General features: G+C 44.2%; 1 protein-coding gene across 1 annotated transcript; it reads right to left on the reverse strand.

Annotated features, from left to right (window-relative positions):
* Positions 1–22663: 22663 nt before the first annotated feature.
* LOC126278545 (prokineticin-2-like) lies at positions 22664–58071 on the reverse strand. The gene is made up of 3 exons (XM_049978724.1): positions 58001–58071; positions 30643–30765; positions 22664–24430 (listed from the first exon to the last, which is right to left on the reverse strand). The coding sequence occupies exons 2-3, from the start codon at positions 30755–30757 to the stop codon at positions 24234–24236; spliced, it is 312 nt and encodes a 103-aa protein (XP_049834681.1). The 5' UTR covers positions 30758–30765; positions 58001–58071; the 3' UTR covers positions 22664–24233.
* Between the last annotated feature and the right edge of the window lie 14018 nt (positions 58072–72089).

Below are 72089 nucleotides of genomic sequence, written 5' to 3' on the forward strand. Positions count from 1 at the left end.
CAGATTTGCTAACAAAACTAACGTGGTTCCATTTAAAAAAACGTAGGTTTGTGAAAAAAACATACTTCCGTGCATTTTTATGGTTTGTATTAACCAATTACACTAGCCCCTCTCCTCACGTTCGGTCTGTGGGATCGGTTCGTCAGTATTTGATATGGTTTACGAAATACATCCAGCGGTAACGTTAGGTGACTCACCCTGTATATTTGGCAGAACCCAACCAGATAGCCGCGTGATTTAGTACGCTATTACGGGATTCTGGGAACTGATTGAATCGGGCTAGCAAGTAAATGACGAGGGCCGGTGTCCCGACAAGCCTGGATGTGGTTTTTAGGCATCTTACCACATCTGATTAGGTGAATACCGGGTTGGTACCCAAACCAGTCATACGACTCGCAAATATTTCGAAAAACGTTGTCACACTTCCACATGGGTAACATTTCCCAGGAGGGAAGGGGTAGCGACACAAAGGGCATCCGGCATTGCCAGTCAGATCAACATGCCGACCCCGTGACGATACTGTATAAGGGCAAGAAAAAGAAGAAGATGTAACTGGTATCGAGAGACCGTATCTCACGTTATTTGATGCTGGGTGCTCATGATTCCTATTCTGTATGTTGATTATCGGACTTCTGAGAATTAATTAAAACCTTACTGGCTATACTGTCTGTGTTTATACAGTGCCTCTGCCTTCACATTACAGTGCCCTTCAGACATGCTGATGCGCTAATATGAAGGTACAAACACCGTACACACATTTGTAACCGTCAATAACATATCCATTCCTCGGAAGGCTAAAACGAGTATAAAATATTTGCCACTCCCTGTGTGGGAATCGCGAAATGTGCTAACACAAGGATTGTAGATTCTGTGACATATGGAGGTGTTGGTCAGTCGCGGAGTAGTGCACGTATAGCCACAGCAGAATGGTCAAATGTTCAGTGGACAAGCACAGCGTACGGCGGCCTTTATTACCATAGTGTCTTACAACGACTCCGCACACAAGATCACTTCAATAACTTTAGATTGTTGGACAGTCTGCAACGAGCTCAGTACATCCATGCGTATATCGCTTCTCAACTTAACCATTACGCCCACTTATGACCGATGACAGACACGATGGCTTCCAGCATACATTCAATGTTCTGTCACGTGGTGAAAGCTGGTGCAGTTTTCAAGATATGTTTTGTTATTCTTACTTTAAGCTTCCACAAAGGTGTTGGACTCAAATCACGTCAAGCACAGAGCACTGGCGCTGTACCTTCGCTCAATGGGGCGACTCTGGCTTTCACCAACAGACAATCGACATGGCATACTGATAGCAGAAGTGGCCCCACACACACTGTGCCCACAGGTACTTGTTGGACATTTATCTCCATCGCTATCGCACATTAGGAAGCTGTATGTCGAGATGGATAACAGAAGAAATACTTCAGTTGATTGATGAAAGGAGGAAGTACAAACATGTTCCGGGAAAATCAGGAATACAGAAATACAAGTCGCTGAGGAATGAAATAAATAGGAAGTGCAAGGAAGCTAAGACGAAATGGCTGCAGGAAAAATGTGAAGACATCGAAAAATATATGATTGTCGGAAGGACAGACTCAGCATACAGGAAAGTCAAAACAATCTTTGGTGACATTAAAAGCAACGGTGGTAACATTAAGAGTGCAACGGGAATTCCACTGTTAAATGCAGAGGAGAGAGCAGATAGGTGGAAAGAATACATTGAAAGCCTCCATGAGGGTGAATATTTGTCTGATGTGATAGAAGAAGAAACAGGAGTCGATTTAAATGAGATTGGGGATCCAGTATTAGAATCGGAATTTAAAAGAGCTTTGGAGGACTTACGGACAAATAAGGCAGATGGGATAGATAACATTCCATCAGAATTTCTAAAATCATTAGGGGAAGTGGCAACAAAACAACTATTCACGTTGGCGTGTAGAATATATGAGTCTGGCGACATAACATCTGACTTTCGGAAAAGCATCATCCACACAATTCCGAAGAAAGCGAAAGCTGACAAGTGCGAGAATTATCGCACAATCAGCTTAACAGCTCATGCATCGAAGCTGCTTACAAGAATAATACACAGAAGAATGGAAAAGAAAATTGAGAATGCGCTAGGTGACGATCAGTTTGGCTTTAGGAAAAGTAAAGGCACGAAAGGGGCAATTCTGTCGTTACGGCTAATAATGGAGGCAAGGCTGAAGAAAAATCAAGACACGTTCATAGGATTTGTCGACCTGGAAAAAGCGTTCGACAATATAAAATGGTGCAAGCTGTTCAAGATTATGAAAAAAGTAGGAGTAAGCTATAGGGAGAGACAGGTCGTATACAATATGTACAACAACCAAGAGGGAATAATAAAAGTGGACGATCAAGAACGAAGTGCTCGTATTAAGAAGGGTGTAAGACAAGGCTGTAGCCTTTCACCCCTACTATTCAATCTGTACATCGAGGAAGCAATGATGGAAATAAAAGAAAGGTTCTGGAGTGGAATTAAAATACAAGGTGAAAGGATATCAATGATACGATTCGCTGATGACATTGCTATCCTGAGTGAAAGTTAAGAAGAATTAAATGATCTGCTGAACGGAATGAACAGTCTAATGAGTACACAGTATGGTTTCAGAGTAAATCGGAGAAAGACGAAGGTAATGGGAAGTAGCAGAAAGGAGAACAGCGAGAAACTTAACATCAGGATTGATGGTCACGAAGTCAATGAAGTGAAGGAATTGTGCTACCTAGGCAGTAAAATAACCAATGACGGACGGAGCAAGGAGGACATCAAAAGCAGACTCGCTATGGAAAAAAGGCATTTCTGGCCAAGAGAAGTCTACTAATATCAAATACCGGCCTTAATTTGAGGAAGAAATTTCTGAGGATGTACGTCTGGAGTACAGCATTGTATGGTAGTGAAACATAGACTGTGAGAAAACCGGAACAGAAGAGAATCGAAGCATTTGAGATGTGGTGCTATAGACGAATGCTGATAATTAGGTGGACTGATAAGGTAAGGAATGAGGAGGTTCTACGCAGAATCGGAGAGGAAAGGAATATGTGGAAAACACTGATAAGGAGAAGGGACAGGATGATAGGACATCTGCTAAGACATGAGAGAATGACTTCCATGGTACTAGAGGGGGTTGTAGAGGGCAAAAACTGTAGAGGAAGACAGAGATTGGAATACGTCAAGTAAATAATTGAGGATGTAGGTTGCAAGTGCTACTCTGAGATGAAGAGGTTAGCTCAGGAGAGGAATTCGTGGCGGGCCACATCAAACCAGTCAGTAGACTGATGATCCAAAAAAAAAAAAAAAATGTCGAGAGTTATACCGGAGACACTGAATGCGACAGCAAAGTTTAATTATCGTTTTCTCCAGCGCTGGAATCCGGCTAACGATATTGTACGACCATATCCCAGGTCGACTGGACGCGGGATTGGCGAGTCATCAACGCGCCCTTCCTGTCCACTTTAGTGCGGTCAACGTGGTATGTGGTTACTAACGAGAAGTTTGCGACCCGACGAAAGTTACGAGCTCACGGACGATCCCATGTGCCCCCCATGCGCAACGGTAGATACGGACGAACACAGACTGAACTGTGGTCCCGCACGCGAGTGCACGAAACTGATCCGCCAGAAACCGGCATTCCACTTACGCCACCCCTTTGTTTCGGTTGTGCCCCTGGACCTCTTTCATCCCGACTCCGTCTGTTTCCCGATGACCACGACGAATGCGGCCAATTGGCTAAAAAGAATGACGATACGCTACATATACCGCGATGGCGAAAGGGAAGTCCTCGATTTGTGGCAATACATGACGGACGGTTTCATTCTCTTAAGGAACATAACGGAATACCGGAACTTTTTTGCTAACTACACTCCTGGAAATGGAAAAAAGAACACATTGACACCGGTGTGTCAGACCCACCATACTTGCTCCGGACACTGCGAGAGGGCTGTACAAGCAATGATCACACGCACGGCACAGCGGACACACCATGAACCGCATAGTTGGCCGTGGAACGGCGCTAGCTGCGCAGCATTTGTGCACCGCCGCCGTCAGTGTCAGCCAGTTTGCCGTGGCATACGGAGCTCCATCGCAGTCTTTAACACTGGTAGCATGCCGCGACAGCGTGGACGTGAACCGTATGTGCAGCTGACGGACTTTGAGCGAGGGCGTATAGTGGGCATGCGGGAGGCCGGGTGGACATACTGCCGAATTGCTCAACACGTGGGGCGTGAGGTCTCTACAGAACATCGATGTTGTCGCCAGTGGTCGGCGGAAGGTGCACGTGCCCGTCGACCTGCGACCGGACCGCAGCGACGAACGGATGCACGCCAAGACCGTAGGATCCTACGCAGTGCCGTAGGGGACCGCACCGCCACTTCCCAGCAAATTAGGGACACTTTTGCTCCTGGGGTATCGGCGAGGACCATTCGCAACCGTCTCCATGAAGCTGGGCTACGGTCCCGCACACCGTTAGGCCGTCTTCCGCTCATGCCCCAACATCGTGCAGCCCGCCTCCAGTGGTGTCGCGACAGGCGTGAATGGAGGGACGAATGGAGACGTGTCGTCTTCAGCGATGAGAGTCGCTTCTGCCTTGATACCAATGATGGTCGTATGCGTGTTTGGCGCCGTACAGATGAGCGCCACAATCAGGACTGCAAATGATCGAGGCACACAGGGCCAACACCCGGCATCATGGTGTGGGGAGCGATCTCCTACACTGGCCGTACACCTCTGGTGATCGTCGAGGGGACACTGAATAGTGCACGGTACATCCAAACCGTCATCGAACCCATCGTTCTACCATTCCTAGACCGGCAAGGGAACTTGCTGTTCCAACACGACAATGCACGTCCGCATGTATCCCGTGCCACCCAACGTACTCTAGAAGGTGTAAGTCAACTACCCTGGCTAGCAAGATCTCCGGATCTGTCCCCCATTGAGCATGTTTGGGACTGGATGAAGCGTCGTCTCACGCGGTCTGCACGTCCAGCACGAACGCTGGTCCAACTGAGGCGCCAGGTGGAAATGGCATGGCAAGCTGTTCCACAGGACTACATCCAGCATCTCTACGATCGTCTCCATGGGAGAATAGCAGCCTGCATTGCTACGAAAGGTGGATATACACTGTACTAGTGCCGACATTGTGCATGCTCTGTTTCCTGTGTCTATGTGCCTGTGGTTCTGTCAGTGTGATCATATGATCTGTCTGACCCCAGGAATGTGTCAATAAAGTTTCCCCTTCCTGGGATAATGAATTCACGGTGTTCTTATTTCAATTTCCAGGAGTGTATTTAGGGTCGTCGTTCATGGACCCACCGCCCAGCTGGGATGTGCCGTATGTGAGAAGTTGAGTTGCAGACGTAATGTTTCCACGATCTCTTTACGGTAACAGAAACAGTCTCTGATTGTGTGCAGCGGTCCCGACACCCCGACGGTTGACGTCCGGTGATGTCCGTTGAAATGACGACCGCCTCTTACTTCAAATGGCTCTGAGGACTATGGAACTTAACGTCTGAGGTCATTAGTCCCCTATAACTTAGAACTACTTAAACCTAACTAACCTAAGGACATCACATACATCCATGCCCGAAGCAGGATACGAACCTTCGACCATAGTGGTCGCGCGGTTTCAGACTGAAGCGCCTAGAACCACTCGCCTACAGCCGCCGGCGCCTCTTACTGGCCGGCCGCTTCGATAAGGTGATCCCAACAGTCAAGATGGCTCTTATTCGTTCACATTGTCGTTATAAGTTTTGGCGTGTGACTCCCTTGTATTCGTTGATTTAAAAAAAAAATTGTAACAGTGCACTTCGGCGGTAGGAGGGGTAGACATTCCGGCCACGCCTCGGAATTAGACCCCAGATCGCCTTGCCCCCCCCCCCCCCCCACCCCACCCAGCCTGCACTGACTGTGCTCCTCAATTTATGAAATCAAAAATTAAGAAAACCTGGTAGACTGCGACACTCGTGGAGTATCGCCGCAGCATGTGATAAGTTCTAGAAGTGTTTATGTCGTTTCTTCAAAACGAAAAGAAAGAGAATGCAATATAAGTAAGAAAATCAATGAAAAAAATAAAAATGGTAAGGCGACCGCTCGCGACAAAAAAGGTAGACTGAAAAAAGATGGTGCGGCGATAGCGAAAAAATAAGGAGTTAAGGCAACCGTTCGCTATAAATGGGAAATCCGGTATCGAGTCCCGTTCTGGCACACATTTTCATGTGCCGCAAACAGCGGGCGTCAATTCACATTCACAAAATCCGAATACATTTCGTAATAAACTAAAGTTTTTCCTCTTGTCTCGATGTTGACAGTCTCTTCGTAGCAGGAAACCTCCAGCATGGCTATTCTGTTTGCTGGTGCTAATACACCACTGTGCGGCAGGTTGCCTTCTTACGTGATCTTACCTGGTTGGCGCGTTAAGTTCGTAGCGATTTTCCACAAGTCTAATCAACACGACAAATACACAAAACAAGAGACTTCGGTCATCAGTAATCTATTCTCCTTCACTGATTACAACAGCCTGCCAACGCGGAGGTAGCTTTTCGATTCCGTGACTGCGGAAATCAGTGATTTTGACACGAAGAGCACTTCGAGCAACGTTCGGATCGCATTTTCACCCGGGAAGGTCGTTCGACAGAGAGCGGGAGGGGTGAAAATCTGAAGCCGATCGGATGAATAATATGGGTGCGGAATGACTTCCCAACGCAGCTCCTGTATAGTGTTTTTTCTTTTTTTTTTACTTTCTTTTTTTTTAGTGTAGCAGAATGCGGGTGGCCGTTATTGTGGAGTAGCATCACTTCACGCAGTCTTCCTCGACGTTATTCTTTGATTGTGTCTGCAAGACGTCTCAGTAGTTGACAATAAATGTCAGCAATGATGGCTACTCCTCGGGGAAGCAATTCGTAGTACACCACACCGTTGCTGTTCCATCAGACTCGTAACATTATCTTTTGTGGATTCGCTCTGGTCATTGTGCCGGTTCAAAAATGTTCAAATGTGTGTGAAATCTTATGGGACTTAACAGCTACGGTCATCAGTGCCTAAGCTTACACACTACTTAATCTAAAATATCCTAAGGACAAACACACACACACCCATGCCCGAGGGAGGACTCGAACCTCCGCCGGGACCAGCCGCACAGTCCATGACTGCAGCGCCTCAGACCGCTCGGCTAATCCCGCGCGGCCATGGTACGGGTAGTTGCTACTCTGTGCTCACCCGTTCCATTCTTCTTGTTACATTAGCATAAAGACACCATTTCGTGTCACCAGTAGCGACGCATGTTAGGAATGATCGGTGTTGCTCATGAGCCAACTGATGATGAGCAAGCAGAGTTGTTGATATTGCCACGCGCTGATTTTAATGATTTTGACTTCGATCGTGTGGTACCCATACATCCGATAATTAAACCCTTCAAATTGCACGCAAATGGTGCATAACGGTGGAATGGTCACATTTCATCATACTTACCACTTTCCGAGTAACTTAACGTGGATCATTGTGAATTAATACGTTTGAGTGATCTTCAACAGACCCAGTAGGTTTTCCTGAACGTGGAGGGTCACTAATGTCAAAACGATACTCCTCAAAACGAGAAAACCATTTTCTCTGCGGTGCTCTAAAGGCATTATCACCATGTTGTTGTTGTTGTGGTCTTCAGTACAGAGTCTGGTTTGGTGCAGCTCTCCAAGCTACTCCATCCTGTGCAAGCTTCTTCATCTCCCAGTAACTACCGCAACCTCCATCTTTCTGAATCTGTTTAGTGTATTCTTCATCTCTTCGTCTCCCTCTACCCCCCACGCTGCCCTCCAATACTAAATTGGTGATGCCTTGATGCCTCAGAATATGCCCTACCAAGCGATCCCTTCTTGAAGGAAAGTTGTGCCACAAATTTCTCCTCTCCCCAATTCTATTCAATACCTCCTCATCAGTTGTGTGATATACCCACCTAATCTTCAGCATTCTTCTGTAGCACCACATTTCGAAAACTTCTATTCTCTTCTTGTATAAACTATTTACCGTCCACGTTTAACTTCCATACATGGCTACACTCCATACAAATACTTTCTGAAATGACTTCCTGATACTTAAATCTATACTCGATGTTAACAAACTTCTCTTCTTCAGAAACGCTTTCCTTACCATTGCCAGTCTAAATTTTATATCCTCTCTACTTCGACCATTATCAGTTATTTTGCTCCCCAAATAGCAAAACTCATTTACTACATTAAGCGTCTCATTTCCTAATCTAATTCCCGCAGCATCAGCCGATTTAATTCGACTATATTCCATTATCCTCGTTTTGCTTTTGTTGATGTTCATCTTATATCCTCCTTTCAAGACACTGTCCATTCCGTTCAGCTGCTCTTCCGGGTCCTTTGCTGTTTGACAGAATAACAATGTCATCGGCGAACCTCATAGTTTTTATTTCTTCTCCATGGATTTTAATTCCTACTTCGAATTTTTCTTTTGTTTCCTTTGCTGCTTCCTCAATATACAGACAGATTGAATAACATTTGGGATATGCTACAACCCTGCCTCACTCCCTTCCGAACCACTGCTTCCCTTTCATGCCCCTCGACTCTTATAACTACCATCTGGTTTCTGTACAAAATCGTTTCCCTCCCTGTATTTTACCCCTGCCACCTTCAGAATTTGAAAGAGAGTATTCCAGACAATATTGTCAAAAGTTTTCTCTAAGTCTACAAATGCTAGAAACAAGGGTTTGCCCTTTCCTTAATGCAGCTTCTAAGATAAGTCGTAAGGTCAGTATTGCCTCACGCGTTCCAACATTTCTACGGAATCCAAACTGATCTTCCCCGAGGTCGGCTTCTACTAGTTTTTCCATTCGTCGGTAAAGAATTCGTGTTAGTATTTTGCAGTCGTGGCTTATTAAACTGACAGTTTGGTAATTTTCACATGTGTCAACACCTGCTTTCTTTGGGATTAGATACACGGCGCAAATGTTTCTGGCTTCATCAACTGCTGTTACCCCTGTACTGAAGTCAAACAGAAGAATATGTCGGAAATATTGCGATCCTTAGCACTCCATTTACTAGTGCCCGCAACTACACTATCTTCAAATGACAATACGTAAACTCAAACAGCGACAGAAGTACAAATAAAAAATGACAGTCGATAAATAAGCGCAAAACAACCGGAATACCGTCATGCAAAACAAAAATGGTACAAAATTATGCACCAACCTAATATGATGAATATATCGTAATACATTTATTACCGAGTCTGTTACTATATATTATAACAGTCTTTTTCTCATGTTATTGAAATACCGGTAAGTAAGAAGTTATCACTAAATTGACTATGTTCTCCAACAACCGGACGAACTGTTTTGCAGGTGCTGAGTACACTGTGGCCAACAGAGCGAAGGACACAGTTTTAGATCCTCCAGTGTTTCTATAGCCCGTTTTCGGCCAATTCAGTGTTCGATATTACCGCAGGGACTATGTGTACAGAATTCTGTTGTCTCATGGCGTTTATTTCATCTACCATGTTGTCGCAATTGACCGTATTCTCATTGGAGGTGGTTTGTAGATTATGGGAATTGGGACAACGATGTCTACGAGGAAATTGGCTTGTCCGGCTTTGTTGATCACTATTATGTCAAGTCTATGACAAGGGATTGTTTCATTAGTTATTGTGCTGCGGTTCTGGTAAGTAATGAAATTTCTATTTACCACAGGAGTGAGAGGATCGTATCTGTAGAATGGAGGAAAGTCTTTCACCAACTGTAACTGTTCTCTCTACTTCTAGTAGATTATTTTGCCGGTAGTTCCTCAGTCCAAAGACCTGATCTTACGCCAGTGTCAGAAATCCCCCAGTTTCTGCATCCACTTATTCTGTTGCCTGCAAGTCGATATTATTCCGGCTGTGGTCATCTGCATGTTTAACGTATAATTTATAGTAATGATATTATTGTGCTGTTTGAGATTTTTTCGACGTAGTAACTGCTTCATTGGTTCACCGGCGGCGTCACGTCGGATAATGTTGTGAAAGCAGCACAGTACTTCAACGAAACAGCTGCTCGTCATCTTCAGGTGTTTACTGACGTGTTGCTGCAGTGGCTCGCCAATACATTAGCTGGCAGGCTAGGAAAGGGTAAGTGTCAAGGAGTGTGCCTATAACGTCATCGTAGACGGCGACAGCCAGTACCCCCTGCCGGAGAAACGGGCCTCGGTCTTCGCATTCGCGACTCTGGGAAATCCCGGCTCAGCGGGCGCGCTGCCAAACTATTGGCGCCAGGTTTAAGTTTGGGGATTCCTATTCCCCATCTGATTAGTTCGTCTGCAGCCGACAGTGCCTTAGTACGCCAGTGTTGCTTCAAATACCTTACTGAGCTGAAATCCATGTATCTATTAATCAGGTCGTTGCTTATACGTATTGTATGTCGACTGCTGACGTATTAGTGAGTTTCGACGTGGTTTCTTTGTTCACACGAGCACCTCTGGTGGATTCATTGCAACTGATGGTTCAAATGTCTCTATGCATTACGGGACTTAACATCTGAAATCATCAGTCCCCTACACTTAGAACTACTTAAACCTAACTAACCTAAGGACATCGCACACATCCATGCCTGAGGCAGGATTCGAACCTGCGGCCGTAGCAGCAGCGCGGTTCCGGACTGAAGCCCCTAGAACCGCTCCGCCACAGCGGCTGGCCATTACATCTGATAGGAGCTAAGTTGGAGCAGGACATCCTATTAAGACATTTTCTTACCTCGACTTTATTTAATGAACAATATTTTGAGCAAGCTGACGGTGTTCCTACGGAGAGCTCTTTATCTTCCATAGTAAGTTATCTTTTTCTGGAAGACTGTGTGGGAAAAGTAATTCAGTCAGTGGTATTGAAATCTAAATGTTTCTGGAAATATATGGACGACATCTTTGTAGTACGGCCACATGGAGCAGCAACGCTCCCTGCATTTTTGGAACAACTCTTGACTCCCTCCTTCCGAGCCTTTGCCTCACCAAGGAAATGGAGAAGAATGAAGACCTCTCGCGTTCTTAGATGTCTTGGTCCGCAGAAAAGAAGTTGGTTCCTTGGGTCATAGTGTGTTACGTGAACCAACTAACTCTGACCTATAGCTACGATCTACGAGCTGCTATCACTTATCTCAACGCAGTGGCATATTACGGACTCTCGCCCATAGGGCTAGAGTTATCTCGGATGCAGGGAGCTTATCAGCAGAGCTTAGCCATCTTCGCTCTGTGTTTGTACAAAACGGGTGCTCTGATAAACAGATTCGTAATGCATTTCAACCTGCTCGCACTAAACCTCAAGAACAGCCAGAAGAAACGGAGAACTCCACGAGGAACTTTTTTCTACCCTATGTTGGCGGCGTATCCTTTAAGATCGGCAGGCTGTTCAAGATACGTCAAATAAGATGTGTCTTCCGCCATCCAGCGAGAGTGCAAACGATGCTGGGTTCTGTGAAAGACAACTTAGGCCTAAGGAGACCAGGGATGAATCAAATCCTGTTCCAGTGTGGGAAATCATACACTGGCCAGACTTGTCGCACTGTTAGAGATAGATGGGCTCAATATTGACGTCACGTCATACTGCGTCAGCCGGAAAAAGTCTGCAGTTGCTGAACACTGTCTTGACATTAATTAGGCCGGCATCGATGGCCGAGCTGTTCTAGGCGCTTCAGTCCGGAACCACGTGCCTGGTACGGCCGCAGGTTCGAATCCTGCCTCGGGCATGGATGTGTGTGACGTCCTTAGGTTATTTAGGTTTACGTAGTTCTAAGTCCAGGAGACTGATGACCTCAGATGTTAAGTCCCATAGTGCTTAGAGAAATCTGAACTTTTTTTTTGATAATTACGGAGAGACAAAGATCTTCACATCCGCTTCCACATATTGGAACTGCATGATTAAAGAAGCAATCTACGTACCTAAAAGTAACGACCTGATTGATAGGCATACGGGATTTCAACTCAGAAAGGCATGGGAACCCGTACTGGAGAGTACTAAGGCATCGTCGGCCGTAGACGAATGAATGTGAGTCAGCGCAGACGGAGAATCAGAGTCCGCACACTTAAACTGGTCGACAACATTCTGCAGCCTCACTTTTACCAGTCGCGCATGCGAAGACCGTTTCTCCGACAGGGGGTGCTGGGTGTCGCCGTGTTCTATGAGTCATCTACGATGACGTTAGAGTGCTACCCCTTGGCACCTGCCATTTTCTAGCGAACCGGCTGATGTATTGGCGAAGTACTGTTGCAGCACGTCGTAAGCACATGAAGACAACGAGCAGCTGTCTCGTTGAAATACTGTGTAGCTTTGATAAGACGCCCGTGAGGCGTGAGCGATTTATTATTACTATTATTATTATTATTTACTGCTCATGTACTATAAAAATTGTAATGGTTACTGCATTTTCTTCTTCTTCTTCTTCTTCTTCTACTACTACTACTACTACTACTACTACTGGTACCACGACCACCACTTTTGTGCTACTATTACTATGCATTTCTCATGTATCACTCGTATTGTAATGTTAACCTACGACGCATGTCTTGTTAAATAAACGATAGAGCCAGAAGGCAAGGTGAAATGAATGCATAGACAAAAATCTCTCTACATAACAGGCAATATCCTGACTGACTCACTCAGTCACTCACTAACTCACCATCGCCCACCCTAAACCACAAAGGATAGAAAATTGAAATTTGCAGAGGGTGTTAATCTTATACTGTAGGCGCCGTTAAAGAAGGGATTTTTTGAAATTATTATCCTTAGGAGGGTGAAATAGGGGATAAAATGTTTTCTGAAAACATGTAGCTAATATATCAATTTTACTTGGTTTCTCGGTCAGAAATAATGTGTGGTTTAACTTCTTTGTAAATTCAACCACTAACGCAGGTTAAATAGTGGGTGTAAGATGTTTTGAAAATAAATGATTATTGAAAAACTACTAAAGCATTTTAAAGCTATATCTATGAAAATTGGTATTGGACTTTTGGGCTGGAAATAAAATATATATGGGTTTCAATGTTTTTAGAAATTCAGCCCCGTAAAAGAGTGATTTAAGGGATGATTATCAAAGCATTTTCAAACTAAATCTATGAAAATCTATTTTTTGGCTCCTCTGTTAGAAATAAAAACACATACATCAAAAAAACTTTTGCATCACCTTGGTTCCGAGAGTTCCGGAACCTGTGCAAAAAATTGGAATAGAGATCAACGTAAACATCATTTCCATCCTTTTTACTGCTCATGAAAACCACACATTGCATGTTGTACCACCATACACTCAGACCTTCAGAGGTGGTGGCCCAGATTGTTGTACACACCGGCACCTCTGATACCCAGTAGCACGTCCTCTTGCATTGTTGTATGCCTGTATTCGTTGTGGCATACTATTCACAAGTTCATCAAGGCATTGTTGGTCCAGATTGTCCCTCTCCTGAACGGTGATTCGGTGTAGATCCCTCAGAGTGGTTGGTGGGTCACGTCGTCCATAAACAGCCCATTTTAATCCATTCCAGTCATGTAGGATAGGGTTCACATCTTGAGAACATGCTGGCCACTCTAGTGGAGCGATGTCGTGATCCTGAAGGAAGTCATTCACAAGATGTGCACTATGGGGGCACGATTTGTCCTCCATGAAGACGACTGCGTCGCCAACATGCTGTCGATATGGTTGCACTATATCTCTCGGTGGATGGCATTCACATATCGTACAGCCGTTACGGCGCCCTCCCTGACCACCAGCGGCGTATGTCGGCCCCACATACTGCCACCCCAAAACAGCAGGGAACCTCCACCTTGCTGCACTCGCTTGACAGAGTGTCTAAGGCGTTCAGCCTGACCGTGTTGTCTCCAAACACGTTCCTCCGAGCCATAATTCCTAGGTAGCGGTCATCCACTGCAATAGTAGCCCTTGAGTGGCCAGAGCGAGGCAACTCGTCGACAGTTCTTGTCTCTCTGAATCTCCTCCACGCGCGAACAACATCGTTTTGGTTCACTCCGAGACGCCTAGACACTTCCCTTGTTAAGAGCCCTTCCAGGCACAAAGTAACAATGCTGACGCGATCGAATCACGGTATTGGCCGTATAGGCATGGTTGAACTACAGACAAAACGAGCCGTGCACCTCCTTCCTGGTAGCATGGAACTGATCGACTGTCGGACCCCTCCGCCTAATAGGCGCTGCTCATGCATGGCTGTTTACGTCTTTGGGAGGGTTGAGTGACATCTCTGAACAAGCAAAGGGACTGTGTCTGTGATACAATACACACAGTCAACGTTTATCTCCGGGAGTTCTGGGAACCAGGGTGATGCAAAACCTTTTTTGATGTGTGTAAATATGTTTCACTGTATTTGGAAATACAACCACCCACGGCTTGAAACAGGGGATGAAAATTTTTTAGGAAAGTATTTCGTTGTGTTATAGTTTTAGCTAATTCTATGGAAATTGGTATGTCACTCTTCGTTTATATGTAAAGAAATATATATCAGCGAATTAAATTTTTTTTGGAAATATCACAAGAATTGAAAAGGGGTGATTAACAAAAACCTTGAACTCCAATTTCGAGAATCGCTTCTACGGCCTTAATTAGCGTGTAAAGCTTGGAACGTGTTACAATTTGTGAACAACGTAAAAAGAAAACCAAAAACATCCGTGGAGACCATAAAGTCTATGCGAGCAAAGCAACAGGCGCCAAGCTCGTAATAAATATACATTACTCCATTTTTCTCTGTCATTGTCTGACTGATTAGATTGGGCTATCGGACATCAGACTCGCCGTTGAGCTCGGTTCCTTTCAGCCAAATGGCAGAATGCGTGTGTGGGACAGTGCCGTTCTCAGTTTGGAGCGGATTCCCGCTCTTCACATTTACGTTAGATCAAAGAGAAACCTCGTGTAAAATTTGATCGGAACTGAGGGTTTGGCGCTGTTTTTAATTTTTTGCTGTAATGGTATACCTAGTGCATCTAGGTTATTCGATAGTGTGTGCAACAAAGAGAAGCCGACGATCTGCTCCAAGTGTGTAGCAGTGAAAGAAAGCTTCCCATAAAAGCCTTATGGCAATATACTGTTTTCCTTAAGTGCTCTCGTTACCAAAACCTCCTTTTGATATATTGAACCATTTGTAAGATATGATGGATTTTTATCAACAGGTCTCTATCACGGTATTGTTTTCATGTGCGAGGTGTGACGACTGGGTGTTGTGTGATGTCCTTAGGTTAGGTAGGTTTAACTAGTTCTAAGTTGTAGGGGACTGATGACCATAGATGTTAAGTCCCATAGTGCTCAGAGCCATTTGAACCATTTGAACCATGTGCAAGGAGGAACGAGTACACTATTTACAATCTATTTCTCGAGATTGGAGATAGATACGGATTTCCTCCAATTTAATGAAGAAGAAGTTCAGTGCTTCAGCAACATTTTAGATAGAACGTTACTCATAGAGACTCCCATTCTTCATTTCAAATACTACGATTTCGTGCAGTGCGTTAATTTCTAAATTTCTCAATAGCCATATCTCTAAGGAAAATACAGGTGGTTCACCGTTTTGCAGTGCAGTACCTTGGCGTTTGACCATGTGGGGAGTCCGAACGAAACTTTCTCCCTGTTCACACACTTGGCTAATCGTCTGCAACGGGCAGAGCAGCGCCCCCAAAGCCTGAAAAGCCAGTATACTGGCTCAGACACAGGCATCCCATCCAAGGAGTCTCATCATTCTTCATGGCAAACCAACCCGCAGTTTGCAATTTCTGGGAAATCACAATCCAAAGTACGGTGCTCACTATAGTAAAATGCATTGCAGCTCAGAATCTGAATCTGATTTTGACACAAAATTCTGGTTTTATTATGACCTTTCCGATTCTAAAGAGACGTTTTTGGGAAAGCAAGAACCTGAAAAAAATTCTCATGGACATTTTGTGCTCACATGTGAATTTTGCGACGTCCAGTTTATCCCTAAACGGTGCAGTTCTTAGCTTGATAAAGACCGGTACCTTCGAAGAAATTCAGACTGTTTATCATGAACTTAATAGCAAATTGCATCTGTCTTTCGTATCTCCATGGCCATTAAATACTACGTGCAAGAACACTTTTTCTGCCTTTCCTTCTAATCCGATCTCTGTGACAACTGCACAGTTTCATACACGAGGCTTTGACTGATGTACTCCATCAGTCCTACAAAGAAGTTGACTATAACTCCAGAGTGAATGACACAACAGTCTGAGAAATAGTCAGCGAAGTAATATGTTGTTGTTGTGATCTTCAGTCCTGAGGCTGGTTTGATGCAGCTCTCCATGCTACTCTATCCTGTGCAAGCCTCTTCATCACCCAGTACCTACTGGAACCTACATCCTTCTAAATCTGCTTAGTGTATTCATCTCTTGGTCTCCCTCTACGATTTTTACCCTCCACACTGCCCTCCAATACTAAACTGGTGATCCCTTGATGCCTCAGAACGTGCCCTACCAACCGATCCCTTCTTCTAGTCAAGTTGTGCCACAAACTTCTCTTCTCCAGAATTCTACTCGATCCCTCCTCATTAGTTATGTGATCTACCCATCTAATCTTCAGCATTCTTCTGTAGCACCACATTTCGAAACCTTCTATTCTCTTCTTGTCCAAACCATTTCTCGTCCATGTTTCACTTCCATACATGGCTACACTCCATACAAATACTTTCAGAAAAGACTTCTGACACTTAAGTCTATACTCGTTGTTAACAAATTTCTCTTCTTCAGAAACGCTTTCCTTCCCATTGTCAGTCTACATTTTATATCCTCTCTACTGCGACCATCATCAGTTATTTTGCTCCCCAAATAGCAAAACTCCTTTACTACTTTAAGTACCTCATTTCCTAATCTAATTGTCCGCAGCTCGTGGTCGTGCGGTAGCGTTCTCGCTTCCCACGCCCGGGTTCCCGGGTTCGATTCCCAGCGGGGTCAGGGATTTTCTCTGCTTCGTGATGACTGGGTGTCCTCCTGATGTCCTTAGGTTAGTTAGGTTTAAGTAGTTCTAAGTTCTAGGTGACCGATGACCATAGATGTTAAGTCCCACAGTGCCTAGAGCCTAATCTAATTCCCTTAGTATCACCCGATTTAATTCGACTACATTACATTATCCTTGTTTTCCTTTTGTTGATGTTCATCTTATATCCTCCTTCCAAGATACTATCCATTCCGTTCAACTGCTCTTCCAAGTCCTTTGCTGTGTCTGACAGAATTACAATGTCATTTGCGAACCTAAACGTTTTTATTTCTTCTCCATGGCCTTTAATACCTACTCCGAATTTTTAATTTGTTTCCTTCACTGCTTGATTAATATACAGATTGAATAACATCGGGGAGAGACTACAACCCTGTCTCACTCCCTTCCCAACAACTGCTTCCCTTTGATGTCCCTCGACTCTTATAACTGCCATCTGGTTTCTGTACAAATTGTAAATAGCTTTTCGCTCCCTGTATTTTAACCCTGCCACCTTCAGAATTTGAAAGAGAGTATTCCAGTCAACATTGTCAAAAGCTTTCCCTAAGTCTACAAATGCTAGGAGCGTAGGTTTGCTTTTCCTTAATCTAGCTTCTAAGATAAGTCGTAGGGTCAGTATTGCCTCACGTGTTCCGATAGTTCTATGGAATCCAAACTGTTCTTCCCCAAGGTCGGCTTCTACTAGTTTTTCCATTAGTCTGTAAAAAATTCGCGTTAGTATTTTGCAGATCTGTCAACATCTGCTTTCTTTGGGTTTGTAATTATTATATTCTTCTTGAAGTCTGAGGGTATTTCGCCTGTCTCATACATCGTGCTCACCAGATGGTAGAGTTTTGTCAGGAATGGCTCTCCCAAGGCTGTCAGTAGTTCTAATGGAATGTTGTCTACTCCTGGAGCTTTGTTTCGACTCAGGTATTTCAGTGCTCTGTCAAACTCTTCACGCAGTATCATATCTCCCATTTCATCTTCATCTACATCCTCTTCCATTTCCATAATATTGTCCTCAATTACATCGCCCTTGTATAGACCCTCTATATACTCCGTCAACCTTTCTGCTTTCCCTTCTTTGCTTAGAACTGGGTTACCATCTGAGCTCTTGATATTCATACAAGTGGTTCTCTTTTCTCCAAAGGTCTCTTTAATTTTCCTGTAGGCAGTATCTGTCTTGCCCCTAGTAAGATAAGCCTCTACATCCTTACATTTGTCCTCGAGCCATCCCTGCGTAGCCATTTTGCACTTCCTGTCTATCTCATTTGTGAGTCGTTCGTATTCCTTTTTACCTGCTTCATTTACTGCATTTTTATAATTTCTCCTATCATCAGTTAAATTCAGTATTTCTTCTGTTACCCAAGGATTTCTACTAGCCCTCGTCTTTTTACCTACTTGATCCTCTGCTGCCTTCACTACTTCATCCCTCAAAGCTACCCATTCTTCTTCAACTGTATTTCTTTCCCCCATTCCTGTTAAAAGTTCCCTTATGCTCTCCCTGAAACTCTGTACAACCTCTGGTTTAGTCAGTTTATCCAGGTCCTATCTCCTTAAATTCCCACCTTTTTGCAGTTTCTTCAGTTTTAATCTACAGTTCGTAACCAATAGATTGTGGTCAGAGTCCACATATGCCCCTGGAAATGTCTTACAATTTAAAATCTGGTTCCTAAATCTCTGTCTTACCATTATATAATCTATCTGAAACCTGTCAGTATCTTCAGGCTTCTTCCATGTATACAGTCTTATTTTATGATTCTTGAAACAAATGTTAGCTATGACTAAGTTGTGATCTGTGCAAAATTCTACCAGACGGCTTCCACTTTCGTTTCTTACCCCCAATCCATATTCACCTACTACCTTTCCTTCTCTCCCTTTTCCTACTGACGAATTCCAGTCACCCATGACTATTAAATATTCGTCTCCCTTCAATATCTGAATAATTTCTTTTATTTCATCATACATTTCTTCAATTTCTTCGTCATCTGCTGAGCTAGTTGGCATATATACTTGTACTAGTGTAGTAGGCGTGGGCTTCGTATCTATCTTGGCCACAATAATGCGTTCACTATGCTGTCTGTAGTAGCTTACCCGCACTCCTACTTTTTATTCATTATTAGACCTACACCTGCATTACCCCTATTTGCGTTTGTATTTATAACCCTCTATTCACCTGACCAGAAGTCTTGTTCCTCCTGCCACCGAACTTCACTAATTCCCTCTATATCTAACTTTAACCTACCCATTTCCCTTTTTAAATTTTCTAACCTACCTGCCCGATTGAGGGACCTGACATTGCACGCTATGATCCTGAGAACGTCAGTTTTCTTTCTCCTGATAACAATATCCTCTTGAGTAGTCCCCGCCCAGAGATCCGAATGGGGGACTATTTTATCTCCGGAATGTTTTACCCAAGAGGACGCCATCATCATTTAACCATACAGTAAAGCTGCATGCCCTCGGGAAAAATTACGGCCGTAGTTTCCCCTTGCTTTCAGCCGTTCGCAGTACCAGCACAGCAAGGCCGTTTTGGTTGGTGTTACAAGGCCAGATCAGTCAATCATCCAAACTGTTGCCCTTGCAACTACTGAAAAGGCTGCTGCCCCTCTTCAGGAACCACACGTTTGTCTGACCTCTCAACAGATACCCCTACGTTGTGGTTGGAACTACGGTATGGCTATCTGTATCGCTGAGGCCCGCAAGCCTCCCCACCAACGGCAAGGTCCATGGTCCATGGTTCGTGCAATTATAGTCTCGAAGAAATGAAAATTACATAATTAACTTTTTGTTTGTTTTCAGGTTAGTCATATATCTGTAGCCCTTGTACACGTTGGAATTCCGACGCCGCTGTACCATAGCACACCGCTATACGAACGGAAACAAAATGGCGCAACCCGTTAAGGAAGTCGACATGTGCTGCAGTCTATCGGCGTGCTACGGTACCGTGTCGCGAGAACTTCAGTGTGAACCAGGACTGCAAACACGTATCTGCAAACAAACAAATGATTAATAAAGTAACTTTATTTTTTGAAGCAATAATTCAATCTTTACCAATCTTATGTGAAGGGCTTATTTCAATAGTGGTACAAGTCCATTTTTGATCATACAGAGTCTTAATGTTAAATGAGCGCTGAAAAATCTGCAGTTGAGATACCAGAAATATTCAAGCATATGGCTTCTTGCTAGAGATGAACCTTTCTGTTTTTTTTGGCTCATTAATTTCAGAAGCATTTTAGACAGAAAAGTGGATGTAATGGACTTGTACCACTATTGAAGTAAACCCTTCATATAACCTTCTCACCTCCTTGGGCTGACTTGTGAGACACGAAGAAAAATTGATGTCTTATAAAAACGAATTTGGTTTTCCCTCCTTTCTGTGATGAAACAGGTGGCAAATAGAGACTATTAAGTATAAACTGAACACGCGCTACAATGAGGCCATGGGATTGCACCACATGTGCCAAGACATTTATCCCACAGGGAGACGAGATGATCGATTCCTGTGGCATAGAACACGGTCGGCTACTGACGGATCCACAACTGCACAATTTTGCACTTCGTCGTCTGAATGAGAGCGACGTCTACGCGTGTCTTTCTTCAGGTCGCCAAAGACGTGAAAATCACACGGTGCAGAACTGGGCTGTACGGATGATGTTGCAGTGTTTCCAAACCGAATAGCTGAAGCATAGCCTTTGTCCGATGGGCAGCGTGGGAGCGTGGGAGCGGGCGTCGTCGTGCTGCAGGATGATTCTGTCCGAGAGCACTCCTGGGCGGCTGACTCGCTGACGCGTCGCAGTTTTTGCAAAGTGTGTTCGTAGCGCTGCCCGTAGACTGTGGTTCCACGCTCCAGGAACTCGACCAGAGGACCCCTGCAGTCCTGTTGCACGATGACTTCCCACCCCAACACTGCCAGTTTGACGAAGGCTACACTTCAGCGACGTGGTTCTGAGGACAGGAGCAGGAGATTTAGTGTTTAACGTCCCGTCGACAACGAGGTCATTAGAGACGGAGCGCAGGCTCGGGTTAGGAAAGGATGGGGAAGGAAATCGGCCGTGCCCTTTCAAAGGATCCATCCCGGCATTTGCCTGAAGCGCTTTAGGGAAATCACGGAAAACCTAAATCAGGACTTGGTTCGGGTACACTGCAGCATCTTCCTTCCAGCTCGGACCTTTCACTGTGTGAAATGGTTCAAATGGCTCTGAGCCCTATTGGATTAAACGTTGAGGTCATCAGTCCCCTAGAACTTTGAACTACCTAAACCTAACTAACCTAAGGACATCACGCACATCCATGTCCGAGGCAGGATTCGAACCTGTGACCGTAGCGGTCGCGCGGTTCCAGACTGTAGCGCCTAGAACCTCTCGGCCATCCCGCCCGGCTTACTGTGTGAGTTTCATATCTTTGGCGACCTGAGAGAGGCCAAAGTGGATGTCAGTTCCAGTCGAAAGAGGAAGTCCAAGAGTGGGTGCGGCTGTGTATCCGTCACCGGCCGACCGGGTTCTACGGAACGAGAACTGACTGTCTCATCTCCCAGTGGAATAAATGTCTTAACGCGTGTACTGATTACTTTCAAATGGAACCATTCCATGGTCCCGTTGTGACGGATGTTCAGTTTCCATTTGATTGCCCTCATACAACTGTTGCTAAACCCGATAAAAGAAATGTGACACGGCAAGCGATCTATTTGAAACACGCTGTTTTATTCAAAAATGCCCTGACTCCACTTGGTGGACAGATTACAGTCAACTGGTTCGATCCTAATGAGTAATCCTCATCAGTTAAAATCCAGTATCTTACTAGGAAAGTAAAATGTCAAAAAATCAAACGTAATTTGTGACCACTTAAAACCAACTGACAAGTGATCACAGTGCGCTCCTAATGACGACGAATTACCCGTGTTGAAAATGTCTCGCATCTTATTGTGTATGGTAAAAACTCTCTGTGACACTTACTGCAGGATGAGGAGCCATAATCAGCAAAGGCTAACCATACTGGAAAACCAAAATTAAAATAGTGAATACCATATTGTAAAGAGAGAAATGTTGTTGAACCTCGTCGTAACCAAATTTTGTTCCTCGTAAGTTGAACCGTATTTTAAGTAATCATCCACTCAGCACCATGAGCGGTTTGCCATAGCATTAGTATGAAATGCTTATTTAGTTCGTGGCTCCCAAATATGTATGAAAACAGAGACTGAAATACAATGAAAAGTGTTATCTTCCCATTTACTAAATTTTCAGAGGACAGGCCGACACAAATTAGTGTTTCATTCACATTACGAGCGCTAGTAAAACAAATACTTCTGTATTACGTTGTAGTGCTGTATTCCCACATAGGTAATTAACAGAATGCGAAACTCTGAGTTAATGAACCGTGAAGTTCTCAACAAGTTCCTTTTCCTTTGTGGATTTTCTGGTTGTTTTTAAACACTGTTCTGTGCTTGTTTTGCTTTCATTTTTAATTTATTTTGTGGGCAACATGGACAGTGCAGACTGCGAAGACCGACATTTCTGAATACGCTCTGACAATATCTGTGAATTCACTTGTAAAGCAACTGAATACAGTGTAGAATAGATCAGGCACAGGTTCGTAACCATTAAACTAATTCATCAAAATGTATCACTGACGCCAACAGTCATTTTAAATGAAGGAATGAGAAATAAATTACTTTATGTCACCATATATTACTTTTTTATTATTGTTTATTCTTATGTCCAACAAACACTTTAAGAAACTAATGTAATAGTGCAGATGTTTCTTCGCTTCAGTGTACAAGATAGTCAAATTAATGTACAGTAACATCAAATTAAGTCATGAGTATAATTTTGTAGAATGGTCAGAGTCTGACATGATCCCTTCGCAGAAAAAAAAACAATATTTGTATTTAATTTCCCATCCACATAATTTATTGGCAAGGAATGGGGACCAAATAAAGATGAATGATGAGATGGAAACACATGAAGAAATTTTTATGAAATTTATCAGGGTTTATATTTAATGATTTCCACAGAATAGCAAGAAAAAGTACAAGGAATGTAAGAAAAGAGGTGTCGCTCTGTGTACTTTACATCACTGAAAGAGGTGTGTAACTTGCAGGAGTCAGTCATTTTCTGCACAGATTTATATCGGTCACGCGATGTCACTGCGAAAGTCAATGAGAAAGACTTGCGTGTTGGACGCGCCTCCAAATCATGAGAGACACTGAAATTTCAACTCCTCAAATCCACACTTGGCTGCATTACCGTGTTAAAATGGAATTTAATGATAAGTAATGTTGTTGTCTTCTACGCAGATCCCAAAAGCATCCTGCATACTTCTCCGATTTCTGTATTCGTTTATGGGAGAACATATGGGGACTAAATTAGGGTTTAGCCTAAAGCTGACTAGGTATCGGAATACAAATTCTGACTGTACAGGGATCAAGAATGAGGCAGGAAATCGGCCAATGCTTTCTCTTTTATTGCCGAAAAGAACTATCTCGGCATTTGATTTGGGGGATTCAGAGAAACCACAGAACATCTAAATTGGGATGGACGGAGACTCAGTTTCAACTCGTCTCGCCCAGAATGTGAAACACAAGTCCCACAACTGTAGTGTCACCTCACTCGATATAATCTACATAAGGTATTCCAACTGTATACTGTTTACATGTAAAATGGCAGATTCTTCTGAAAGCACAGTTGAGACGTAGGAAGCATTTCCCTTTCATTTCTAGTAATGTTAAAATGTAGTTTCTTCTAGTTCCATTACTCTTTGGGTCTTCAAATAATACAAGATGCCCTTAAAACATCTTAAGTGTTGTTGAAGCGTATCTTTATGAGTAATTTCAGTGCGAATAGTGCTCCTAACACAATATCTGAGTTTAATTGGTACTAACTACAGACGAAACACTGAGCCACTGAATACGACATGGGAAATGGTAAGATACAGACTCGGAAGGGAGAAAGGTAGAAATGGCGCAGAGAGATGATGCTGGATTAACAACAACAACCTATCCACAGTCAGACAATTACAATTTGATTAAAATGACTTCATGGTTGACGAGAAATGGGAGGGGTGGAGGGACCTGTGATGTCTGTTGAAGATGATATCTTTGTCGAATTGGCGCTTTTCCATGTGACTGCCGTGACGTATTTTACGTTGCCTCTGGTTTACAACCTCTGAATACTCCAAACAACGAATCTTCCAGTTTGCGTCTTCGTACTGATGCTGATGAAGTTGTCGCAGTGAGTCGGTGAGCGTCTGAGAGGCCCTCTAGTAGGTACAGGTTCCATCAGCGCACTGTAGGCCGTTCAGGCAGGGACAGACGTACCTGTAGACGCCCGTGTACAGGGAACCCTTATCGCCCGGATCGGCGGACAGCCAGAAGTCCTGCGGTTGGTTGTTTGGACGGCAGGAGTCACCACTCACACCCTTCAAAGTACAGATGGGCAAACCGAACCTGCCGCCGCCTGTAACAAGGAGGAGTCGCCGTCAGACAGCAGTTAGGGTTCACCGCTGTGCCACCAGGTAGCTGAGGAAAAAATATTTTATGTTAATTAACAGTCTGTATAGAGAAAATATGACTGGCTTGCCGGCGAGCGCCATTGTGAGCCCACTGCACAGCTGCTCATACTGAAATGGACCGCAACAGTGCACGCACAAATACAAAAAATGAAAATGAAAACAAAAACAAAAGCACCATGAAGAAATTATGCGAATGAGACGGAAATCAGTAGATGTGCTGTACATGTACAGATAAACAGATGATTACAATTTCAGAAAAACTGGGTGATTTATTAAAGAGAAGGAGCTTCACAAATTGCTCAAGTCAACAACGCATTGATTCACCTCTGGCCCTTGCTGTTGTCGTGGTTTTCAGTCCTTGAGACTGGTTTGATGCAGCTCTCCATGCTATCTATCCCGTCCAAGCTTCTTCATCTCCCAGTATCAACTGCAACCTACATCCTTCCGAATCTGTTTAGTGTATGCATCTCTTGGTCTCCCTCTACGATTTTTACCCTCCACGCTGCCCTCCAGTATACTAAATTGGTGATTTCGTGATGCCTCAGAACATGCCCTACCAACCGATCCCTACTTCTAGTCAAGATGTGCCACAAATTTCTCTTCTCTCTAATTCTAATCAACACATTCTCATTAGTTATATGATCTACCCATCTAATCTTCCAACCATTGCTTCCCTTTCATGTCCCTCGACTCTCATAACTCTCATAACTTTCTGTACAAATTGCAAATAGCCTTTCGCTCCTTGTATTTTACTCCTGCCACCTTCAGTGTTTGAAAGAGAGTATTCCAGTCAACGTAGTCAAAAGCTTTCTCTAGGTCTACAAATGCTTTGAAACGTAGGTTTGCCCTTCCTTAATCTATTTTCTAAGATAAGTCGTAGGGTCAGTATGGCCTCAAGTGTTCCAACATTTCTACGGAATCTGGCCCTTATGCAAGTAGTTATACCGCTTGGGATCTCTTGACGGAGTTGTTGGATGTTCTCCTGACGGATATCGTGTCAATTTCTGTCCAGCTGGAGCGTTAAATCTCCAGACTCCGTAGCTGGTTCCAGTGCACCGCCCCTAATGCTCCAGACGTTCTCGATTGACGAGAGATCCGGTTACGTTGCAGACCACGTAGACTTTGGCAAGCACGAAGACAAGCTATAGAAACTATGGCCCTGTGCGGGCGGTCATTATGTTGCTGAAATGTAAGCCCAGGATGACTTGCCATGAAGAAGAACGAAATAGGGCGTAGCACACCGTCAACGTATAGCTTTGCTTGACAACCAAAGGTGTTCAGCCATGAAATAAAATGGCACCACAGAATACGGAAGGCGAGAGTCAGGTTGGTATTCCACCCCTGTCTAGGGTGTCACTAGACACGTCTCTAGCCTGGTATCTCATTGACTGGAGCACAATTGTCAGTCACGAGTCCAGCTTCGAACTGAGAATCGATGACCAGCGAGGATCTGTCGGGAGGCGCCTCGGACTTCAGTGGGATACTAACCTGACTTCTCCCGCCAAATGGCCCGACAGCCATGAACGATGATCAGGGATGTCATTTCATTTCGTAGCAGGACCCCTTTGGTTACCAACTGCTACACCCTTACAGCACAGCTATACTTCGGCGATGTTCGACGCCCAGTTTAGTTGGACGAGCCAAACTGGGGTTACATTTTACACTCCGTCTACAGGCCACAAGTGGCCCATTGGGACCAACCGACCACCGTGTCATTCTCAGAGGAGGATGCGGATAGGAGGGGCGTGGGGTCAGCACACCGCCCTCTTTGTCGTTATGAAGGGTTTCTTTGACCGAAGCCGCTACTAATCGGTCGAGTAGCTCCTCAGTTGGCGTCACGAGGCTGAGTGCACCCGAAAAATGGCAAGAGCGCATGGCGGCCTGGATGGTCACCCATCCAAGTGCCGACCACGCCCCCAGCGCTTAACTTCGGTGATCTCACGGGAACCGGCGTATCCACTGCGGCAAGGCCGTTGCCGTTACATTTTACACGGCGACAGTTTGTACTGCTTATTTTCGTGCTTGTCAGATCTCACCTTGGCCAGTAAGGTTGCCGGAGTTCTCCACAATTGAGGATGTTTGGAGCATTATGGGCAGGTGCCTCCAAATAGCTCTGGATTTAACGATCTTACTAACCACTTGGACAGAATTTGGCACGATATCCCTCAGAGAGACAGGCAACAACTCTATCAATAACTGCTTTCATAAGGGCCAGCGTGGAACTGACTTGCTCACTTTGTGAAGCTCTTTCCCTTGAATAAACCATACGATTTTTCTGAAACTGTAATCATTTGTTTGCCTGTACATGTACGTGACATAGATCGATTTGGACAATTCCTTCATGGTGCTTCATTTTTGTCCTTAGAGTCAGCATAGCATAGGTGCAGTGAAATGACGATAGCGGTTTGTGTTTTTTGTCTTAGAGTGTATTTAGCTGTTTCTAGCTGTGGAACTCGCCCCCCCCCCCCCCCCCCCTCCTCGTGATTTAGCTTCACACACATCCGCCCCCTTACAATTTTTGTGGCCTACAATCCATTACCTTCTTCTCCTTCGTTTTCTTCTTCTTCTTCTTGACTTGTCCACTACATCCTCCCCATCTACTCCCATTTTATTCTGCCCTTCCTCGTTTTATTTTTGCTTAGTTCAAAGCTGCGTCTCCAAAGAAATTTCGTCGCGGTTGACATACCCTATAGCACGATCGGCGAAAGAAGAACCCCTTTAGCTGTCAGTGCTGTTGCCTGCTTTCAACTGCACGGTGCAAAGAACTATATTACAGTGTCACACTTCATTGAAAAATACACTCCCGGAAATGGAAAAAAGAACACATTGACACCGGTGTGTCAGACCCACCATACTTGCTCCGGACACTGCGAGAGGGCTGTACAAGCAATGATCATACGCACGGCACAGCGGACACACCAGGAACCGCGGTGTTGGCCGTCGAATGGCGCTAGCTGCGCAGCATTTGTGCACCGCCGCCGTCAGTGTCAGCCAGTTTGCCGTGGCATACGGAGCTCCATCGCATTCTTTAACACTGGTAGCATGCCGCGACAGCGTGGACGTGAACCGTATGTGCAGCTGACGGACTTTGAGCGAGGGCGTATAGTGGGCATGCGGGAGGCCGCGTGGACGTACCGCCGAATTGCTCAACACGTAGGGCGTGAGGGCTCCACAGTACATCGATGTTGTAGCCAGTGGTCGGCGGAAGGTGCACGTGCCCGTCGACCTGGGACCGGATCGCAGCGACGCTGGGATGCACGCCAAGGACGGTAGGATCCTACGCAGTGCCGTAGGGGACCGCACCGCCACTTCCCAGCAAATTAGGGACACTGTTGCTCCTGGGGTATCGGCGAGGACCATTCGCAACCGTCTCCATGAAGCTGGGCTATGGTCCCGCACACCGTTAGGCCGTCTTCCGCTCACGCCCCAACATCGTGCAGCCCGCCTCCAGTGGTGTCGCGACAGGCGTGAATGGAGGGACGAATGGAGACGTGTCGTCTTCAGCGATGAGAGTCGCTTCTGCCTTGGTGCCAATGATGGTCGTATGCGTATTTGGCGCCGTGCAGGTGAGCGCCACAATCAGGACTGCATACGACCGAGGCACACAGGGCCAACACCCGGCATCATGGTTTGGGAAGCGATCTCCTACACTGGCAGTACACCTCTGGTGATCGTCGAGGGGACACTGAATAGTGCACGGTACATCCAAACCGTCATCGAACCCATCGTTCTACCATTCCTAGACCGGCAAGGGAACTTGCTGTTCCAACAGGACAATGCACGTCCGCATGTATCCCGTGCCACCCAACGTGCTCTAGAAGGTGTAAGTCAACTACCCTGGCCAGCAAGATCTCCGGATCTGTCCCCCATTGAGCATGTTTGGGACTGCATGAAGCGTCGTCTCACGCGGTCTGCACGTCCAGCACGAACGCTGGTCCAACTGAGGCGCCAGGTGGAAATGGCATGCCAAGCCGTTCCACAGGACTACATCTGGCATCTCTACGATCGTCTCCATGGGAGAATAGCAGCCTGCATTGCTGCGAAAGGTGGATATACTCTGTACTAGTGCCGACATTGTGCATGCTCTGTTGCCTGTGTCTATGTGCCTGTGGTTCTGTCAGTGTGATCATGTGATGTATCTGACCCCAGGAATGTGTCAATAAAGTTTCCCCTTCCTGGGACAATGAATTCTCGGTGTTCTTATTTCAATTTCCAGGAGGTACTAAGACCTCACTCTACTTTTATAAAAGGTATGACAAAAATACTACAGTAGAGCGTCAAAGATTTTCTGCATACGGGTCTACTTCAGCATGGCTACTCTGCAGATTACACTTAAGTGCCTGGCAGAGGGTTCTTGGAACCACTTTCACACTAATTCTCTATGGTTCCACTTGTAAGTAGGCTGTTAAGGTTTTTATGTTGGTAACTTTCGTAGCGCTCTGTATGGAAATCACGGACTGTGCTGGGTACAGTGTGTGGCTAAAGTCAGATTGCGTTGCGGTAAAAATATTGTGTGTCAGTTTAAGCACAGTCATTTATAATTTTTCTAAGGGGCCTTTTCACACTCTCGAACAGCGTGCGTAAGAAAACAACACCTTTATCTTTCCGCGGAAGCTATTATTTCCCGTATTTTATTATGATGATCGTTTCTTCCTATATAGGCCGGCGTCAACACCACGTTAGCCGAGAGCGCTAATGCGCTGCTTCGTGGACTCGGGTAGACGTACCGGACCCGGATCGAATCCGCCCAGCGGATTGACGACGGTGGTCGGCGTGCCGGCCAGCCTGGATGTGGTTTTTAGGCGGTTTTCCACATCCCCCTAGGTCAATACCGGGCTGGTCCCCACGTCCCGCCTCAGTTACATGGCTCGCAGACATCTGAACACTTTCGCATTATTCCATGGGTTACACTAGTCGCAGACAGTTGGGGTACACTAATTCCGTCCTGGGGGGTACGGGGTGGTGGCTGGAAGAGCATCCGGCCACCCCTTAATCTAACATTCGATTAACCATGCTGACCCTGTGTACCTGCGGGACAAAGACACAAGCGAAAGAAGAAGAAAGCCGACATCAACAAACTGTTTTCGCATTCGACGTTAGTGATGAAATTTAGTGAGAAGATCCCTCTGCAGTGAAAACGCCTATGTTTAATGACTCCCACCCCAAATCCTGTATCGTGTCAGTGACACTCTCTCCTATTTTGTGATAATACAAAACGTGCTGCCCTTCTTTGAACTTTCTCGACACACTGTTAACCCTATCTAGTAAAGATCCCACACCGCGCAGCAGTACTCCAGAAGAGGTTGGATAACTGTAGTGTAGGCTGTCTCTCTAGTACATCTGTTGCATCTTCTAAATGTTCTGCCAGTAAAACACAGTCTTTGAGTTGCCTTCCGCACAACATTTTGTATATGTTCTTTCCAAATTAAGTTGTATTGTAATTCCTAGGTATTTAGCTGAATTTACGGCCTTTAGATTTGATTGATTTATCGTGTAACCGATATTTAACGGATTACTCTTAGTACTCGTGTGGATGACCTCACACTTTTCATTATTTAGGGTCAAATGCTACTTTTCGCGCCATACTGATATCTTATCTAAATCGTTTTGCAATTGGTTTTGATCTTCTGATGGTTTTAGTAGACGATAAACGACTGCATCATCTGCAAACAACGTAAGACGACTGCTCAGATTGTCTCCTAAATCGTTTATAAAGACAAGAAACAGCAGGAGGCCTAATACACTACCTTGGGGAACGCCAGAAATCACTTCTGTTTTACTCGTTGACTTCCCGTCAATTACTTCGAACGATGCCTTCCCTGACAGAAAATGGCGAATCGAGTCGCATAAATGAGACGATATTCCATAAGCATGCAGATATTTGAGAAAGATTTTTATAGCGTAATATATGTCAAACGGGACATTGCCAGAGAGAAGTATATAAAGTGGCGTTACGTGACTGGTTAAGGTAGCTGCGCGAAGCTGCCACGTCAGGCCCATTGCAGCTGTCATGGATTTTCATTCGTCGACTCCCCCATAGTTACACTACTGTTCAAGTCCTAATATGGATTACCGACGTTTTTATGCTGAACGGGGTAAAGGCGCTGCTGGCCCCTCCGGTAGCTGCAAATGGTGAGCGGCAGTCTGGAGCACTTACCGATCATGCAACAATGACCCTCAGGACACACCTCTCCCTTCCCGCAGGACGGAGACCCCGCTTGCACGCTCAGCACCATGGTGATAGCAAAGATGGCTGCTACTGCGGTCTTCATGGTGACACCTGCAACAATAAACGGGTTAGAACACTATTGCAGAAACAACGACACAAACACGCCAAATTTAAACAGACGCAAAATCCCCAAGATTGGCGATGCTTTACAGAAGCTCGAAACTTAGCGCGGAGGTCAATGCGAGACGCCTATAACAGTTTCCACAACGAAACTTTGTCCAAAGAGACTCTGGTCGTATGTGAACTATGTTAGCGGCAAGAAACAATCAGTGCCTTCTCTGCGCGATAACAATGGAGATACTATCGAAGACAGTACTGCCAAAGTAAATTTACTAAACACAGCCTTCCGAAATGCCTTCACAAATAAGACGAAGTAAATATCCCAGAATTCGAATCGAGAACAGCTGCCAACACGATTAACGTAGAAGTAAAGTCTTCTGGTCCAGACTGTATACCAATCAGGTTCCTTTCGAAGTATGCTGATGCATTAGCTTCATACTTAACAATCATATACGACCGTTCGCTCGACGAAAGATCCGTACCCAAAGACTGGAAAGTTGCACAGGTCACACCTATATTCAAGAAAGGTAGTAGTAGGAGAAATCGAATAAATTACGTCGTTATGCAGCAGGATTTTAGAACATATATTGTGTTCGAACATTATGAATTACCTCGAAGGAAACGGTCTATTGACACACAGTCAATATGGGTTTAGAAAACATCGTTCCAGCGAAACACATCTAGCTCTTTATTCACATGAAGTGCTGAGTGTTATTGACAAGGGTTGGTTCGATGAACCCTCTGCCAGGCACTTAAATATGATTTGCAGAGCATCCGTGTAGATGAAGATGTAGAACAATATCAGTGGACTAGTTCTTCAGAGCAATGCACTTGTAGAGACATTAGTGATGTTGCAGCAGCAAAGACAATGATGTAAAGTCGGAATTTAAACCTGCTACCTTCCAGCTATACACATATGCTCTTTGGTAAGGTATTTAAAGGGCGCGACGATTATAAATTCTTAAAAATTATTATAATTTTAAATGAAGGTTTATTTACTGTAATATAAACAAATTTTACAGTACTTCATGTCAACAATCTCAACAATGATTTAAGCTCTGGCCCTCTATGAGCTGTTGCACAGTGAGAGTTTTACTTACCGTATAAACTGCCAACCACGGAAAAAAATTAGAATAGAGTTGAAAAACTGTAATAGAAGTTCAGTTAGAACTCCACAATTCTGGTAGTGGTACCTAACACGAGCTTTGGAAATGTGTTTGTCACAGTTTCAATACTTGATTGGTGTCTTGTTGTTACAATATGATGGACAGAATTTGCGTCTGGCGTGTTAGTAGTTTTGGTTGCCGCCGCTGGAGCTTGCTGTTGATGGACTTCCTGTTTGTATTCCTCTAACAATGGCCACTGTTGACTGTTCATTTTGTGGCAGCATTTTTCTATCTTCAGAGTAAGGAGTAACTACGAGGCTTCCAAAATCAGCGAGAAATATTTATCTTCTGTAAAGAACATTTTCTTTTCTACCATGGATATATTTCGCCCCTCAGCACAAAAGCATTGTAGACAGAAAGATCAATAAATAGTACTGTAGAAGATGATCATTGGCCACTGGCTGCTTTTCCTCTTGCATGTGTAGGTACCAGTAGCTGATCCAGTGTGTGAACTGCTCCCTTACATGCATTGTAGCCCAATATCATTTTTGGTTTCTTTTCTTCTCTCTTGCTTGTTTCTTCACTGTTGTGCATTATAATAGTCAGGACAAACTGATTATTCTTCCTTCGAACGTAGAGCCGGCAGCAGTGCCCGAGCGGTTCTAGGCGCTTCAATCTCGAACCGCGCGACCGCTACGGTCGCAGGTTCGAATCCTGCCTCGGGCATGGATGTGTGTGATGTCCTTAGGTTAGTTAGGTTTAAGTAGTTCTAAGTTCTAGGGGACTGATAACATCAGATATTAAGTCCCATAGTGCTCAGAGCCATTTGAACCTTCGAATGTAAGATACGTCCGCGGTAAAAAAGAACTTTGAAGGGTGAACATCATCTTTGCGTGATATATTATTAGGGCAGTACAGATTTATTTTTTTCTCACCGTCCCAATCATTGTAAAATGTCTTTTGAGAAGTCCTTGGCTTAACGCATACGACGTGAAGAAATTGTCACATGTGACATTTTTGTCCTTTTAATTCATGTATGAGACCCATAACAGCCCTGATATCTTGATTTTTTTTTCAGGCGCTTTTCCAGATAATTTTCTTGCATAGATTTGTGTCTTCAAAACATAAGAAGTAGCACTGTGACACAATGTCCCTATGTTTACCTCACAGTTTGAGAGTTTTCTCGGTATATATTGTTCGAATGGACAATGTTCCCGGAAACCCACCACTTGTTCATCCGAGGTTATATTTATGTCAGGATTATATACTTAGTTCTGAAAGCATTTCTACCCACCTATCCCACAGACCTCATATGTGTTAACTTGTTATTGACTCTTCATGCTCTTCTGTCAAACTTGTCATGAAATGTAATAGACTTGAGATGCAACAGAATGATTCCAGTGACTTTACGGCAGAAAAGATGGCTCACCTGTTTCTCGATCGCACAGACTCTTTATTGATTCACCATGAGATTTATATGCACCAGCCAGTGATAACAGGCCAATATAGGCTTCAAGTATAATTTCATGTAATGCTCCCCAGCTATCCCCATAAATTTTTCGACCCTATATATTAGGAATTTCCAACACAATATTCCGTATACTATAGTTCATCATAACTTCAAAAGATGGTTTTGTATCACTGACCCTGGTGATAGCGCATCTTGTCAGACTACAAGTCAGTTTTATAATGTTTGCAATAGACGCTGTTCCAGTTTGCGGAAAAGGTTCCTAGGTATACGTAATTTTTTTGACGTTAGACTGAATCGGCTGAACAGCTTGCACAGTGTCTTTGAGGTATCAATACCTGAAATGTCTTCTGAAAGACAGATGAAGGATGAATGTTGTCATCAGGGGTGTGATGCACTTACTAACGCTGTCAGATGCTCTTACTAATACTTCGAATTGTTTACAGGGAAGAACTCGTTTTGTCATAATAGCCACACAGAAATTACACGAACTGTGTCTGCTCACAATAGTTGATAAAATGTAACTGTTCGCGATAACATGCTATAATAATTTGAATTCAATCAGCGACTTGCATTGCTGCGTAAGTCAAGCACATTTCAGCAATAAGGAATCAGATATTTGTCACAAACACCGTTATTCTTGTAGCTCAGCCGCGCGTGATTAGCCGAGCGGTCTAGGACACTGCAGTCATGGACTGTGTAACTGATCCCGGCGGAGGTTCGAGTCCTCCCTCGGGCATGGGTGTGTGTATGTTTGTCCTCAGGATAATTTAGGTTACGTAGTGTGTAAGCTGAGGGACTGATGACCTTAGCAGTTAAGTCCCATAAGATTTCACACACGTTTTTCTTATAGCTCAGGCATGCAGAAATAAAACTTGACTATGCTATTTGAATATTCTGTGAATTTATAAACCCCCCGGGTAATAGTGACCAGAGCAACACAAGTGTAACAAATTAAGTAGGGGGGAGGAAAGTAAATTTTTTAATTTAAATATTAAAATATTCCAGCAGGATACTGATACGCAGGACGAAAACAGAGTACAAGACAAACACTATTATAACGTTTGAGGTGTACAGGATGGGCGTATAGGCAGGCGGTGGGCGTTATGGAATGATTAAGGTTATTTTTAGAGAAAGGTCATTTATTGGCTGAAGCATGTTGAAAGGGGCTACATAGGCCTAGGGAAGTGAGGGTGAGCCAGAGCTTAGAATCTGGCGAAACACTGTTCGCGAAGCTACCGAAAGTTGTTGTCTGCCAAAACTAAGTCCACAGCGCTACAGCACCGGGAAAAGCGGGAGATGTTCAGTGATACAGGGCGCGCCTCCGACTCGCGGGTGAGCAAGAATACAAGAGAGCGAGCCCGGCGACGAGCGGCCGGGTATGTTCGACGCACCACGCGGCTTCCTCCGCCCTGATTGGTCAGGACCGTGCAAACCGTGCGGGCGGCATGGAACTTGCCAGAGCGTTGCCTACTAAGCTACGCCTCGGGCGGCGTTACCTAGTCAGCAAATGAGAGAGGCGCGTGTCCAAGGTGCCCTTCCTCTATGCTGTATTCTTGTTACTAGTCCGTGGGATGAAAGACTTTACAGACAGCTAACACTGCCGCGTGGCTTGGCCGCAATGGAAAAATGAAGTTACCGTTTGGAGGCTCATAGCGCAAAATCTCCTATTGTCTGGCAATTTTTTACAGACGTTATCAGATCAGGCCGATTTATTACCTGCGAGAATCCTAGGATAAATAGCGAAAAACAGGTGCTAGTGTTGTGACCCAGCGTCCTCCAAAGCTTACAGGCTTGTTTATTTCCATATTTCTGAACGGATACGTTACAGACAAATGTGATGTGGTATAGGCATGGCTGCGCTCCTGCATATTCGACCACCGCACTTACCGGTAAGCTTCGGGGGCCAGGTGCGGATCCTGTCTCACATCGGAGGATGTTTGGTAATGGAAGAGGCGCTGAGTTGTGTACTTCTGCAGCCGCCTCAGCGTCCGGGGACGATAAGTGGCACGCAGGCCACGTTAAACAGCGATGCTGTTGCAGGTATCTATTCACGTCCGCGCGGTCCCGTGTCCACGTGACACCGCGCATCTACTCTTCCGCATACGTGTACTACCGACGGCGCTCCACCCATTGGTGGCCAGTTACGGTCGGGGCTACGAGCACTGTACGATGCTGCATTTCCGTCAGCCTCTCTCGAGGCCACCTCTTTACAGAATCTGAATGTGGCTGCCAACGAGCTCAACGTGTCCTGGGACCGTGTCGCAACGGCACATTGCTGCCTATCGATGCACTGCCTACGATATCCCAGCGTCGTGGAACTGTGTCGTTACTAATCCTTGCCTGGTCTCATTTCTACATCTTTGAGCTTCGTTCTAGTATCCACTTGATGCAAACTGTCAAAGAGTGACATTTCTGCCATCAAGCTGTAAATGTTTATCTCAGTACTGCCAATTACGCCTCTCGGCATAAAGGACGTATCGCGTGACTTCTGATTATTACACTTTCTGCGAAAGGCAGGTTGCTAATTGCAAAAGCAGTTATAGATGACGTATCTAAGGCACATTAATGAACTCATTGTGATGCAATACGTGCGCAGGGGGAGGGTGGTGGTGGTGGTGGTGGCGTTGGTGAATCAGTTCTTCTCAGATGGCGAGAGGTCAAAGCTTAGCCAAGACTATTAGAGCACTCTTTGAAAAGAGTCGAAATGGTGGCTGATGGAGGCGAACTAAGTCGATAAAAATTGAAGGTAATCGACCACCACGGGCAGCTTTCTGCTTTCTGCGACAGGAGACAGCACCGAGTTCAGCACTTTGTTTGTTTTTGTAAACGAAAGAGAACGTGACAAATGAAGACAACGACACACGAAGTATATCTCAGAACAGTGAAGACATCACAGAAAGGGGACACTGAACTGTATGCTGGGCTAAAGGTCGGGAGTGACACTAAACAAGTGAATATTGGTCCAGAGTAGTACAGACTACACCATCTTTCTACTTTTATTGTTTCTGCTTCTCCTCTCAGCCACCGCACCGAATCTGTTCTTAGATTGCGTGAGTAATAGATGCTGTCTAATGTGGACACTATTGTAGTTAGAATATGAATCTAAGGTACAGGTATATTTATAAAACAGTCTACTGTGCGACGTATGGCAGCAAGTTCATGATAAAAATAAACATGCTCCATTCATGTAGGCTGAGAGGCAATAACCCAGCGGTACATGTGTCCTAAATTTATCATTATAATTTTTACATGATATGCGTGTAGGGGGAGGGCAGTGATGCTGTCACAGTTGATATATATATATATATATATATATATATATATATATATATATATATATATATATATATATATATATATATATATATATATGGGGGGTGGGGGGGGGGTCGAAGGGAACGGAATGATGTGTGATGTATTTGTTAGAATCATCTGTGAATAAGTTCATACGAAATTCTCAGATGCTGGGAGGTCAAAGTTTAGCAAGGATAGAACCATTGTGTCCCTAAAGATAATGCTATTGAGAGTTAAAACTTTTACGACTTCATAAAACATCATAATAATTATGCGAAGTGGACTCTGTTCTGCACATCTACATATAATGAACATTTTAACCTGTCAATATTGCGAAGATGGCCCTTCATAACTGTCAGATCTAAATCTCATATTCGTCGGCTGTACATGCTAGCCCGATCAGCAAGCCAAACTGTATAATGCTGTCGTCAAACAAGGAATTCTCCTATCCACTGTCACGAACCCTGTCCGGCAGCCAAAACTCTACGTCCAAATAGCGACGTATTTCAAGACGCGAACACTCATCTCTAAATTCCAAGATAGTAACACGCCGAGCACCCCTGAGATGCACGCCAGCCAGCTGATGGTTGAAGAAGAAACCATCTGCACTCATTTTTGTAATTTTTTTTATTTGTGTACAGTGTTAATCCCCAGTCATATTAATTATTTGTCCCCTATTGTGAACTCCATAAAACATACCACGAGTGAAACACCATTGTCAGTTATTAATATCCTTATCATAAGACTGTTTTATCGCAAAATGAACAAGATAAGTAGAAGAATAAGAAAGTTATATGTTTCGTCATTTGGAGCGGTGTCACGTAATTAAGAAAGAGTGGATCTATCAGAACATTTACTGTAAACGTAAAGAATAAATATGGAATTTGTATACATAGTAAATAGCGTAGTAACTGGCTTAAAAATGCAATCTGCAATGCCTTTTCAGTAATGTTTCTTGCTGGAGATTGTCGTGTGTTCCTATAACGATCTCATTTTGAGGTTCGGGAAATTGAATTGCACTAGACGATTAATTATCTGCCAAGATGAATTTCAAACAGTGACCTTCCTTCGAAGGATCAGTTTCCTACATTTCTTTCCTTTTATGTCAAATCAGCCACAAATAAAAATGACGACTCTTTATTACTCACGTAACATCTGATTACGCTTTCCTCTAATAGTTTTCTGTCTTTTTGCAGGTCTAGTATTTTAACACCTTGGAAGAAGACTCACTCCTCTCTTCTTGTGGTCGTCAGCTTATCGACGTTAACAGCAAGCTGCGTCACCTAGCAGAGAAGGCATTATACGTAATCGCATTGTATCTCGTGCTACGGCTTAACAATACTTGTTTATTGCGCAAAAGCGTGTAATCAGAATAATTGCTGGAGCTCACCCAAGATCATCCTGCAGACACTTATTAAAGAGCTAGAGATCTTCAGTGTAGCCTCTCAATATCTATATTCACATATGGAAATTGTTATTAACAATCCGAACGACTTCAAAAGTAATAGCAATGTACATGGCTACAGCACTAGCAGAAAGGATGATCTTCACTACTCAAGATTAAATCTAACTTTGGCTCAGAAGGGGGTAAATTATGCTGCTACAAAAGTCTTTGGTCACTTACTAATAACATCAAAAGTCTGACAGAGAGCCATACAGCATTTAAAAGGAAATTAAAAGAATTTCTTAATGGCAACTCCTTATACTCATTAGATGAATTTTCGGATATAGTAAATTGATGATTTCCCAACCCCCACAAAAATTGAGTGTCATGTAATATTTTGTCTAATGTAATATCTTGTATAGACACCTTTTATTAACCTGACACGTTCCACATCATTACGAAGTGTCGTATTCATGATCTATGACCGAGTGAGGTGGCGCAGTGGTTAGCACACTGGACTCGCATTCGGGAGGACGACAGTTCAATCCCCCGTCCGGCCATCCTGATTTAGGTTTTCCGTGATTTCCCTAAATCGCTCCAGGCAAATGCCGGGATGGTTCCTTTGAAAGGGCACGGCCGGCTTCCTTTCCCGTACTTCCCTAATCCGATGAGACCGATGACCTTGCAGTTTGGTCTCTTCCTCCAAAACAACCCCCCCCCCCCATGATCTACGGAACAAGTACTAATCTAATCTAATGTAATCTAATCTAATCTAACAACTCGGTAGCACCTCACCACGTGGACAGACTTTGCTCCTACATCGACGCGACACCCTTGATTTTGTGGAATAAGAAATATGACCTACGGTAGCACTGTATCTGCCTCTTGACACCTAAGATAGTACCGGCTTTTGAACTTTACTATAGCTTCAAAATCACCCACCGCCAATCATTGATTTTTGCGTCTGATGTTAACCTTGGGTCTACCTTTGTACACTCACATATGCTCTGTTGGCTTGTGTGATGGTGCAGATACGAAAGAAATGGTCGCTGCTACATCGTGGTGGTCACCAGGACATCTCTCTCTTTCACATTCGAGGTTATTCTACAATGTTCTCGAGCTTAACCGAATATTGTCATATGTTAACTAACGTTTTCTAGAGTTCTATAATATTCCGGAATGTTGTAGATTATAGCTAGGAAACGACACCTAACATATTGATATGCAGTACTCTTAAATGATGAATTTTGAAACGTAGCAAAGGCAGAAAAACAATTCATCGATAAACTGCGTCTGCTTAGAGAGAGAAACTACGTACACAAAGAATGGCTGTGTGCGTGAACAATTTCAACACCAAAAATGACATAGCTCACAACAAACAAATCGGCGAATACACAATATTACACCAGAAGAAGAAAAAAATATTTAAATGCATTGATACAATAATAAATCAAGGAGAAACCGTGATCTTGCCAACACTCTTCCTAATTTCGCTCGTTGTTACCGATCCTCACAAAAAAGCTTCAACATCACAGAAGTGGAAACGTTATCGTAAAAAAAATGGTTCAAATGGCTCTGAGTACTATGGGACTCAACATCTGTGGTCATAAGTCCCCTAGAACTTAGAACTACTTAAACCTAACTAACCTAAGGACATCACACACATCCATGCCCGAGGAAGGATTCGAACCTGCGACCGTAGCAGTCGCGCGTTTCCGGACTGAGCGCCTAGAACTGCTAGACCACCGTGGCCGGCAAACGTTACCGTATTCGTATCCGAATTCGACTCGTTTCAATTAACTTACCATTCAGCATTGTAAATGGTTCAGTTCCCAGCAAGATTAACGTATGATATGACCATCATTTAAGCACAGAGGCAACCATTCCAGTGTTGCTGAGTGAATTTAAAAGAATCGTGATTCTCTCACAGTTAACCGTTCATACCGTGTTCGCGTGATGGGAAATACCATAACTTATTCGTGTTTACAAAAATATAAATATGTTTAGAACAAGATAGATGTTTAGAAATAAGATGATTAGTCGCACATTTTTTTCCAATTCAGGAAACACATTTAAAAAAAAATACGAAAATAAACGGATCATCTTCATCAGGTAGAACAATAAAAAGCAAACTCGCTCAAAATTCGCCGGCCGGGGTGGCCGAGCGGTTCTAGGCGCTACAGCCTGGAACACGACACCGCTACGGTTGCAGGTTCGAATCCTGCCTCGGGCATGGATGTTTGATGTCCTTAGGTTAGTTAAGTTTAAGTAGTTCTAAGTTCTAGGGGACTGATGACCTCAGAAGTTAAGTCCCATAGTGCTCAGAGCTATCTGAACCATTTTTGTTTTTCGCTCTAAATTCTCTAAAACTGAAGAAAACGTCGGTGTTAACTAAATACCTTTACGCCATTACATCGCACCTTGTGGCGAGCGCCCTTTTTTTTCCTTGCATGTATAAGATGCGTATTGCGGAGGATAATGATAATCTGGAATATCCTTTCATTCCCACTCTCTCATTTGCTCAGTTAATCATTCACCCTCTCTGTCTCCTTCTCCACACACACACACACACACACACACACACACACACACACACACACAGCTGTTGCAAGCCTTTAGGGTCAAAGCTATACATACGGTACAGGATACTAAAAAGACGATTTTTGAGAAAGTAACCAACGAATAAGCACTGCATTCTAGGCATGGTGTTTGTAAACTTGTTATGTTTCATTACAAACAACTGCCTGCCGCATCATCGTCGGTGTCACTGTGTTGAAACTCAATGCATAATCTTCTGTGGTATGTCTACAGTGAAGCTGTTAAACAGTTTATGACTGGTTGTCAAAGGTGAATCATGACGCTTTACAATAATTGGCAGAAATGCATTCAGTGTTGAAGGTTGCAGGGCCTGCAAAGCTGAACCAAGGTACAGAAATAAGTTTCGCTTCAGTGACCAGAAGGAATTTATCACCGTGGACATAAACGACCAGGAAATAGGGTCTTTGAATCCAAAGAGAGATAGTCAAAGCTCTCGGGAAAAAAATTTGTTCACATAGCAGAATTTGAGCAGGTGGTAACACGTCATTTGCAAATTCGTATGGGGGATATTAGTGGAGTATCAGTCAATACTGCCACAAACAACGTGTGCAAGAAATAGGGTTAAATTAATTTGAACCCAGAGTTCAGTTCTGTCATGCTATATTATAATCTATGGACTTAGACCGGCGGTTGTGTCTTTAACATGTTGATATAACATTAAGCTGTTTCTGTAAGGTCTAAGTTGTTTATTTGAACAAAAATTAAATATACATTGTTGAACTTTAGCTCCTTATGTCAAAGTACTCCAACATTAGTACAATTCTGAACCGAAAGATTCAGGGAACCTAGTGTAACTTAAGTTCAGCGAGGTCCAAATCCCTGTCCAACTAAAGATTTGGGTCTTCGGTACTGTACCTAAATCCCTAAATGTCAATTCCGGGATTGTTCCTTTGAAAAGGACAGGGTCGATTTTCTTTCGCATGCCTGTCAAATCGTACGTGGGATTCATCTGTAACGGCGACGACGACTGGATGTTAACCATTAATTTTCCTCCGTGTAAGCTCGAATCTCTGGAATTTTACATTCATGGTCATTACGAGGACGCAACACACTGACCAGTCATATTAATGTGACCACTTGTCAGAGGCCTGAATAACCACATTTTGGATCGCGGACAGCTGCGAGAAGTGCAGGAAGGGAGTAAGTGAGGTTCTGGAAGGTACTGGAGCCATGCCAACTCCAGTGCAGTGGCCAGCTGCGCTAGGCTTCTCGGTTGCACGAACAGCCCGATAGAAGTTGTTCCACATATTCTCGTCAAAGTTTTAATCTGGCGAGTTTGGTGGCCAGGGTAGTATGGTGAATTCATTCTGGTTCTCTTTGAATCACACAAGTATACTGTGAGCTGTGTGACACGTTGCATCGTCCTGCCGGTACATGGCGTTGTGCTGAGGAAAAGCAAAGCGCGTAAGTGCGTCTGTGTGTGTGTGTGTGTGTGTGTGTGTGTGTGTGTGTGTGTGGATGGGTGGGTGGGTGTGGGGGGAGGGCAGGGCAGCACAGTGCCCGATTCCGGCTTCTTCCTACCGTTTCCGGGACATATTTTACTGCTTTTTTGTTGTTGTTGTAATCTCATTTTGTTCGTTTTCGTTAGTTGCATCTGCTCGGGGCGGATGGCGCAAGACACCCGTTTGAGTTCGTCGTTCATCCATTAACGCGCTGCTCGTACGCCAGGCAGCATACGGGGTGAATACAGACTACCTGCTTTCGCGGCATGGACGTGACAATCGAAACTGCCTCCCAGCAGGATCACACACTGTGTCGTGAACTGTTTCCTTCGCTGCACTTCTTCCCTGCCCTTCAATGTAGTGTTCCAATACGCGCCTTGCTAACGCTCCCTCCTACAGCCTAGACGATTCCGACAACTGTTGTACAGCATCTTGCCTTTACATGGGCATAAAACGTGGTTCACCTGAAAAGGCATCTATCGTTTTTCAGTGGATGTCCAGTTGCGGTATTGGCCTGCAAATTCCAACCTTCATCGCCGATGGCAGCAGTTAGCATGGGTGCATAAGCCAGGCTCCTACTGTTGAGGTCCATATGCAGCAATGTTTCCTGAACGGTCGTTGAGGAGACACTTTGGTAGCCCCTTGTTTCATCTGAGCGGTCACTTGCTCAACAACTGCACTCGCATTCGCCCGTACAAGACTCAGCAGCCGTCGTTCACCCCCCCCCCCCCCCCCCCCAATCAGTCCCACACACTGTAGCCTCGGTGCCGGTTTTACAACGGTATACTTTAACAATGGCAGAATGGCAACAAACAAACTTAGTCGTTACGGAAATGCTTCCATCTTTGATCAGAAAGCTAAGATCATGCCCTTTTCGACGACAGATAAATCGCTCCGTTTTCGCATTACAACGACAGCACTGTTTCCCATGCTTTGTATACCAAATGGTTCAAATGGCTCTGAGCACTATGGACTTAACATCTGAGGTCACCAGTCCCCTAGAACTTAGAACTACTTAAACCTAACTAACCTAAGGACATCACTCACATCCATGCCCGAGGTAGAATTCGAACCTGCGACCGTAGTGGTCTTGCGATTCCAGACTGAAGCGCCTAGAACAGCTCAGTCACAGCGGCCGGCGCTTTGTATACCTTCCACGGCTAGTGCTACCACCTGCTACCTGTGAGCGGTTATTGCACGATGATGGTGAACATGGCGATGGTAACAGTAATTTGGCTGGGACGTGTATCAGTGAGCATAGACATCCACGGCAATCGTTGACTTTTTCTTTAAAAAAAATCCGTATATGTTGTGTCGTGTTTATTCTGCTCTAGTTATGACAAAATGTAACAGCATAAGAAACTTTGGTCTGTACAACTTGACAATGCAGTCACACACCCAGAAAATATTGTATTGGCGATATAATGTTTTCTTGACCCTTTGTGTGCACTTCCAGAATTGTAGAAGTAAGCTGTTACTTTATGCTGAATGTCTTTCTATAGAGAATCCCTCTGGAGACAGAAAATCATTTTGGTTAAGCTCTAGCTCTGGCTAAACATGTTTGTGACAAAACGTGCAGTGGAATCATCCCAAACTCTACCGTAGATCTAACGGGATACGAGTCGCTGACGTGCTAACAGTACTCAAGAAACAGTAAACAAATATTTATGCCTTTATGGATGACTCACATTTCTTTAACATTTGTTGATAGTTTATTTAGCCTGATCACATTAGGGCCTTAGATAGCGCCATTTTTGACGTGCAGGGTGTACTTTAACAATGGCAGCATGGGAACAAAAACTTAGACCCTCCTCGACATAAATCCAGTCACACTGATTGCGTATCAGTTAGACGAAATATCTGAGCAAGGATCACCAAGAATCCTTAGTCGAAAGAAAGGAACAAAAGAGTCGTTCAGAAAGAGAAATACGTTACCATCAAACATAAAATTAATTATATGAACGCCTTCTACAACATAATGAACGAAGTGTCCCAGCAACCACATAACGGCATGGGTTTCGAACCGTGTGAAGAAGGAACAATCTGGGATGTGCGTAGTGTATACAGTCCCAGAAGATCGAGTAACGAAGTCCAATTGTGTCTTAATCCAAGACCAATTTGCCATATGACCTCCACACGTAAAACAATGTCCCATCTGTAGACGTACAATGACGACATAAATCCGTGTCGTTCGTTCGTTGGAATCAAGTCATTTACTGCCTTATACCACGAAGATGCTGCGCCCATCCGCAAAATCGGAAGGCTGATATTGCAACAACCTGTCGTCCAGGACCTATTCAACGATCCTCTTTCAACGAGATTTTGGCAAGGAACTCCTTCTCAATGAGTCTTTAGGAATCTCTTGGTAATGACGGGTCTTCATCGTCATCGCCGAGGGAAGCGGATAAACTTGGGCCACGTAGTAAGCTTTTGCACAAGACGTACGTATCAAATATTCGGATTTTCTGGAGCATAGTAAGAGAACGCCTTTCACGTTCTAGTATCGCCACCTGAATTTTTTCCGTAACACACTTTCAGTTGAGCGTCGCCATTTTGAGTGTACAACGATCAATGATGATACCGAGGGGCGTACGCCTAATGCACTGCATTAGCCCATTGAACAACCGCGTCATCAAAACCCTGCAAAGTAAGAAGCCTGCATTTACCTGTGAACCTGAACTCCGAAAATAACCATCGATTACAGCCTTCAGTTGAGTAACCATCACGTCGTCCCAGTATGCACGAACAGCTATAGCCCCTCCCGAAAGGGTGCAACCCTTCAACTGGGACGCTATCGTCCGAAACAGGGGCTACAGAGACAACACAAACAAAGTCTTTGAAGCGGGCTTCCTTGAGTCACTCCCTGATGAATATTTATCGGGGTCATTAGCAACCACCGAAGCTGAAATGCCCGTAAACAAATGTAAGAGCACTCGCCGAGTGTCAACAGCGACAGCCAACTGCTTCCATCATCAGAAGCAAAAAGTCGTGATTTACACGATCAAATGCCTTGTAAAAGTGCACAAAAGCAAGGGCACAAGGGACGGACGTTACAGCAGCAACCGAAACAACGTCACGACACTCGACTATAGAGTGGTACGACTAGGTCAGCAGGTGTGACGTTTCGCAACAATCGTCTCCATCAGAGACCCACTATTAACTGCTCTCACCACTGTCTTATAATCAAAGTTTAAGAAAGTAATTGGGTGAAAGCTACAAGGAACAGCAGAACCAGGGCATTTTGGGATTAAAACAATTTTTCCCACTTTGAACGAGGTCGGCACTACTCTACCCTGTAAGACTTCATTCAAAAGGAACGTAAAGGTAGCACCCAACAGGCCAAAATCGCACGCAAAATTCCTTGAGATGTCCATCCAGACTTTTGAGAAGGCGATCCCACAATAAGTACGGTATACAAACTTCCGCAGGCTGAAAGGCAGCTAAGAGCGTTTCATTATGTTCAGGTGTAATTGTGTACATGACGCTGCCTAGCGGGTCGTGAAAGATTTCGCTGGACTCATCGATGTCGTAGATGTCTGCACAGTATTGGTGTAAGATACGCACTATACCGGCTTGCTCCTTTACGATTTACGGACGTTACAGCAGCAACCCAAACAACATCACGACACTCGACTATAGAGTGGTACGACTAGGTCAGCAGGTGTGACGTTTCGCAACAATCGTCTCCATCAGAGACCCACTATTAACTGCTCTCACCACTGTCTTATAATCAAAGTTTAAGAAAGTAATTGGGTGAAAGCTACAAGGAACAGCAGAACCAGGGCATTTTGGGATTAAAACAATTTTTCCGACTTTGAACGAGGTCGGCACTACTCTACCCTGTAAGACTTCATTCAAAAGGAACGTAAAGGTAGCACCCAACAGGCCAAAATCGCACGCAAAATTCCTTGAGATGTCCATCCAGACTTTTGAGAAGGCGATCCCACAATAAGTACGGTATACAAACTTCCGCAGGCTGAAAGGCAGCTAAGAGCGTTTCATTATGTTCAGGTGTAATTGTGTGTACATGACGCTGCTTAGCGGGTCGTGAAAGGTTTCGCTGGACTCATCGATGTCGTAGATGTCTGCACAGTATTGGTGTAAGATACGCACTATACTGGCTTGCTCCTTTACGATAAGTCCATCATTTTTGTCGCGAGAGGATGAATACAAGGGCGTCGGCGACGGGTCTGATGCCGAAGGAATGACGTAAGGAAGTCAGTTGTTCCGTCACCAATGAACGTGTCTTGGATCGCATTTTCAAACCTTTCATTTGTATTCTCTTCAAGGTCAACAATTTTACCTTTGCGCGCCTAACATCTGCAAATTCGTAGAGGGGCGTGATCCGCAGCATCACGAAGTTCACGCAGGATGGAACAGTAATATTCGTACGTTCTCCAAAGGTCTCGCGCTTTGGCAACATAGAAAAGTATCAAAGATTGCCTGAGCCTCGGTTTTGAAAGCATTGTCCACCAGTCGAGGGTGGAAGAGTACTTCCCAGTGGACCGTAGAGCACGCTCCCACACGGTTCGCATCACGTCATCAAGAGAGGAGTCAGCTGGGTGTGCGACGTTTAACGTCTACGGAGTGCGAAACAATGTGACTGGTCGCCGTTCAAAATTTAGAGCTATTGTCACAGTACAGTGATCCGTAAAAGAAGTTGGGATGACTTCAACACTAAGAATACAATCGCGCAGGTTGATAAGTAAAACCTTTCTAATCTGCTACTAGAAGTGGCAGTAAAGTGGATAATTTTAAGTAACGTCGGGTATTTACATATCCAGACGTCTTTCAGGAATAAGGAACGGACCAATTCATGTAATTCACGATAGGAATTAAAATTTGGAGATTTATCTGCAGGACCCAACACACAACTAAAATCACCACCCAACAGAATACCCGGAAGACACTTACGCAACAGATAAACAATTTCCTTTTTATAAGAACGCGAACGATCCACTGCGCTACCAGTCCCTAAGGGACACATAAAAGAACCAAGAAATGATCAAAAAGTTGACAACCAGTGCCCTTGCCAGAATGCAACATTTGCACCTCAGCCATAGGAATGCTTTCGCGAAATAATAAGGCGGTCCCCGTAGAATATTCGGGTGTTATATTAAAGATCACACGAAAATCAGGTAAAGAGAAATGCCTAAATAACACCTCCTGTAAGAAGACTATGTCCACACATTAATCATAAATGAGCTGACGCAGCGAAGCCAATCGCAATTCTGCTTCCACACGATTCACATTTAAGGAAAGGAATGTGTAGGCTTGGGTCACTGATCACAGTTACACAGGGATGTACGGAACGAACCGAGCAGAATTAGATAGGCAGCTGAGCGTCAATGTCTATTGTAAAGCACACAAATAAATCAATCGGGGGACCAGAACCCCCGTAATCACAACCTTTATTCTTAAATTTCTTACGTGCCACCGCACGGTCAGGCTGTATACGCTGTTTCTGTCGGCTACGTGGCATGGTGGCCTCTGCTGAAGGGGGTGTAGAAGGAGTCATAGGCACAACTTCTTGCCCCTCAGAACTAGGGTCATGTAACATAGGTCTCCAGCCACTAAGGTGGAAGCATTCTGTGGACCTACCAATGCAAAATATGATACTGGGTCGCTAATTTTTTACTCCTCGGGATTTGCTGTAGGTCGCAAATTCCGGAAACCGTAGGCGGCTAAATACGAAGGAGCAGGAGGACCTGTAACGGAGACGCAAAAACAAAGGGGGGACTCTGCTCCCTCTCCACACGCAGGCAGCTCAGGCACATCGCGAGCAGGAGGGATGCTGGAGATAACTTCTTCGCCACCTACTGTACCACGGACGGGAGGTATCGTAGCATCGATAGCAGCAGGAGACACAATCGATGCGGAGAAGGTTGGGGCAGAAAGCGCAAACAAATGCTCCCCCTCGTCAATTTGAATGCGACGTCGCTTGTTTGTCACTCTCCTGGGGGCGATAGGGTCTGAACCTGTTGAGGAGTTAAGGGCGGATATTCATTTACAGGATTATCAGAACTGACTTTTTGTTCGTTATGATCCGAAGATTAAGTAGGTCCGACGTCTGGAGTGGAAGGAACGAGATCAGCAACTGTCAATTTGCGACGTTGCACTAATAACGACTTTAATACAAAAACCCTCCGAGGGCAATTAGAGCGAACGTGTACACTTTCATTACTCAGGAAGTAGGTTCCCTCTCGACCGGTAAGGCGGTAACCACTCACTTTTAACACTGTGATGAGTGTTGAGTAGATCAACGTTCACGACAAACTTTTTTCAATTTATCGTAAGGAGTCGATATGTCCTTTAGAAAATTGTCATCAGCCTCCGGCGGGAGGTTGAAGACTCGAACGTCCGTATAGTCAATTTCATCATCTGCGGGTGACACCATACTAACATAATTATCGCATTGCTTGAACGGCGCTTGCGAACCACTTCGCGACAGTAATCTTTCAACGTGAAGGGGATCCATAAATTTCACGTAAAACACGTTCCTCAAATTCAAATGGCTCTAAGTACTATGGGACATAACATCTGAGGTCATGTCTCCTAGACATAGAACTACTTAAAGCTAACTAACCTAAGGACATCACACACGTCCATGCCCGAGGCAGGATTCGAACCTACGACCGTAGCAGCAGCCCGGTTCCGGACTGAAGCGCCTAGAACCGCTCGGTCACAGCGGCCGGCTAAACACGATCTCTTCTGCGTCAAAATAAGCGGTGTGAACCTGATCAGAGTTCACATGAACTGTATCGACAAGCCAATCGTGGATTTCTAGAAACGCGGGCTGCACGTGTCGCGCTGTTTTATCGAAAGCAAAGCTCACAGTACCTTTCCGTGGAATACACGTAGAAACCATGGTAGCCACAGCGGAGCTGCCGACGCCGCTGCAAGTAGACGAACACAAACAGACAGTAAAGGCGGAGCGGAGGCGCTACGACTCACTCGGCAGACAGAACAACACTAACGAGGAAAACTCCACACAGGCGACGCCGCGCAACTGAAATAAACCAGAACCTTCCTGCTCCGACCTCGAAGAAGAACTGAGTGGAGAAGGTGGATTCATTGCCCAGATAGGTTTCTCAGTTATATGAATGCGTTGTGTCTGTTCTTTGGGACATGTTATTGACGCGTTCATGAAAGGTAACTGAACTAAGGCGATTCATCAGTTCAGGCCAGTAGCTTATGGTGCACCCTCGAAAACCTGTTCTATTTCATTGTTCAAGCAGAGTTTTATAGTTTCTGTTCTATAAACTGGACACATCTGTGTGCAGGTGAATCTTGTTAAAATTTAAGGAGAATCCACTTGCATTAAGCCATCTGTTCATGTTTTCAGATACTTCTTACGTTGATTTTTCAGTAAGAAGACTGACATTAGTTTTTTATTTATATACTTGTATAATGTGCAAAAACGACGAAATTTGCACCTTTTGTCGGTGCAAGTAGCAGATTGTTTATGTGTATCAGAAACAACCCGGAATGGAACCCAGAAGTACACCACGCCGTTTTGCTTCGACTTCTGAGTGTAAATGCTATGTGATCGACAATAACATGGATCTGCTGTATTTTGATTTCTGCCCTTCCGATAAGATGGGAAACCACAAACCAGGTGTATTTACTATTCCGTTGTTTTCACTTCTGCATGGGGATATCGTAGGTCACGCATTCAAATGCCTTAACCAACTTACCGATTATTCCCTATGCTACAAATTACTAATTTGTTGATTCTGGTAAATAATTTGCCAAGGTAAAAAAAGCCTGTTTGGTTGAATGTTGTTTTGTAAATCCAGACTCTTTTACTGCTGAGTCTGTTGCATACAACTTTCTCCAATTTTTGGAAGTATTGGCAATGACGGGACAAGTGAAATGGCTTATTTCTGTTCGTTGGTGACACTAGACAGGTAATGAACGATGTTGAGTGGAGCATAGGCAACGTTTCAAATAGTACTGTTCAAGACATATGTAAGTAGGCTGTTTAGGTTTTTTTATTGGTGACGCAACGTAGCGCTCTGTATGAAAATCACTGGCTGTGCTGTGTGCAGTCGGTGGCTGGTTTGCATTGTTGTCTGCCATTGTAGTGTTGGGCAGCGGCTGCTGGATGTGAACAGTGCATAGCGTTGCGCAGTTGGAGGTGAGCCGCCAGCGGTGGTGGACGTGGGGAGAGAGATGGCGGAGGTTTGAAATTTGTAAGAGTTGGTGTCATGAACTGATATATATATATTATGACTATAAAGGTAAATACATTGTTTGTTCCCTATTAAAATCTTTCATTTGCTAACTGTGCCTATCAGTAGTTAGTGACTTCCGTAGTTTGAATCTTTTAGTTAGTTGGCAGTAGTGGCGCTTGCTGTATTGCAGTAGTTCGAGTAACGAAGATTTTTGTGAGGTAAGTGATTTGTGAAACATATAGGTTAATGTTACTCAGGGCCATTCTCTTGTAGGGATTATTGAAAGTCAGATTGCGTTGCGCTAAAAACTATTGTGTGTCAGTTTAAGCACAGTCATGTATAATTTTTCAAAGGGGACGTTTCACATATATTCATGGTTTGTAGAGAAAAAATAAATGCTAAATCACAGTAAGACTCACTGTTTTCCAGTTTCTAAACAAAAATTGAACTAAAACTGACATTTTGATTATATAGAATTGGAATATGATTTGCAAGTCTGAACAATTCAAATTCCTGAATGTTCAGATAGGTGGTAAACTGTCATGGAAAACCCATGTTCAGGATCTTGTTCAGACACTCACTGCTACTATATTTACCATCAGAAACGCATGTGATAGTATAATAAAAAATTAATCTACTTTGCTTATTTTTATTCACTTATGACACACAGCGTTAAATTCAGGGGTAACTCTTCCCATTCACAAAGGGTATTTTTGGCTCAGAAGCGGGCAATTCGGCTAGTGTGTAGCATATGTTCGTGAACATCCTGTTGCCCCTATTCATTAAAAAAAAAGTTGCTCTGAGCACTATGGGACTTAACTTCTGAGGTCACCAGTCCCCTAGAACTTAGAACTACTCAAACCTAACCAACCTAAGGACATCACACACACCCTTTCCCGAGGCAGGATTCGAACCTGCGACCGTAGCGGTCTCGCGGTTCTAGACTGTATCGCCTAGAACCACTCCGGCCGGCCCCTATTCATTAGTCTGGAAATTCTGACATTGGCGTATCAATGCATATTATTTTTAATTTCGTTTATTATTAAAAATTCGATCCTAGTTCCATGAATTAGAAGCCTTCACGAAGTTAATGCTCGCAGAAATGTAATCTGCATTTGGATCGCCCCTCCTTGACTGTCGCCCAGAAACGTGTGCTATTCTGCTGCATTCATTTTCAGTGAACTATCACAAGAATTAAAAAATCTAAGCTCTAACCGACGCACTTTCAAACCTAAGCTAAAGAACTTCCTCATAAGTCACTCTTTCTATTCTGTTGGGGGGGTTCGTGGAAAAATAAGCAAATTTCTGCTTTGCAAGGTTATGGTAATATACACTGCGGAGACAAAAGTCATCGGATGCCTCAAAATATCGTGTCGGTCCTCCTTTTGCCCTGCATAGTGCAGCTTCAGACAAGGTTTGTTGTTCGAAGGAAGCTCAGATGTTCAAACGTGTGTGAAATCTTATGAGACTTAACTGCTAAGATCATAAGTCCCTAAGCTTACACACTACTGAACCTAAATTATCCTAAGGACAAACAGACACACCCATGCCCGAGGGAGGACTCGAACCTCCGCAAGGACCAGTCGCACAGTCCACGACTGCAGCGCCCCAGACCGCTCGGCTAATGCCGCGTGGCTCGAAGGAAGCAGTTTGGGTGATATCGTCTGGGTTTTAAAGGGGTGGCTTCCAATATGGGTATGGATATATTCCGGTAGGCATACTACTTGGCACTGTTGTAAGCTTGGATCATTTATGACCACTGTCCGCTACGAGACTGAGCCACACCTGTCAACGCCACGGGCACGTGATAGGTTTTGGAAAGTACATAGACAAATGGAGAATCATTCTAGAGACGACTTGGCCACAAGGCACTGTCTGAACACGTCGCTGAAGTCCGCAGCAGAAATACTGAGCCCTGCTACCTCAAAAGCCCTCCATAATTTCGAAAGTGTGACCGGTGCAGGATTTTGCGCACGAACCGTGTCTCAGTTATGCGCCAGGAATGTTCTAAAGGATTCATGTCGGGGGAGCTGGGTTGCCAAATCATTCGTTTGAACTGTTCAGGATGTTCTTCAAACCACTACCGAACAATTGAGTCCCGGTGACATGGCTGATTCCCATCTATAAAAATTCCATCTTTGTTTTGGAACACGAAATCCACGAATGGCAGCAAATTGTCTGCAAATAATCGCACGTAACCATTTTCAGCCACTGATGGGCTCAGTTGGACCAGACGACTCAGTCCATTCCATGTAAATACGACTCACACCCTTATGAAGCCACCACCAGCTTGCAGAGTGCCTTGTTGACAACTTAGGTCCATAGGCTTCGCGATGTCTGCGCCACACTCGAACCATATCATCACCGTACGAACCGAAATCTGGACTCATCCGACCAGGCCACGGTTTTGCGGCCGCCTAGTGGCCAACGGATATGGTCACGAACCCAGGAGAGGCGCTGCAGGCGACGTCGTGCTGTTAGCAAAGGCCATCGCGTCGGTCTCCTCCTGCCACAGCTCATTAATGCCAAATTTCGGCACACTATCCTAACAGATACGTTCGTCGTACATCCCACATTGACTTCTGTAGTTATTTTAAACAGTGTTGCTTGTCTGTTAGCACTGACAACTCCACGCAAACCACGCTGTTCTAGCTAGTTAAGTGAAGGCCGTCAGCCACTGTGTTGTCCGTGATGAGAGGTAACGCCTGAAATTTGTAATTCTCGGTACACTCTTGACACTGTGCGTCTGGGAATACTGAACTGCCCAGTCCAAAATGAAATATCCCATGTGTCTAGCTCCAATTACCATTACGCGTTGAACGTCTGTTAATTCCCATCGTGCGGCCACAATCACGTCGGAAACCTTTTCACACGACTCACTTGAGTACAAATGACAGCTCCGCTAATGCATGCGCTTTTATACCTTGCGTGGGCAATACTACCGCCGTCTGTATGTGTGCGTATTGCTATCCGACGACTTTTAACTCGGTGTACTCGTATACTAAACTACTACTCGTCAGCATGGAGTTTGTGTATATTTTATTTTATCTCATATTAACTTTTCTGATCTCAAATTCATGCACTGACTCGTTCCATGGCCATGGAGATCACACGCACGGCACAGCGGACACACCAGGAACCGCGGTGTTGGTCGTCGAATGGCGCTAGCTGCGCAGCATTTGTGCACCGCCGCCGTCAGTGTCAGCCAGTTTGCCGTGGCTTACGGAGCTCCATCGCAGTCTTTAACACTGGTAGCATGCCGCGACAGCGTGGACGTGAACCGTATGTGCAGTTGACGGACTTTGAACGAGGGCGTATAGTGGGCATGCGGGAGGCCGGGTGGACGTACAACCGAATTGCTCAACAAGTGGGGCGTGAGGTCTCCACACTACATCGATGTTGTCGCCAGTGGTCGGCGGAAGGCGCACGTGCCCGTCGACCTGGGACCGGACCGCAGCGACGCACGGATGCACGCCAAGACCGTAGGATCCTACGCAGTGCCGTAGGGGACCGCACCGCCACTTCCCAGCAAATTAGGGACACTGTTGCTCCTGGGGTATCGGCGAGGACCATTCGCAACCGTCTCCATGAAGCTGGGCTACGGTCCCGCACACCGTTAGGCCGTCTTCCGCTCACGCCACAACATTGTGCAGCCCGCCTACAGTGGTGTCGTGACAGGCGTGAATGGAGGGACGAATGGAGACGTGTCGTCTTCAGCGATGAGAGTCGCTTCTGCCTTGGTGCCAATGATGGTCGTATGCGTGTTTGGCGCCGTTCAGGTGAGCGCCACAATCAGGACTGCATACGACCGAGACACACAGGGCCAACACCCGGCATCATGGTGTGGGGTGCGATCTCCTACACTGGCCGTACACCTCTGGTGATCGTCGAGGGGACACTGAATAGTGCACGGTACATCCAAACCGTCATCGAACCCATCGTTCTACCATTCCTAGACCGGCAAGGGAACTTGCTATTCCAACAGGACAATGCACGTCCGCATGTATCCCGTGCCACCCAATGTGCTCTAGAAGGTGTAAGTCAAGTACCCTGGCCAGCAAGATCTCCGGATCTGTCCCCCATTGAGCATGTTTGGGACTGGATGAAGCGTCGTCTCACGCGGTCTGCACGTCCAGCACGAACGCTGGTCCAGCTGAGGCGCCAGGTGGAAATGGCATGGCAAGCCGTTCCACAGGACTACAGCCAGCATCTCTACGATCGTCTCCATGGGAGAATAGCAGCGTGCATTGCTGCGAAAGGTGGATATCCACTGTACTAGTGCCGACATTGTGCATGCTCTGTTGCCTGTGTCTATGTGCCTGTGGTTCTGTCAGTGTGATCATGTGATGTATCTGATCCCAGAATGTGTCAATAAAGTTTCCCCTTCCTGGGACAATGAATTCACGGTGTTCTTATTTCAATTTCCAGGAGTGTAAATAAAATGAAAACAGTAAACAGTATATTTAGATCTACTCTCATGCTCATAAATTGAGGATAATTGCAGAATGTGGTGCCACACAACGTGGCACTACACAAAACAGGCCCTAATAGCATAGGCACATAGGGAATACACACGACGCAGATCTGTAAGTCCACGGTATTGGTGATAAGTGTAGACAACTGTCCCGAAACACATACGCTACTAAACGCCACTGTTTCCTGCGCATGTACCATGACATCAATGTGGGATATGATCACCATGCACATGTACACAATCCGCACGACGGGTTGGGATACTCTGGTTCGAGCAGCTGCTGGGTCATAGCCTCCCATTATTGCGGCAGTGCCTGTCGGAGCTACTGAAGTGTCCTAGGCGTTTGACGACGTGCAGCGATACGTCGACCGAGAGCATCCCAGACGTGCTCCAAGGGGTTTAGGTCTGGAGAACAGGCAGGCCACTCCATTCGCCTGATATCTTCTGTTTCAAGATACTCCTCCACGATGGCAGCTCGGTGGGGCTGCACCCCAGAAAAGGACGACATACTGGTGCAAAATGACGTCCCGATACACCTGACCTGTTACAGTTACTCTGTCAAAGACATGCAGGGGTGTACGTGCACCAATCCCACCCCGCATCATCAAACCACGACCTTTCAAGAGCATTAAGGGGCTGGTATCTGGTTCACGCCAGATGAAGACCCTGTGAGAATCACTTTTCAGACTATACCTGGACTCGTCCGAGGACATAACCTGGGACCACTGTTCCGATGAGCATGTACTGTGTTCTTGACACCCGGCTTTACGGGCTCTTCTGTGACCAGGGGTCAGTGGAATGCACCTTGCAGGTCTCCGGGCGAATAAACCATGTCTGTTCAGTCGTCTGTAGACGGTTTGTCTGGAGACAAGTGTTCCAGTGGCTGCGGTAAGGTCCCGAGCAAGGCTACCTGCAGTACTCAGTGGCCGTCTGCGGGCACTGATGGTGAGATATCGGTCTTCTTGTGGTGTTGTACACTGTGGACGTTCCGTACTGTAGCGCCTGTACGGGTTTCCTGTCTGCTGGAATCGTTGCCATAATCTTGAGATCACACTTTGTGCCACACAGACCTGCTGTGTATGACCAGCCTCCAGTCGCCCTAGTATTCTACCCCTCATAACGTCATCAATATGTGTTCTTTGAGCCATTTTCAACACACAATCACCATTAGAACGTCTGAAAACGTCTGCACACTTACTCGCTGCACCTCTTCATATGTGGATTGCTGCCAGAGCCACCGTGCGACGACCACAGGTCAAATGTACCGCATGATCATACCCCGAGGTGATTTAAACCCGCAAACCGCCCACCAGAGCTTTGTTTCACCATGTATCAGCATTATCCTTAATTTATGAGCAGGAGTGTATATGGGAGACTACCACTATCGTGAAATTGATTACAAAGTAAGTTAACATGTTACGAAGTTCACCTGAACCACATTTGATTGTTTCAGTATAGTAACAAAGGTAGCTGGAGTTGCAGGGACACAAAATGAAACGAACTAAACTTTAACTGGCCTCTGGACTAAAATCCTCAGCGGAGAATCATTGTCAGCCTGTGGAAGTTTTCCATTACCAAAAGCTGCTAAAATTTTATTAAGGTGCAATTATTTTCGTCAATTTGCATCATTACTGGAGGTCCTGAAAGTTTAAAATGGTATCACATGTCTGTCATTGTAAGGTACAGGTGTCCAGGGTTGAATGGTCAATATTCAGGGACTTGACAAGAACGTTCATTTAAAGAAAAAAATTTAGTAAACATAGTCTGTAAAAGTGATACCTTAAGAGCTGTGAGCACTTCTTCATCGTAGGTAATGTGAAAAAACGCTTTGCTTTCCCCGTCCCTAATGACCTCGTTGTCGACGGAATGTTAAACATTAATCTTCTAATATTCTTCTCCTCCTCTTTGCTTTTCATATTTCAGGAGAATGTAGTATGGACCAAGCCAACAAGAAATTTCTAGTAAACATGAGCTTGTTCAGTAGAAGAGATTTGATTTGTTTCAGAGTATCGAAGATGAAGTAGAGCTCATTGCTTTTAAGGTAGCCATTTTACAGTCGGTGTTTACTAATTTTTCTTGGTCTGAATGATGGTTTCTGTCATATCCCTGAAAACAAACCACTCCTGTTGGGACACCCTGTATGTTACCTGTACAGTACTAGAATCAGAATTTAAGACAGCTTTGGAGGACTGAAGACGAAATAACAGAGAAGGGATAAATAACATTCCGCCAGAATTTCTAAAATCATTGGGAGAAGTGGCGACAAAACGGCTATTCACGTTGGTGTGTAGAATATATGAATCTGGCGACATATCAACTGACTTTCGGAAAAACATCATGCACATTATTCCGACGACTGCAAGGGTTAACACGTGTGAGAATTATCGTACAACCAGCTTAACAGCTCATGCATACAAATTGCGGACAAGAATAATATACAGAAGAACTGAAAAGAAAATTAAGGATATGTTAAATGACGATCAGTTTGGCTTTAGGAAAGGTAAAGGCACGAGAGAGGCTATTCTGACGAAAGTAATGAGAAGTAGCAGAAATGAGAACAGCGAGGAAAGAGCAGCGAGAAACGTAACTGGGACTGGTGGTCACAAAGGTGATGAAGTCAAGGAATTCGACTACCTAGGCAGCAAAATAATCAGTGACGAACGGAGCAAGGAGGACATCAAAAGCAAACTAGCAAGGCAAAAAGGGCATTCCTGGCCAAAAGAAGCCTTCTAGTGTCAAAAATAGGCCTTAATTTGAGGAAGAAATTTCTGAGAATGTGTGTTGGGAGCACAGCATTGTATGTTACGAAAACATGGACGGCAGGAAAACCGGAACAGAAGAGAATCGAAAGGTCTGAGATGTGGTGCTACAGAGGTATGTTGAAAATTGGGTAGACTGATGAGTTAAGGAAGGAGGAGGTTCTGCGCAGAATCTGAGATGAAAGGAATGTGTGGAAAACACTGAGAAAGGGAATGGAGAGGATGACAGGACATTAATGACTTCCATGGTACTAGAGCAAGCTGTAGAGGGTAAAGCTGTAGAGGGAAACGGAGACTGAAACCCATCCAGCAAACAACTGAGGACGCAGGTTGCAAGTGCTACTCTGAGATGAAGAGGTTGGCACAAGAGAGGAATTCTCGGCGGGTGGCATAAAACCAGAGCCAGGAAACTTAAGACTAAAAAAAAAGTTATTATTATGCCAGTTACTCCCGGCACAACAGAGTGCATGTTGCAGGCGGGAAACTGAGGGCGAACTGCCGAGGGTTGGCAGGCGACTCACCTGCGTTGGAGTGGTTTTGGCGAGGTGGGCGGGCGAAGCTCTGACCACTGGCAGGCGTGTCCGGTAGGAGCTCCGGGTATATAACCTCCGGTTTTTATCTCGGGAGCAAGCCAGTTGCGTCACGGGATGTACGGTTTCGAAATCGTAATCATGTTTGTCTTCTATTTAAATCGTGGTATCAGGTAGTAATCGGTTAATCTTGGCTGATCGTTTAATTTACAATAGAGGTGCATCACGTTTTTATTGTCTGCTAGGCTAAACAAGTAGCTGTGACGTGCGAGATAGCAGGCCTGTGGCCTTTCAAGGTCTTTTAGCGTGTTTGCCTCCGAGCCTACCGCCGAGTAATCGAGTCACCGATACAGCAATACCGGACTGAAGACAACGGCAATGCACCGCCGAGCGGAAACACAACCGATTCCGATCTTGGAGAGTAATCGATGGTGAGAGACTGTGTGTTTTCTCTTGCACCTTCGCAGAACTACGCTGGTGCCCAAAATTAAAGCAACAAACCACTGTTTCCCCGCCCTATGTCTAATTCGCGATATAATGATACAAACTGTTAACCAGGTTGTAACAATACCACCACTTGCAAAGTAGGTTAGAAATCAGATTAATAATGTTGCTCACGTAGCATATGTTCGCTTTACCGGGCAACAACAAAGTTATTGACTGTGGATTGTATCGTCAGAATGGAAATAATGAAGTCACTGTAAAAAAAAGTCATTAATTTTGTCACATATCTTGAATGGATTCCCACGTAGATTTCGTCGAAGTTGTTATGGCTCATCTTCCTGATTCTAGGGTGATTCCACTTTGACTTCTAGAAGGTCCAGATCTGTATTTTAGCAATATTTGAAGACCTAACAAATGCGTTTTTGAGGAAATTCTTAATGATCAAACAATACCGGATCAGAACGATGGTATGGTAGAAATAATTTTTGACTTGGTGTTCACGATCCACATTTTTATTAAACTTCTTGTAAAGTCACATATACTTCTTCTTAATTGTCACATCAAGAAAACAATTTTGTATCAATCTTCATATATTTAATTTCCACTTTAACCAAACACAAGACTTGACTGTTCTTTTACAAAGCGAAATAACAACTTAACTTCTGCAAAGTGAAACAAAGACTGCTCTGTGCGCATTCGCGCCAAAACGGTTACAAGTAAGTCAAAGATTATGACAGTCTCACAGAAATGAATACACACAAGAACCATATCACTGTAATATATCGATATATCGGAGTACCTGTACATTAATGAAACCAAATGTGAATGTTGTCACAAAAACATGTCTGTTACTTCGCAGAAAAGTAGTACGATATTACTGGTATCGAGAACTGGGCTTGGAGTGCCGTAATGGTCACGTAAATAAAGAACCATTGCAAAGTGTCCTTTCGATCGTGCTCTGCACCGAAGATGGCATTCCGGTGAACGGGCAACCATGCCAACGATGACGTCAGGGCACCTACCAAACGAGGTAGTATTTGCCGGGTAGCACCACATCCACAATCGCTGCGTACACAATCACAGTGCAGTATGGCACAAAGAAGATGCCTACCACAGTCTCTGCGGTGGAGGGACAGGGGAAAAATGGAAGTTGGAAAATCGCAAACTGGCTTAACGTGAATCGTTCTGTTGTTTCTCGGATGTGGCGACAGTTTACAGAAGCCGAAACTCTACCCAGAAGTCCAGGGCAGGGCCGAATACGTGTGACATCAGAAGAGAGGATCGTTATTTGACTGTGAGATAACGACAGTACCGCCTTAGTACTGCACGGCATATGGCATGTGAGCTCTCAGAATTCACTGGACGTGTTGTATCCAGGCAAAAGGCGTGTAGAAGGCTTCGGCAGAGTGGCTTTTATTGTCGGAGGCCTGCTGTATGTCTACCTCCTACGCATCTTCACAGAAGAGAACATCTAGAGTGGAGTCATCAACATGACACGATGGGCAATCAAACAGTGAGCAAATGCTATTTTCACAGATGAGTCCTTGTTTACTCTGGAGAGCGATTCTCGATGGATTCGCATCTGGAGGGAACGTAGAACACGATTTAGGGACCCAAACATTGTGCAAAAAGACCGATATCGAGGAGGATCCCTAATGGTGTGGGGAGGGATCATGTTTATCACTCAAACCTCTTTTGATGAAATTGTATGGGTGAATCGGCAAGGTTTAACTGCCGTCATGTATCATGACGAGATCTTGAACCTCATTTGCTGTTGTTTCGAGGTGCTGTTTGCCCAAACTTCGTACTAATAGACTACATAATGCACGACCTCATAGAGCACAGGTGGTTGATGTTTGCTTGGAAACAAGAGGTATTGCACGCATGGCGTGGCCTGCTATCTCTGCCGATTTGAAACCCATAGAGCATGTCTGGGATCCTCTAGGTAGTCGGGTTGCATCATGTCAGCATCCACCAACCACTGCAGGAAGAATGGGCGTTATTGGCTCAACATGAGACTGATGACACCAGTCACAGCATGCCCCGACGTTGTCAGGCCTATATTGGTGCCACATGTGGCCACTCCCCATACTGAGCACCTTAACAAGTTGTCGGAATGTCTGTGCAAATGTGTTAAGTTGGGAAAAAACGAAGAAGATTATTGTCTAACGTTATGGATGTTGCAGTTGTTTACGTTCTGTATTCTTTACATAGTTTCTGCTTTACTATCACCTGTTTACACTGTTTTGTGGCAAAATAAATGCAACCTTGCAAAATTTCTGTGTGTTGCTTTAGTTTTGGACACCAGTGTACATTCACTGAGTAACAGTATTATTATTATGTCAGGACGACATCTTGAGTTCTTCTGCACCTTTTCAATTCCTGTTGTTAACGTTTTCTTGCTGCTTCCTTGGAGAAATAAATAGTGTACTTCAAGGCTACCTGTGGACTGTCTTCTTTGGGAGTGCACAATCCCACAATGGGTCACTTCATTTCATATTCAAAGTGTTCACCATAACTACGCGTAAACGAAAATTTACAGATTTTTTAATCTATTGTGTGATGGACGCTAATTTTTTTGGGTCGCATTTGTACTCGATTTGGGCCACACGCTGCCTGGGGGCAGCGGGTTGGACACCCCTGGTCTAAGACACTACACAGAATTCTAACAGTTTTACTACAAGCGTCTCGTCGTCAGCTGATTGTAGAGGTCACGTCTCCACCAAACGTTTCTTCTGCACTCTCCTTAAAATATAGAATACATTCAGTTAAAACGTGGTGAACAGTGATTTGTATACTACAGACACCGTCTGTGGGTCCTCCCGCTGGAGTATGAGGCCATGAGGCATCTGACTTCACCGTATTTAAAGGGACGTCAGGATGACTTTAGCGTACTAGTGTGACCGGCATGAGGTTCGTTTAGGCCAGCTGGGTGACCTCATTGACGGCAGCTCGTCCTCCCTCATTACTAGCCACTCCTCCTCCAACGATCATGCCTCTCTGACAAAGCTGACAGCCTGCAGGGGAACGGCACATCGTATTCCCTGCAGGCCTCCTTGGTTGCTTGGTCTGCTTTGCCGTTCCTACAGGTTCCCACGTGCCTTGGTATCCAGCGAGGTGCTACATGCTGCCCTCGCTCTTGGAGAGGGAGTAGTTTCTCCTGCGATGTTTCTATAATTTCTTTCGCTGAATACATCTGCTGCGATGCTTGTGGGGCACTGAATGAATCAGTGCAGGTAAGAGTCCTTTTGCTTGGATAACAGCTCATCACATGCACTACCTTGGTAAATAAAATGTACTGATTGGAAAACTGGGTTTTGGGGTCTAAGAAAACGACTGGACAGCTATGGATGTCCCCTTGTTTCGAGCCATCAGCGTATACTACATTAAAATCATATTGGCTGTCTAAAATATCATAAAACAACATCTACCATGGATTGCTTCTTAAAATTGTCGAATTTAAAATAATTCTAGGCCTCTTTAACAAATGACGTGGAGATTTACTCAAATCGTGGCGTAAAATTTTAATATCAATAATATCCCGTAAGTCATACCTTCGCGCAGATCCTAAAAGGCCTCGTTGCTCGCGTTCTACTGCGGAATACTTGTACCACTAGCGGACGAGTCCAGTATGGCTTATAGACGTCTGTGGCGTACATATCGCTTTGGAGACTTTCCCCATCTCTGTATTCAAAAGGCCATGTTGCGACTGACTAACTCGCTCACTCACTGACGCATCATCGCCCAGCCCAAATCGCTAAGGATAGAATGTTTCAAACGGCTTTGAGCACTATGACAATTTCTGAGGTCATCAGTCACCTAGAACTTAGAACTACTTAAACCTAACTAACCTAAGGACATCACACGCAATCATGCCCGAGACAGGATTCGAACCTGCTACCGTAGCAGTCGCGCGGTTCCAGACTGAAGCCCCTAGAACCGCTCGGCCACACCGGCCGGCTGCTAATGATAGAAACTTCAGTTTTGGAGAGGGTGTTGATCTTATACTGCAAGCATAGTTTAATAAGGGATTGTTCAAAATTCCACCTCTAAGGGGGTGAAATGGGGGATGAAAGATTTTTTTTTGAAAATATGTCTCTATTATGGCAACTTTGAAGCTAGATTTACGAAACTTGGTATTTGGTTTCTCGGTCGAAAATTAAGAAATTCGATTTTTTTGGAAATGTAACCCTTATTGGGGTGAACTACAGTGTGGTAGGTTTTTTTAAATAAATAATTATTAACGAACTTTTAAAGCTGCATCCACTTAAACTCGTACTTGACCTCTCGGTTACAAATAAAAGGCAAGTATTTCAGTGTGTTTCTAAATTCAGCCCCTGACGGGATTAAAGAGAGGATGAAACGTTTTATGAAACTATTTTCACCCTTGAAGTATATTTTAAGCTAAAGCTTTGAAAATTAGTGTCTGGTTCCTCGGTTATAAATGAAAAAATGCGTTTCACTGTTTTTGAAACTTCAACACCTAAGGAGGTGTAACACGGGTGAACTGATTTAGTGACTCACCGCTACGGATTTAAACTTGAAATTTGGAGAGGGTATGGATCTTATATTCTAGGAATCTATTAAGAAGAAATTCTTCGAAATTCCACTCTTAAGGGGACGAAATGTGGGATGGAAGGCTTTCCAAAAATACGTCGCTTTTAAGGCAGTTATGAAGCTAGAACTGCGAAAACTAGTATTTGGTTTCGCAGTCAGAAATAAATAAATACATGTTTCAGCATTTTTGGAAATTCAGCTACTAAGGAGTTAAATAGTGGGTGAAACATTTTTTGAAAATTAACCATTATCAAAGAAACTGCTAAAACATTTTTAAAGCTACATCTATAAAAAGTGGAATTTGACTTCTCGGTCAGAAATTTAAAAAAGATACATGTTTCGGTGTTTTTGGCTATCCAACCCACTAAGATGTGAAATAGGGAATGATAAGTTTTACGAAATTATTTTATTATGAAAGTACCTTCAAAGCTAAAACTATGAATATTTGTATTTGGCTTCTCTGTTAGAAATTTTTAAAGAAATGTATTTCACTGTTTTTAGAAATTAATCAGTGAAGAGGGTGAAGTAGGTGGTGAAAATTAAAATGTTTATAAAAAATTTAAAGCTAAATCTATGAAAATTGATGTCTCACTTCTCTGTCTGATACAAAGAACTGTGTTAGGGGATGAAAGTTTCTATGGAAATATCTTCACAAGAACGCAAAAGGCAAGATGAACAAAAATCGCTTTTTGGTCAGAAAGCCATGCTTCTGTGGCCTTATTCAGCGTGAAAAGTTTGGAAGGTGTTGCAATTTTTGAACAACATAAAAATTTGATTAAAGGAAAACAAAAAATTTGTGCAGACTTTACAAGTTCGCACGACCGAAGCAGCGGGCACTAAGCTAGTGACACGCCACAGAGACACGGAATAGGGGTGACCCTAAGGGCTACTGTGACTAGCCTAATTCCCTCATTATCCACCGGTTATAAATGTAACGGTCTTCCAGACGCTTAACCCACGCACCCACAATCAATGGTACCCGTACGGTAGTTTGTAGGAGGAGGTAGGTGGGCTAGTACTGGGGTGTGGTGTATTTTGATAGAGAATGATGATTGTAAGTAGCCTGTTAAAAATCTGCATAATACCGTCTTTTTAAATCATTTTCTTGAAAGAAAAACACGCGACTACACTATACTTGTTTCCTTTCTCCGAGAGCTGATGGGGGCGGGTGCAAGAAGGTGCCATGGAACCCCACGTTCATACCCGACTGATGACAAATTTGTTAACTGTTTAAGCGTGAAAGTGTTATGTTGGAGAACATTTTCCTGACGTGTGAAACGACTTTTAGGATTTTGTAGCAATATTCTTTTGACAGACTGCTTTCGCTTCGTTAGTTGCAAGCAGCAAACCTATAGGGTACAAGTGTGATGTTCTGTCTCAAATGGTCATCAGTCGGGTTTGAACGCGGGACCTTTGATACAACTACCTCACGATCTACCAACTGATGCACGGGAGATGTATAGCATAAATTCTCACAGATATGCTTTTCCTCGGCTCCGAATTTCTGGTGTTGCTTTTAATTACCTTTTACGCATGGTCCACTGGACGACAGCACAATGCACGAACTAAATCGGTTGGTTGATACTCTATCGAAATACAACATTTCGTACCGATCTCGGTGTCTGACATCCGGAGGTTTGGGTGTGAGGAGCGACATCGTTGCTCCTCCTCCAGGGAAGAAGCTGCCTCTTCAGTTGATAGTCATGAAGACTGTAGAATGGATGATTCGCTGTGGTGGAATGCGTTGGTAATGTGACCCACCGATTCATGGACGCTGTCACGACGTTCAAACCTAGCAACGTGATTGTACAGCGTTCATTTTGCATTATTGAGCGTGAGAAAATGCAATCCTGGTCTGCTTCTGGCAGTAAGACAATGCATCTTCTGGGCAGAAAATCGCTGCATCAGCGACAGCGTTCCTGGAATCCTGACATCGTCACACGATGACAAATGCATCAAGGCAGTGACATCATAGCCCCTGGAATTCAAACATCACTGCATCCCCAAGTACATGTCACTGCCCTGCAATGGCCACCCCAGCCTGTGGCCCCAGCTCGTCGATGTCATCGTATTGTCTGCAAATGACGTGCGAGCCCAGCCCCTCACCCTTCAAGAAATTTTAATTCGTTTGCGTGTGTATTGTCATCTGCTGTCAGTACTTTGTCCAGTATGAGGCACTGCCATCAGCAACATGGGTCAGCTGGGAAGAAGACGACTATCAGTAAATATTTTGTCCACCCATCTCTAATTGTTATTATTATTATTATTGTGTGTTTTGCTGTAATTGTGTTATAATATTGTTACAGACTGTGATCTGGTGCTGGATGTGGACACCTAGGTGTTCTCACCTGAACCACCACGTCAGCAGCAACAGCAATCACTGTCCACAGGTTGTCTCCCTGACCTTTCAAGACCTGGTGTCGTTCGACAGCCACTGCAGTTACTAGAGCTTGAGTCTCAGCTAAGTGGTAGCAGAATACGGGAGAACGTCCGGTGTCTTGGTACTAAAGTGCAGTATCCGTGTGTGAATGGGACCAGCTGTGTAGTATGACAGAGTTCATAGAGAGGAAGATGACAACTAAATACAACCCATTGTATACTCTTATTAAAATTACCATGTTAAAGGGTGAGGCATCAAATGTGAATATGTATGGAAAAGTAGTGCTTGAGTTAAAATTTGAAATCATATAACATTCAAGTGCGATGAATTCAAACAACGTATAGAACGCTTTACTGATTGCCTCAGACAGGCTGAGCTGCTGGCTTCCTTATTTCATTAGAGCTGCATGCAGAGACTGACTAGTTGTTGAGTGTGAAACTGAATCAATTAGAACAGTTTATGAATGACTGTGTTCATCCAAAACCAAAATATGGATATGACAGCGCAATGAGCATAAAGTCTGAGGAGGCTGAATTTATTGGACGAACACTGGATCGTTCTTCTTGACAACACTGGCACTGCATTATAGTATTTATATACCAACACTGGGCAAGCGACTTTCAATTAAAAATGTTCAAATGTGTGTGAAATCTAATGGGACTTAACTGCTAAGGTCATCAGTCCCTAAGCTTACACACTACTTAACCTCCGCCGGGACCAGCCGCACAGTCCATGGCTGCGGCGCCTAAGACCGCTCGGCTAATCCAGCGCGGCTTCAATTAAAATGTCTACTCTGTACATGAATGCATACAGGGTGAGGCAGCTAAGTCATAACACACCTCAAATCTCCCCAACCGTAAATATACAAAGATGCCGTTTGAACAGTGAATTGCAGGGACAGGGGCTACGTGAATACGTCACATTTCATGTTTGAGCTATTTTTTATTACAGAGATACGAGGCCATCTTTGTTTCTTTTTAATGGAATTCTACGTTAAATTTTAGCGTAACGTGATGGGCTTAAATAGACGGATTCAAATATGTGTATATCATAATGTTTAGGCGAATAGTTTTTGAGACACAGATACGTTCCCGTATCGTATTCTTCCTTCGAAGCGGCGTTGTCCAATGCGACCTTTCCTGTTGACGACTGAGGAACTTAACAGGGAAGGCGTTGCTTTCCTGCTTCTCGCTAACACCACAAGGTGATGCACGAGGTAGCTGGAGAGAAGGGTATAAATGCGATGCTGGGGTAATAAGACATGGCATTACCGTCACAGTTTCTTGGAGCACACACGTACACCAACGAAGAAAAGTTAGAAATGCGTCTAGTGTATGGTGAAAGCAGAAGAAAAGCTGTTAGAGCAATAAAGTGATATGGCGAGCTGTATCCTTATCGTGAGCTTCCTACGTGCCAGCTTCTTCCACGTATTTTCAAGAAAATGATTTGACCCCTTTTGATTTTTTTCTATGCGAAGCAATAAAGTGTTTGCTCAAACAACAACTACGTCAGACGATATGAAGCAACGTATCATCGAAGCGTGCGCTGATATCTCACGTGACACCTTCGCAGCCACTCACAAATCATTCGAACGGCGACTACAAATGTGCATCGCAGCAGATGGGAAGCATTTTGAGCACGTGCTTCAGTAAAGTTTTGTATCATGCACAGTATGTATTTTGTATCTTTGTGTGTATTTTATTCGTATTGTGATCAGTAGTAAATATTATCAAATAAAAAACAAATAAGTACAAAATAATTGTTACCAATAAGGGCCTCCTCATTTACATTTGTATTTCTGTTACTTAAAATGTAGTATTTTCATACTGTATGTTTTCTATTATTTTGGTGTCACAGTTGTCAAATAACTAAATGGTTCAAATGGCTCTGAGCACTATGGGATTCAACTTCTGAGGTCATTAGTCCCCTAGAACTTAGAACTACTCAAACCTACCTAACCTAAGGACATCACACACATGGCCGAGGCACGATTCGAACCTGCGACCGTAGCAGTTGCGCGGTTCCGGACTGAGCGCCTAGAACCGCTAGACCACCGCGGCCGGCTGTCAAATAACTGAATAATATTTTGCGCAGAATATCGCAGTATGTATTACTATTGTCGGGTAAATGGTTGTGTTTGTATAAGGAGGGACTCGCAACGTTTACCATGTACAACAGGACAGGTCGCATTGGACAACGCCGCTTCGAAGGACGAACACGATACGAGAACATATCTGTGTCTCAAAAACTTATGATATGCACATATTTGAAACCGTCTTTTTAAGCCCATCACGTTACGCTAAAATTTGACATAGGGTTCCATTTAAAAAAAAAAGTAAGATAGCCTCATGTCTCTGGAATAAAAAATAGCACAAACATGAAATGTTATGTATTCAAGAAGCCCCTGTCCCTGCAATTCACAGCCCAAACGCCATCTTTGTATCTATTACGGTTGGGGAGATGCAGGGGGTGTTATGACTTAGCTGCCTCCCCCTTTATAATGAATGTGTAAGTCCCGGTTGTGGACACATAGTTGATGACATATCAGCTGATCAGTTTGTGAAGCATGCTTAGATAGCCTAATGCTAAGGCGACTGCTCACCATAAGTGGGAAATTTGGGTTCGAGTCCCCGTCCAGCTCAAATATTCATTGTTTTCATTCCATTGTACACCTGATGATTGTCCATATTTGGAACTACAAATACATTTAATGTAATGTTGTTCCTCCCAAACAGTCTGTGGTGTTGAATCAAATGTAGGATTGACCAATATTTTTTCCAGCACTGTTGTGCAGTTTTTTTTGTAGTTGTGACATCATAGACAGCATCTTGTCCATTAAAATTTTTTGAGATTTCGTTACATGGCACTCAGCTATTAAGAGGCCGTGAATGAAAGAGCTCCTACAAAAACTTTTAAAGTTCTGGGTTACCCCTTGATCCATTGGTTGAATCAGTGATGTAACATTTGGTGGTAGGAGCGTGGCAAATATGTTTCCAGAAACTAGCTCAGATACTAGCAGATGTGCTTTATATTTTCCGAAAATTAGGATCGCTTTGCTGTCTTCTTGTACGTTTTTGAAGTTTTCTTTGACTTTTGGCGCAAAATGATGAAGCAGCCAGTTTTTGAAAACGGTGGTGGTCATCCACGTATTTGATTGACGGTCATAATGAAGAGGCAAGTTGGTAATATTCGTTAATTCTCACTCTTTTTCAGATTTACCAATTACAAAAGTGTTATTCGGTGGCTTAAAGACGCGTTAGAAACAGTAAAAATGTTACTTTGTCTCCGTTTTGTTAAAATCACTTAGCCGCCTTGCCACCTCCCCCAGCTAGAATAGAAGTTGGTAAGCACCACCATCGGCTTTGTAAATCTCATCAGTTGTTAGATTACTGTATGTGATTATTTCTTCAGACTCATATTCGTATTTTTCTGCTGAGTCTTGGTTTTCCGAAAGTGTTTTCCCCGTTACAGCAAGTCTTCTAATTCCATACCGGAACTTAAAGTTTCTCAGCCAACCATCGGGAAAAACTACATTCACTTTTTTTTTCAATAATCACTGGTCCAATTACTGGCTTTTCTTCTGAGCATACTGCGCTGAACCATTTGTGCACTACGCTATGTAATTGTTCCAGTTTCGGTTCTGGATGTCAGTTTTTCAGTTGCTGTCGATTAATCAAATTTCATTGAGTCATATATTCGATTTTTATTTCATCAGTAGTTGATGAGCCAATATTAAATTCATTCATTAAAATATTTCTGTTTTCCCCTTTCTCCAGGCGTTTGATGATTTCCAGTTTCTAGTTGATGGTCAGAGTTATGTGCATACATTTCTCTCGTGGTTTAGAAGTTGAAGGTTTTAGATTCAAGAACATTGTCACTGCTTAAATTTCAAAGCTTCCACACTCAAACTGATGTTTATTTTCATTACTTCAATGAAGACTCTAGTTGGCAAGACCAACTGGCGAAAAGCGCTCGCAATTAGAACAATGAACTGAACCTGTGTGTGGAGACACCTGAGATCGGCCGAGTGATGTCAGAATGCTTCCGATTGTTTCTGAACAATGCTGACTCCGTCTAACACTAGCAGACACATAGTGGACCCTTCTGAGAGGTTCTGAACTGGGGATGGCGCCAGACCACAAGGCATTCCAGACTGTTAGGTGCCAGACTAATGAAAGTCTACAGAACTCATTCAATCAGGGATATTGGTCGAAGTAGATGCCGCAGGTAGTTCTAATAAATCTCATCCCCAACCTGAGACACTGCTGGCGGTTTCTACATCGTAGAACATATCCCTGATTATACCCCAGGTTTTTATCAGCTTGACGATCGATCTATTTCGTGGGACTAGTCAATTCTGACACAGCAGCAAGTCGTTGTGTGTGTCATGCAAATTTGCGGGATATTTCAGGTCTGTCTCCAGGACATATCCCACACCAGAATCAGCAGCCATATGATGGATCTTTTTCCAATCCGAAAGCCGGCCGCGGTAGCCCTGCGGTTCTAGGCGCAAAGCCCGGAGCCGCTCGACTGCTACGGTCGCAGGTTCGAATCCTACCTCGGGCATGGATGAGTGTGATGTCCTTAACTTAGTTAGGTTTAAGTAGTTCTAAGTTCTAGGGGACTGATGACCTCAGATGTTGAGTCCCATAGTGCTCAAAGTCATTTTTGAACCAATCCGAAAATTTCATCTTTGGACAGCCACTGGAACCTTCCAAACGATAGAGCTTGTTGCATGGCGTACCCGTAGAGATTATTGACGCTCAAGTAAAGGATGTAACTCAAAACGTCATATGGTCTGTGCTCGTCCCCGCTCATTCGTCGGGTATTTATCTTGGCACGCCTGAGGACACACTGGCAAAGTCCCCACTAGATCCCGGGTTTGAAAAGAAGCAACATATTAGCATCAGTCAACAATTCGATATCGATATGTGTCTTTTTTAACACTGCATCCCACGAAAGCCTCATGCGGTGTAATAGAAATCAGGATCCACAGTTTTTCTACCCAGACATAGACTCCAGATTTTTACAAAAGCAGTTGCGAACAAGCACACATTTGTCTCCATCTATAATTCCGCTTATTTCTCTAAATTAGAGATGGTGAACTGCTACAAAACATTTACTATGTGCCTTTGATCCTTTTTTTGCGGCAGCGCTGTTAGTTTGCTGGTGAATGGAGTTATACTGGGCAGTGCTGTTTCGTGGAGTCTCTCCTTGGAATCTATACACTGATATGGGAAGACCTCTTCTTTCATCACAAGCTGAAACTTTGCATCATTGAAATATGTGGCTCTGGTGCTGTACATATCCTCCTGATGTGTTGTCTCAGTAAGTTTCTAATGAAGTTTGTGCATTAATCGTAATTAATCCAGGAATCAGAATGATATTTTTGATGTGATACACTTGGAGAATGAAATGTAGTTTTCTACATCATCAGGAATGACACTGATCTTATCTTTTCCCAAACCGATATCACCTAAGTGCACAACAAAACTGTGTGCATCATACCCGCTCAAATTATGGAAGAAGACAGATATGTGTCACGATAGTTTTTATTTCAAGTTGCGTGCATTGTGAGCTGCACCACAGAACTTATTCGCTGGATGACAGTGCTCTCTATGTGGAGTTTCCACTTTTTTGTCTAAAGGCAACCAACAAGTATGACACTCAGCTGCCTGCTAGTATAAGGCATCATTCTCCTACAGGTTAGTCACTGTAATGTTGTTGCCATGAAGAACATTAACACTCAATGCAAGTTTCTCGAGTTCAGAGAGCAACGATCTCGCAGGATTATCCACGTCACACGATTCGAATTTTTGAGATTGGTGTCATATGAGCATACAACTTGGCATACTGCCACATGTGCTAGACTTCGTTCTGTGAAAGTGTTAGGCTGTGGGATCACATTCGCAGTTAACCATTGGAATCAGGAAGCACTCAAATTCAGTATGTATAATGAAGGCATAGCGTTCCTGTTGGTGGATGTCGTTAATCTTTAAGAACTTTTTCTCCCCAGCGGGCATTTCCACGCATACCGGTTCCTTGTTTGAGCAAACATTCAGACACCTTTCTAAATGCAAAAATGCATTGTCCCTTACTTTTACTCAGCTGGGAGGAAAGTAGGCGGAACATATTCTTGATTCAGACAGAGTGATGCTTATCACTTTTGGAGAAGGGCAGCAAATCTATTTGTTTAGGATATTGACTGGCTGCTTTGGAAAAGTAGAGGTATCCAACTACTTGATGCTACACATCTACTGGCTTCCTTCTTTCTCATCTACACCCAGATCTTAAAGATGAACTGAATATTCAGGGTTCTGTCTCTCAAATTTTGGTAGGTTTGGGATTGGCATGAGGAATGAGGTCCTTTTGAAGTTATAATGCCTGCAGACGTTAAATGTCTTGTATTAATGTGTAAGATCTACGTCATCTGAATAATTTATATTGCAAGCCAGAAGTGACCATTCAAAACAATATTCATCCTCATAATCAGGATTCTGGACATTAATAGACGAGTTTTTAGCAGTGACATCTTTTGGAAGAGTGATGAAACAGGAACCCCCATTAATGGGATCAGAAACCTGTAAGTACGTATATAAGTGGAGTACTGGCTGACTGCATTACAAAACACTCTTTCCAGCATATCGGAAAAAAAGCTCAAAAGGATGCTATCGGTAAAAGTACCATACCACTCTGCAA

This window comes from Schistocerca gregaria, chromosome 6, assembly GCF_023897955.1.
Source record: "Schistocerca gregaria isolate iqSchGreg1 chromosome 6, iqSchGreg1.2, whole genome shotgun sequence".
NCBI lineage: Eukaryota > Metazoa > Arthropoda > Insecta > Orthoptera > Acrididae > Schistocerca > Schistocerca gregaria.

What these genes read in the sequence shown, in the direction of transcription:
- LOC126278545 (XM_049978724.1), bottom strand. Translation starts at nt 30,757, where the DNA reads ATGAAGACCGCAGTAGCAGCCATCTTTGCTATCACCATGGTGCTGAGC. An exon ending in GGGTCATTGTTGCATGATCG is followed by an intron (nt 24,431 to 30,642) that starts GTAAGTGCTCCA and finishes TCCTTGTTACAG; the next exon opens with GCGGCGGCAGGTTCGGTTTG.